Source organism: Apaloderma vittatum, unplaced genomic scaffold (assembly GCF_000703405.1).
Source record: "Apaloderma vittatum isolate BGI_N311 unplaced genomic scaffold, ASM70340v1 scaffold13645, whole genome shotgun sequence".
In the NCBI taxonomy this organism is placed as follows: Eukaryota; Metazoa; Chordata; class Aves; order Trogoniformes; family Trogonidae; genus Apaloderma; species Apaloderma vittatum.
This window is the reverse complement of record NW_009716577.1, coordinates 1-53,526: the sequence shown is the minus strand read 5'-3', so window position 1 is coordinate 53,526 and position 53,526 is coordinate 1. Positions and strand designations below refer to the sequence as shown.

Sequence of the window (53,526 nt, the reverse complement as noted above, 5' to 3'; positions counted from 1 at the left end):
GCCGGCCAGGGTCAAACCACGACAGTGACACAGTTCCACCTTTGCAAAAGACAGTCTGAACATTCCATTTCCATATGAGATCAAAGGTGGGAACCACAATCTTTGTTACATAGTGGAATTCCCCTTCCCTAGTCACTCCAGCTCCTGGCATCAGTACAGCTACTACCAAGCACTCACAGTGCCTGCAGTGCGTATGTCAGATCTAGGCTCCACAAAATATTCTGAAATAAAATCTTTCTCTGAGGAAATCTGGCAAAGCTCCAGTAAAGTCAACAGAACTTTAATTTCCACCATCTTAGAATAACAGCTGGAATACTTGGGTATCGAGCCAAAATGTCAGAGACATATTTTGAAACACACATGGAAAAGGAATAGGTTGACATTTAAAAAGAAAATATACTTTTAAAGTTCACTATCAAGGATAAATGTTCTCCCCCTTCTCCCTCAAAATACCAGGACAAGCAAGGACTGTCAAGGGGTAGATGCCTGTGTTTTGTGTAACGCTAAATGCATGCTTGTTACCAAATGAACTGCACTGGCTGTGAACATTCACATTTGTACTTGATTCATGTTGGGGCATTTGAATGACAAGCATCGGTTTAGATCTAGAGAGTCCTCAGCACTTAAATCTGTTTGCAGTTAATAACTCCTTACCAAACGCACCGTGAAAAATCACTTGGATGTGAAACCACAGAAAAGCACTTTAGAACTCGCTATACAATATTCCTGTGTAAGTTACTGAAGTGTTTTGCTAAAAATCAGTGTGCTCCCTGGTTTGCTATTGACCACATTCCAGAATATATGAAAACACACAGTTAATCTAGCTATTTGAGGGAGCAGAGGAATATAGCATACTATGTTCATTAGCGGCTTTTTGCTGCTGCTTGTGTGTCACCAGCATGCCTGACAAAAATCATACCTGCACCACGGAATCAGTGATCAAGCAGAGAAAAAGGATTTAGTCTGGCTTCATTCCTCTTGCATTAGAGAACTTCAGTGAGAGACTGTCCTGGGAAATTCACCACTGCCTGACAACTTCCACTCTCTCTAGCGCCTTACAGACACTATACATTCAAAGACACCAACAGCCATGGTGCTGCATGCCAGTGCTGTGCCCAGCTCAGCTATCCCATATTCTATGGCAGTCGGTGCCAATGCGTACATACAGTGGCAACCATATATAATTGTACTTAATATTCTCAGCCTCTAACTGCTTTCGGCTCAGGCAGTTTCCTCAGTCTGATGTAGCTTATCCTAGACGGATAACCCTCACCGAACCTTTCTTCCAGATACTTGTCCAGTTTCCCCTTGAACCTATACAAACTAGCTCTTTATTGTGGAAAGAGATGAAGAGTCAACCCACATCTACACTTCCCGCACCTTGCATGGTTCTGTAAAGTTGAGTTAAATGCTTAGACAGGATGACTCCAGGACTACTTCCACAGTGGAAAGATCACAACAGGCTTAAACTATAGCAATAGGGACAGAGAAGTACAGGAAGAATAGATGGGCCTTGGAAAGCACTGCCTATGTACATAGGCATGAATTCTACCACTTCATTCCTCTGAGAATAAATAGTGGCCAGAAAGGCTGCAACAGCAGCTTACCATACATTCCCTTCATTCTGAATAGGAGCAAGCCATCATCAGACACCATCACTCTTTTTTTTTTTTGTAAAGCAGTTGCATTATCAGTGATATTCTGCCTCTGAGAGGCCCTGGGTTTCTGGTACTTGAGATCCAGCGGGTATAATTCAGTTGCCACTGACAGATTCAGGCTATTGCCAACAAGGAGCTCAGTGCCAGGGGGAGCACAGGCTGCTCTCTCAATCCAAAGCAAATTGTACTTTTACCTCAATGTGAGATAGTTTGGAGAAGGGTTCAGTTTGCAATTCAGAGCCATGACCATCTCTCTCTAAGATAAGCAACATATTGCAAATCACAGCTGGTCTTTTCAAGAGGGAAATAATTAGGGAGAGTTGGGTACTACTGTCATCAGAGAACCAAGTGTCCAACACACTCTTGGGCAAAGCTCATTCCCACGGCAGGAACTAAGAGCTGGATACTGTCCATCAGAGGTTATGTGGCCTCTGCAAAGGGACGGTGAGACACTGGGTTCAGAACTGTACTTTCCTAAAAGCAAACACTGCCCAAGTTAGGCAACCAGCAGTGAGGAAGGCTGTGACCGCTTTGAGTTGTGTGCTTATCATTCTCCATCTCATGAAGAGCTTACCAGAATGAACGTGCTGAAGGAAGGTTAACTGAGGTCACACAAGAAATTTTAGCTCTATGTTCTATCTTCAGATTGCTTGACGTTGCAACCTTAATGTTCTTTTCAATTCTGAAGAGCGTAAGTGTATGCAAGTAAATAAGTAAGTGTACAGGCAAACTACAGGCTTTGTCTACTCTCTTAGGGGAGATTCTGGAGTACCTCAGCACAGCTAGATGATAAGTTAGAATCTTTGATGAAGGCCTTGTTTAAAAGAAACAGAGGACAAGGAAAAGCCAGCAGTTTGTATCTGAGATTTCAAGAGTCACATATGGCAGATATTTCAGAATTTTTGCTGTAAAGTCACTTAGAATTAACTACCGTGCCATAAGCTACTGTGACACAAACAGATTTATAAAGGTTAGCTTCTGCATATATATACGTGACATTCTTTTACAGGAGAAGCAGGCCACAGAACAAGGGCTATAGACTTCTCTGTTAAAGTAGCACTGATTTCTATAATTCTCCAGGCCTAAGCAAAACAAAGTTCCTTGTTTCATCCCATCTTCATCACATAAATAGTGGAAACTACTTTCTTTTTATCCGGAAAGTGTTTGATATGTGAAGAAAGTTAGGAAGCACTGTGGAAGATTAGTAAAGCAGGATGGGTCGCTCAGAGTATCTTAGTTCTACGTTATAAGAATACGGAAGGTCAAACTTCCAGTGAGGTAATTCTGAAGCACATTTTCATATCCAAGAGCAGGCAGTTGGGAGGGGACACAGCCGGGACAGCTGACTACAACTGACCCAAGGGATATTTCCTACTGTGTGTCATGCTCAGTAGTAAAAGCCTAACGGGGTAGGGTTGTGAGTTTTACTAGGGCTGCCATTGCTTGGGGACAGGTTGGGCACGGGTTTGATGGTGGTGAATCACTAGGGTTTTTTGTACCACTTGTTTTTCTCAGTTTTGTTTTTCTTTGTCTCCTTCTTTTCCTTACCAAACTGCCTTTATCTCAGCCCATGAGTTTTTCACTTTTACTCCCTCACATCCCTCGGCGGGAGGGAGTGAGCAACTGTGAGGGACTGAGCTGCTCATTTAATTTAATTGAACTCAATTAAAAACACAGGCCTACTCCAATAGTTTTAAATATACTCATAAGCAATACAGTTTATCCTAATAAATGTATTTTGTACTTAAGAGCAATGCTGTATTACTTTTAGGAGTGTTAGCTGCAGCTGGTAGCTTAGGATGACTTTTAAGTCAGTGTATCTGAAATTTAGTAGATGCCTTTAATGTTCCACATTTATTCAGGAAGGCAGAGAAGTACAATAATTTCTCCCAATTTCTACCTTCCACTCAGCTTTGCAGTTTGAAGTAACTGCTTAAATGGTGCATAGAAAGAATGAAAACTGAAATAAAGACAAGACGTTCTGGAACCTCTAAAAGAAGCTACTGACAGTAAAAGCTGGTTTATCATGCCAACAACATAAGTTTCTAGCTGTTCTCAAGTCTAGATTAAATTTTCTTAAACTTCAGCAGTCACTATTATTTGCATTTTTACTTAAATAATTCAAAAATGTCATGGATTAGTTTTAAAAAACTAATATTGATTCAATTTGAAGTATTGATTACAAGATTTTTTCTACTATGGTTTTTACAGCAGTATTAAAAATATTTTTTAAGTATATACCAAAAATTGGTTTCATTCCAGTACTGGTCAACAAATCTCTCTCTTACCTTTCAGTTAGGAGGTAAATAAGAACTGGGTGCCCTGAGAAGCAACATGTCCTCTCCATCCTGCATCAGCACTGAGGCAGAGGGAGAGCATCGGCAAGGCACACAAGTGGCAAAACCCAGTTAAAGACAAACAAAGTGTCCCTCTTTTCTAGCATTTGGGAAAGCTGTGATGTAGATCGGTAAACAATATCAAACCTATAGAAATAAGAGGAGACGGGCAGTCTCACAGGTGCAGCATCATGTAGGAAAGCTTGTGGACCTGCTGGAGAAGGAATGGGATGATGCTGTCTGGCACAGCAAACTTAACAGTGGGTCTGTTAGGAAGAAGTAGCCAGAATTTATCAGCTTTTTATTTTTTTGCCTAAGTTTCTTTCTGAGAAAATATCACTGCTGATTCGGGCCAATTCCTCAAGCAGGTAGACACAGGCTTGTAGACACAAGCTTATAAGCGCAATGATGTAAAAGATATATTCTCTATATTGATAAAAGAGAGATTGAAAACTGGAGGAAAGATACCATTTAATGAGTCTTTTCCATTTTACTAAATGTAATTGCACGGAAGATTTCAAGTGGCTAACACACAGCAGGACTTCAGGAAAACAAATGGGCCACGTTCCTTCAACAGAGAGGCACCACTAACACAGGCATATACCCACGATGCTGTGCCTTTCTGTAATGTGATTTTCTGCCATGTAGAGTTCTGTCCTGTCTGCACTCGAGCAGAGCAGAGTGCATTACTGTTTACTTCTTGGCAAGCTGTAGCAGCTCTTGCTTTGCACAGTTTCCTGAATGACTGCATTAATTTGATTGACTCCAGATCAATAGTGTCTCTAAATAAGATTAAATTACATGTTCCTTCTGTCTGTGTGTTATAGGAGATTACTCTTAGCAGAATCTCAAAGGAAGCAATTAGCTGACCACTGATGTAATGAATCCTAATTGTTTTGTTTGTACAAACAATAAAGTCAGAATCATTTGTTTAGTGAGGAAGTATAATTACTCTGCATACTCAAGAAAATAAATCAAACAGTGCTACCTAGACGTGTAAATAATGAGCCTTTGACTTCCTATTTATGCTAAGAATGCTAATGGAATATTTTCAGGTAGCTGGGAGCCAATCTTTGAAAGTAACATTTATCATAGTTATTATTGAGCATTTGCTTGATTACGTCCTTGGGTGTGCTAGGTGCCCTGCAGAAATATCCATCTACATTGCCCTGTCACTGGCACCTGCTAAAAATTCACCACAGCCAGTGCAATTTCCTGCAACTGTTTTTTGTTAATCAACAAGAATTTGCTCACATCGCAATCATTAGCCTATACTGTTCCTAAGGGCACCAGTGCCTAGGGCCACGTCGTGAGCGAAGGATGAATGATCAGTAAAAATGTACATTAATATACACGAAGCAGTTTGGCCATGCACGCTCGAAATGGAAAAAACCACCCACCATAAAGCAATGGAATGAGACTGCCTGCAGCTGGGTCTTCCCCTTTTCCAGGTTGATCTGCTGCTGCTGCAAAATATTCACAGCTCAAACAGGAAAGACAAGCAGTCACCAGGGACCTCATGTTGCAGAAAGTAGAGATCAGTGCAAAAATAGCTAAAAATCTGCCACCCCTGCTGATTTTGTGTGACCCAAAAGCAAGAGGGAGCTGAAAAATTAGAGATAAATTGATCCCATTGCACGAAGACTCGCTGGATGTTTCAAGTACAGTGATGCAGCCCCTAACCTTGTGTACCTTCTGCAGATATTAACTCCTGAGATCAGCCATTCTCTCAGGGCAGATGGTTTCCTTCACCACAGTTTTGAAAGGATACTCAAAACACCAAAATGTTTTGCCTAACCTTTCATTTCTAGACACAATTTGGGTGTTAAACCTGAATTTAAAATAAAATGCAAAGCCACTAATTCTGAAGTTGGTTTGCTTTTCGTCTTCTCTCAGCCTGAACAGTGATGCACCCAAAGGGGATCAACGTTACTTTTTGATTCTTTTAACTGGTGCTCTACAATCTTAGGGCAACACAGGCTGACATCCTGATAAAAGCCTTAGCCTGAAAAAAAAAAAAGACACCTCTGCTTACAGCACTTGGATTCTCGTTGAGACTGTTTAAATACAGAACGAATGCTCTGGAGACAGCAAAATCACGCTGAAGTTAGCAAGGTGTGAGTTACCACAACATTTGTACTGGCTGAAGGGAAACTGCAAATCACTTGTTGGTGCAATGGGAGCCATTTCCTTCATGCTTATGAGGTATTTCAATTCTTCGTTCCTTCCCACCCTGAGCTGTTTCTTTTGGTTTCTGTTCAGTAGCTATTAAAAACTCATGGAATACTTTTTTGTGTGCTCTTGCTGTAGGCCTAATTGACAAATGCTTGCTCCTTGCCATTATGTTATTCCAGCACCCTTGAAAAATTAACTGAAGACTTTAGTCTCCTTCAGGGAAGTTAAGGAGGAATAAATACCACCTACCCTGAGGCAGTTGGGACAGATGAATTACAATATGATATCTAATTGTGCAGTGGAGATGTGCTTATGCCTGCAGCTTTTGTTTATGTTTTTTCCTACAAACAACTTGACCAAAAAGCAGAGAATTCCTTGGTCAGCCTTCTGAGATATCCCTGTAGGCCTCTTCTAGGGAAAAGCAGCACTACTAAATGTTTGTCTGCCTCTACACCAAGTATTAAAATGTCATATCGTTTTTCCAGCTTGAAAAATTCTGGTGACCTTACTGGCTGACCAACAGTATCAAATATTAAATGCTGAGCCAGACAGGCAAGAACAGAAACTCTTTGGGGGTTTTAAGGAAGTCTGAACCACAGCCAAAACTGTTCAGGGGATGGGTGAAAACTACGGTAAATTGGTCAGCATTTCACTGGGGAAGAATATTGGAGATGCTACTCCACATATGACTACGAGAGGAATATCTCCTTGGAATGAAGAAAGTCTTGATTTCTGGCCATACTAGAAGCACACTGCACTGCACCCTTTAAATATCAGTCTATTCTAAAGAGACATTTCGACAGCAGAAATCAAGGGTTTGATTTAGCTTAAGACGATTATGTGATTATGTTCGTGCAACATGTTATTCATCCAATCTACTTTCTGTTGGGCAAACAAAGCCTTATTCAATTTCTTCTGAAAACAAACATGAAGTGACGTGATAGTATAAAGTACAAGGTAACCCTGTCTATAAACAAAGCAAACTGTGACAGAGAGAAAAGACTCGGTTCAGGTCAACAGAAAAACTTGCTGACTTTATGAAAATAGGATCAGAAATGCTGCTTGGGTTTAATAAGAACCTGGAGGCATTTTGTTTTCTTTAAGCTTCTCCTTATCGTCTCCTGTACTGCTTCTGTTTCTTATGTCATCACTTCCAAAATAAAATCCTTCACAGGAGGAATTGTGCTGCTTACAACAAAGATTAGTCTAATAACATTAGATAAATCTCTTGACTTTATTCTTCTGCATTAGAAATAAGGCGGGCTGAATGATCCAAAGCAATTTTTTTCAGAAGTGTCTAAAGAATTAGTAATCCCATTTTCAAAATTATTTTAAGCACTTGGCCCCTAAATCCTTTAGAGAGAGATTTGGGCTCTTCCTCAGTCTCTTTTGAAAAATGAATTAAGTTCATATAGCATGCAGATGCACAAACACTGAGTTCCCCTACTCTCCCAGGAAATGGATATTTAGCTTCCAGACATACAGTAAGCATAGCTCAAGTGTAAAAACTACGTGATATTTTCCCTTTCAAAATCTGGAGAAAATAAACTTCTTTAGGACAGGCTCTTAATAAACTATTTGCAAAATCTTTAGAAAAGTTTAACTTAAACCAATTATTTGCCAAATGTCTGATCAAACTTTGTTTAGCTTAGGGATGGGAAACTGTCATACCTTTCTCAATCTGTCTGGTTCTTCCAAAGATCCAGGACTCTGTTTAAAATAATAAATAAATACATAAACAAACAAACAAATAAATAAACTTAAGAGCCCAGTGGAGAGCGGAGCCTATAAAGTATTCACCTCATAGGGTGAATACTTATCCTTTCAAACTGACAGTCACTTCATGAGATTTTTAACACATAAAAGGAAGAAAGCTGAAGTATTTTCAGCTTGACCATTTGAATTAGATGAGCAGTTCTCCCAGCAATAGCTTTGACTTTACTGACACCTACTGACTATAAGTACGCTTACACAAAGTTAAAGCATAACTCATTACAATCAGTAGCAAACAATTCTTAAAAATTCTCTTTATTCACAGAGGTCATGCTTACCTCCTATGCACTTTAAAGGATTTGTATTCTATGTAAACTTTGAATTCGAAGACAAGTTTTCCCAAAGCAGAAAGTTTTCAGGTGCCTCAGATTTTAGGTGTTTGAGTTCCCGTACCTTTCAAAGCACTTGCACACAGGAAGTACCACAAGCATACCCTGTAACATCTAATCCTCCGATTAAGGTATCTTGAAGTTGAACACATAATGTAAGCAGTTAAGCTAGAAAAAAATCTTTATTATGTATGTTTACACTAAAAACACGAGAATATCTTTAGCATACCCTGGAATATTTTATACCCGGGCATGAATTCTGCCAACTTTAGCATGTCATATATAAAAACACAATATTCTTCATTCATTTGGTTCTCACATTAAAATATTTCCTCTTATTTCATTCCTTAGCTTGTAAAGACAATTTCAAAAAGGCCTAGGTCCTTCTGTGCACAGTTACTTCCTGAATCAGTTCAGTCAGCAGCTATTCTGATCACCCCGTCTCACAGCAGGAGACCTGACTAATGAATAGTAAATACATTCTTCCTGCAGGAATGTTAAAAAATAATTCAGTGGAGAATGCTGTGTGGGGAAAGGGCAGAAAAGTAGAAATCCATGTGCCCCGAACTAGGTGTATATCCAAAATATTCACACACATAAAAATCTCACAGTCCCCAACTATGTGCATCTTCGATAACAGTTAATTGCCATGCTGTTTCAATATTTTAAACAAATATTCTAGGCATTGCTCACAATGGAAAAAAGATCACAAAAGCACGAAACTTACTTTAATACAAGAATGCTTGTGCTTATATATATAAATAAATAGCTATGTTTGTTCTGTCTTTGATGAAATTTACTAAGTGAGGTTTTAATTAAGCAAACCCACACGTGTACTGCTGAATTACGACTTACAATGTGAAGCAACCTAAAAGAGCAATAGCAGAAGTCAGCAACTGTGAGCTGAAGGTCTGTCACTTACCAGTGAACTCATGGACTCTTTCAGCTTAGATTTGTAGAGCATCCATCGGTAACGCAGGTCCTCCAGATCTTCAGAGCTTCCAATGACAGGATGAAGATGAAGAAGGTCCTCAAAGAGACGCTGACCATCAGGCACACGAGACTGCAGCTCCTGCAGGCAAAGACCAAGTCAGTAGCAATTCAGAATTCAAGAAAGCCTCACTTTTTAAAACTGGCATTTGAAAGAACAGTGCTAGTAAATCAGACTGAGCGCTCTGGAACAGTGCATTTATTTTTGTTCTTGCTCTTTTGGCCTGAAATGATAGTAAAGGGTCCACTCATGCGCAGGACTCTTGGAGCCTGGGATATTTCTGTTTGTTTAGTTTCTTACAGCACCCATTGTCATTGCATCTGGCTATATTCCACAGAAAGAGTGAGGCTAAATACCAGACACTGATTTTAATCACCTTCTTCTAATGAACACTTTTGCCATACCAAACTGGAAATGCCCAGTCCAACAGCTAGATGCCAGGCTCCTTCCATCCCTTCTACCACTCTAGCTCTGGCAGATGTTTCTTAGTAGGAAGGGTGAAATAATTGTCCTCAAGCCCTGAACTTCATCTACTCTAGTCTCCTAAAGCAAAGAGTGTAGTCTTTGAAGGTTTTATTTGGTTAGTTTTGTGGGGGGTTTTATTGTGTTTTTCTGTTGGTTGGGAGTGTGTGTGGCTTTTGTTTGTTTTGAATTCTGAAAAAACTTTTACTTGTTGCAATCATTGTCTTGAACTTCATCCCCTGATAACTAACCTCCAGTTTGCTCTGGCGTTCCTTAATTTCCTTTGCAGAAGACGAAGTTACTGTAGGAATTTCAGTCAGTTTGGCATTTTCTCCTTGTAACCACTCTTCAAAGTTTTGTAGAAGCTTCAAGTGGCTGCTCATATTTTGCCCTTCTCCTATGCTCTCCTAGGTTACAGAATAATAGGAACAAAAAACCCCTTACTGATACGTTAGATGCTTCCTCTGAAGGCTTGACTGCAAGATCTTAACCTCTATTATGTAACCCATAATATCAGAAGAAACCAATAAAATTGTTCTTAAGAAGCTGATACAGATACAGAATGCTCCTCTCACCTGCTTATGCTTGGGATCTACGTCTAAAGTATGGAAAGCAGGTCCAAACATCCATCTGCTGTCCACAAATGCTATTTTCTTCTTACCAGCCACTGGTCTATTTAACTGCCACTTCTTGAGGAGACTTGAAAACACAAAACCAGAGATGTCGGAGCAGTGAAACATCTAAGACGAGACATCCACATTTTGATCTGGGCTATGGGGTACACACTCTGCTAAAACAGCACTATTATTATGATACTATTATTATTAATAGCACTGTTATTCTTAAAGTTATTTCCAACATATTTTTAACAAAATAAGATCAAGACAGGAGTGTCTCAAAGGAGGACCAGTCCTCTAGGTGTAATGTTTCCAAGTGTTTTTTTTCTTTTATTCGAGGGAGTGAGAGACCAAAAAATATACTACCTTGACAATATACCTTCCAGTCTGGTGTCAGCAGGCAGTAAAATCAAGCTTTCCTCAATTTATTCATTCCGCTTTTATGTCTATTCTGGCACTATGTATGAATATACTCACATATGTAGCACAGTATTACAATTTAATACAGGCTAGCAAATATGAGCAGCAGTTTGACACTGCACAATGCTGGCAAAATAAATTAAGTCCACATTTGACAACTAAGAGAGGATTTTAGCTGTGTTTATGCTCTTGCAAGTTTGCAAAAGGCACAAATTCCAGTGCAGATATAGCCTCCCTGAAGGAATCTCTAGATCAGACAGTGAGGAGAACAGAAAGGTGAGGCAGAACAGAAGAAGTCATCCAGTCTATGTCCTGTTTCCTCTGATATGGATTGTCAGTACAAGGCTGAGACAGGTCCTAAGAAGACACCGTCTGACTCCCAACTGTGAGGTAAAAGCAGCTTCATAGACTGCTCTGGTCCCTGGAGTCTCTAAGATGGTTTTCTTGAAAGTAATGATTTCCAGTTTACAAATGATTAAATAAAATCTCATCTTGTTCCTAGCACTGGAATACAGCTGTTCACTTTCACAACACAGAGCATAAGAGCATCAAGTGTGTCTGGTCATAGAGCAGGAAAGAGCATTCTCTTGCAGGGACACGAGGAAGACATGAACACTTACCCAGTTGCCATCTCCTTCAGTGATCTCCATGACTCCTTCAGCTGATCCAGCTCTGCCTGGACATGGGCAGTCTCCTCTGGGGAAGAATTCTCCATGACCAGCTGGCCATGAGCTTCCACAAGGTGTAACTGGATCTCCTTATCTGGAAACTCAGCTATCCATCTCTGAAATGTACAGCCCTTACAGTTACTTCTAGGTATCCTGGGTAAAGCAGAGGCTATGTCAGACTGAAGGCCATGTTCAGTCCAGGACTATGCTGGTTCTGTTGGCACTAGCTAGAACATACCTAGCGGGAAAAAAAATACGCTGTGGATTCTTGCAAAGAGTCAACATAGGTCAAAGAGCCGATGGCAAAACTTAAAGGGCACAAGCTGCCAATGTACCCATTCTGTAGCCTTCTCCCAAGATATCTTGATTTCCCAAAGGCAGGCAAAAACTGCCAGCTGAAGTAACCTGCCAGAGTGAGTCTAGCATGCAAAATACTGCTACAGAGGGAAAAGCAAGCAGCTGTGGAACTGGTCAGTTCAACACAGTATAAGGTTAGCTAACAGGGTAATAAGAGTCAATGCATCAATGAGTACACACAGACAAAGGAAGATGTTGTTCACAGAGATGACCCTGGCAGGAAGAGCTCTTTTCAAAATCACTTATTTGATAATACTTTATTCACCTAAACAGTTCTTAGCCATTTCTCACTGTTCTTGTCTTTTACCTAGCTCCACATCCCACAGCACAGGGCAAAGCAGGGAGGCAGCAGCAACCAACAGTTACTACAGAAGGAAAAACCACCATTACTCTTTCCAATCAGGAAACCCTTGCTAGAAACACCTCACCCTTAATGTCTGAATGCTGCAGAGTGAACAATTAACATCTTACAGTAAGACGCTTTTCTCACCTCGAGGTCTGCCACCTTGCCCTCGGTGTTCTGCTCTCCATCAGCGTCCTGGAAGGAATCAATCTTCTCCCTGGTTACTGTGATCCACTGCTGTAGGTCAGAGAGTTTGTCATTATATGCCCAATGCTTCTGAACATGCTCTTCACTCTCCTGTATCATCATCTACAAATGATAAAAATATGTCACAGGAACTTAAAGACAGACAAAAAGCAGTTTCATTACTGGATTTAACACTGTGACTACTGGCACAGAACTTCATGGGCAAAAGGGAAAAAACCTCAGCAGCCAATGTGACGCAAAACCCATCCTTTAGCATCAATGGCACAGAAAAGATCGACAAGCTCCTGCAAGTCTGAACTCAACCACATGGGGGGGCACTAAGCACTAGAATCAGAATCGCTCCCTTTTCAACTGAAGCAATAATGAATGTGAGGGGTTTTTTTATACCCGCATCAGTATTAAATACATCTTACACTATCCGAGGCAGAAATGACTGCACAAACATTTTTTGCAAAAGTATAGTTCAGTGATAAATGGGATTACTGAGATTGAAAACAGAATTGCACAGTGCATACACTTTATCACATGTATTTTTTATGGTGATCTGTATAACCAAGGTAATTTTATAAGCTCTTCTTCTAAGACTGCTTTGGAAGGTATTTTTATAGCTATGTTTACAAGCTATAAAATGCCTCCGGTCAAAACAAGTAATTATGCATTTGCAACACTTTTCTCTCATTAACTTCTATGTCACAAAGCTATAAAAAAAACCAAACAGCTTCATACACAAACACTATCCACGAATCTATGAACAAGTTCAAGCACCTCCATGATATTATAACTATGAAATCTTTTGGTCAGAAATTTCAGGCCCTGTCCAGAAATAATTTATATAGATACAAGATCTGTATGGATGGTATCCTATCCAAAAGGGAAATCCCATTACAGATAATCAGAGAATCCTGGAAGAGTTATCGAAGTCATAAGAATTCAGTGCATTCTTCCCCTGAAATGAAAATATCTGTCACTTAAAGCATACACCAAAAGTTTTTTTTTAATATTTTTAAATATTGGCAACTGACAACTCATCAGGCAATTACAAATTCTTGTCACCTCCAATGATCTCTTCAGGGCCTGGGAGTCAGATGAAAGTTGGCTCATTTCATGCCTGTGTGTGGTATTTGACTGAATAAGCTTCTCTACCTCCTCCATTTGAATCGCAAGCTCTGCCAAGTCATCTTGGATCATCTGCAGAAGGAAAAGACAGATTGCATATGGGTAATGTGCTAGATGTAGCATGGACCTCCACAAACCAGCAGTTTTATTTCATAACATGAAGTGGGAAAAAAAAGGAACAGTCATTGCCACTAAGAAAATGCATGCATCTTTTGATGTCTAGAAGTAAATGTTTCTGAAAGAAATGGCATTCTTACATGTTACTGGTTGATAACAAAGACAACAAGCTGCTGAGAAGCTGCCAGAGGAGACAGAATAATTAGCTAAGTACTGCAAAGAACTATGAAGATTACCCCGCTGTGGTCACCAAGTGTGAAGCGGCAGCATACAGCTCAGTCACTGTAACCTACCATGGCAAAAAAAGCAAGAGCCACATCCACTCTCTCTTCCCCTCCTGCGCTTCTCTCCCCTCTTCGAGCTATGCAGTCTCACTGCGTGCTTTGAGCAGATTCTATTACATGTTAGCCCCTTTGCTGAACCAGTTCAAAACACTAACCAAGCAGAAAATCATCTTTTTCTGTTGACTGTTTTTTCTTATCTTGGCCAGGTAAATTAGCCCATAGACTAAATCCAGTACATATCAAAGCTGTGACAAAGTAAAGAGCAGGAAACAGGAGGATGCAGAAGGAGGTGGGACAACGGGAACTCCCTGCTTTTGGAAGGAGTTAGATTGCCTCAGCTTATCTTGTGCAGTTTCAGGCCTCGTGAAAAGTTTCAGGATACATTCTCTTTAGTAATAAAAATAGTTCAAGAAGATGTGGCATCAATAGCTTTCCACTGCTTGTTCCTTCCTCAAGCCCAGTTTGCCAGTTCTTCAGCTACACTGCTTCATCTTCATCTACTCCACACGATAAACTGGACCAAATGAAATTATCTAACACACAATCAATTGAGGGGACAAGGTACTGAATTCCTAATGCTAATCAACCACGAACAAACAGGATCACAATTAACTGAGGACATCATGGTCAGACATTACCATAACATACCTGGAATCTCTGGAGCTGTGTCTTTTTACCCAACAGGTCAGGCTGTGGTTCCTTCTCTAGATCTAATTTGGCTTTGATGGCAGATAATTTCTTCTGCAAGGATGTGAAACCAGCATCAAAGTCCTTATGTTGTGATATCAAATTCTAGATGGAGAAAGAAGCAAAAGATTAGGGGGCTGGTTATCTCAGTCAGTTAGAGGGTGGTGCTGCTAACACCAAGGTCGCGGGTTCGATCCCCATTTGGTACCCATGTGTTGCCTGATCTAGTTGAGAGGCGTCCCTGCCCATGACAGGGAGGTTGGATTGAAAGATCTCTAAGGTCCCTTCCAGCTTGGGCCATTCTATGATTCTATGATCCAGATTCAACATATATCCCTTGGCATCATCTTTTGTCAATGTCCTTTTCATACGCAGAACTAACAGGAAGCTACACTATGCAACAGACCACAGATTTATTTGAATATCTGATCAGCCTAGTAAAAGGGATTGGGCACAGCTGGTTAGTACTAAATCTACATCTATAAAACTGTCTTAGTACGAGACCAATCACTGTGTTTGTCACAGACGAGGACTGTATATGGGTTTTGAAGCTCACCTGGAGTTTGCTCTTGCTTTGCAGCAGACTTTTGTGTAGAATTTCTCTGTCCTTTGAAGCTTCGGCTACTTCTTGCAGGAAAGACTTTGATTTTTCCTCACCGAGGACATTGTTTAGCAAATCTTTCTTCAGCTGTAGTGTCATCAACTTCTCTTTGAACTGGGAGCTTTCAGCTAGAGCAGCCTAAAAGAGAAAAATTATTCCAGTAAAATCATACTACAAAAGTAAAAATCATATAACCATATTAATCTCACACAAGTCACACAACCAAAGCAGTATGACAAAGTCAGGTAAAAACAGCATGCTGGGCTGACAAGGGGTAACAGAAGGTACCTGGACAGTGCCCAGTTAAAGGAAAAGTCTTCCTGATAATGTTAGAAGCACCAGGGCTGCATCCATTTTGTGAACAGAAATAGAGGAAAGCTGTACTATGGAAAGAGTTGTCTGTGCAGAGGAGAGGCCTAAACAACCAACAGAAAGCACAGCTTGAATGCTCATCCCGAGGATAAACCCCATCCCTGTTCACAGACACATTTATTCTGGAGATCACAGGGATGACAAAGTAACAAACACACCCTGGTGGGCACATGCAGAAATCATGCATTATAATCCCACAGCTTTATCACTACACACTTCTTAACAGAGTCCACAGGAGAGAGATCTCCCATCCAGGGAGACCTGGGCTAATGCTAAACGATATTACCATCATTAAAGATATCTAGCACTTTAATTCAGCCTCTTTAGTTGACAACTCCAGTCAACCAAATGGAGGGCAGAAGGGAAGACATTCTGCTAGAGCTAAGTATTGACCTCCACACTGAGGGGTTTCCTGACATACTGGAAATGCCCTTCCAGCTGTTGCTCTCCAGCAGCTGCATGCAGGCAGCTGCTGGCACTGCTTCAGCAAACACAAACCAAGTATCATTTTCTGAGCTTAGGAACAGGTTTGCTACCTCAATGTGAGACAGCGCTGGCTCTGGAGTCTCCAGGAGCATCTGGACCGATAGCTTCCAGTGTCGAAAATCTTGCAGGGGATTTTGGAAAAATCTTCTCAGTTGCGTTTCTGTGTCATTGCTCATTTTAGATGTCTTGCCTCTAACACTGCAAGGATAAAGTGACAGCTGAGAGAAGGATTATGAAAAAATCCGAGCCCAAACATCCTATTCATCAAGGCATGAATTAACACAACACTCATGTGTAAACTGTATCCAACACAAAAGCCTCAGTCTTTTTTACTGTCTGAGCCTGGTGTTGCGTACTGACAGCTGCTCTGTCAGTCAGCGATAGCCAACAAAACTTTATTTAGATGCCTTTAAGACACATTTGTCTCTTGTGCAACTGTCTACCAGGAATTACTTTGCCTTTCTAGCAGCCAACAGCCTCCCCTTGTATATGATCTTTCTTGGCTGCTATCACCAGCACAATTTAACAAATCATATTATCAGAACAGTCTTACCCACTGATGGGAGGAACAAGCCAAGAGCGTCTAAAATTTAACTGCTGTTGTCTGTATTGTTTTACATATTACCAAGGCTTTGTTCCTTTAAAAATTAGATTAGGAAATCTTTGATCATCTTATGTTACTTGCAAAAGAGGAAAATACAATTTTTTTCCAGATATAAATTTTTAGAATTCTGTAGAACCACTTGTATTTACATTTATATGTCATTCTGATAAAAGCTTTGCATTTGTAAATATGTATACGCACATCTATATATGTATTTGCATATATATATTGAAGTAAAAATAAAATCAGCACATATTATTAAATATTCAGACTTCTCCTATAAAGGCTTATCCAAAATACAGCTGAGTAACAAGGCCTAGCAGTGACACCCCATGCAGCTCCCTCCTGTTTTTCTCAGCTTTCCTGACCTCCTAGTTTTCAGAATCCTATCTGATACGGCAGAATGCAGCCCAAACTGTATGTTCATATTGGAACAGCACCCTGCAAATTCACACGACAGGCAGGCAAGAGCAATGCCAGTGAAGATTAATACTTTCTATGAAAACTGAAACGATCTTACCTGTGTCACTGGGCCGTTACGGAGCTAAACAAAGGCAAGTGCGCAGAGGCCCAAAGCGCCGCAAATAGAAAGTTCTGACATTACATGTCCTTTGCCATTTGCTCTGCTGCCCGTGCCGGGCTCAGCACGAAGCTGTCAGACTTAGCAAAGAAGCTCTGGAGAGAAGCTGGCAAAAGAGCAGCTGCCATTTTCTACTCAGAGGCAAGTCCCCTGCCTCCTCTGCTTCTTTTTCGACATCGTTTACTTGTTAGTTTTTAACCTGAAATCCTTTCCCATAATGACCTATAACCCTTCCAGCATGACAGCATACCGTGCACTGGACAGAGGAAAATAAGCTTGGATACAGTAAAGAAACTGACCTTTCTTTTTCCTTAAAAAAAAAAAGACCTTTTCTTCTAGTTTGCAAAATTTGCTGCAGCTTCTGTACTTCCTGATTCCAGGCAGCCTGGAAACGGAAACACTGAAGTCTGGGGAGAGGCTTAACTTTCATAGTTTCCAACCCAAGGCAAGTTGAAAACAGGAATCATGCATATATGCTGCCAGGAGAAGGGGAATAAACTCTGCCAAGTAATTGCTAAGGCTGATGAGTCACCACAACAAACTCAACAAGGGAGGGCCATAATTCTTCCAAACCGTTTACTACTACAGCTCCTGCCCTGATTTTCTAGTTGCTGTCATGAAAGGCAAGAAAAATACATAAATTATTATTATAAAATTCTAAGAAGATCAAATTAGCCGCCAACAATCTAATTTTCTTCAAACCAAACACAACATTAATGATGCAAGATCATTGCTTGAAAATGGCCAGAAGCCTACAGCTCCCAGCAAACAGCTAAAATTACAGGTTTACTGAATGCAGAGGCGGATGTAATTAGCAAAAGCTTTTCTTTTCTACCTGTCACCTACAACTGGATGGCCTATCACTTTTTTCTTAGGCTCCTGTCAGTCCCTTCAGTGTCTGGGAGAAGATTCCCTTCCCCCTCCCCCCCAGCATAATGAGATTTCCCATTACCTTTGATACTGCTGTATTGCAGAGACAACACTCTCAGCATGTGGCTGCACATCCTGGGAAAACCGTAGCAGTTCCTTAAGTTGAGTCTTCAGCCTCTCAACCTTGGACTCTTCTGCAGCCAGAGCTCCTCTTGTTGCCTTAATCAGAAAAATAATGAACAGATCCCTCCTTATGTAGTGTCTGGCACATGAAATGAAGACATAAGGCTGTCTCTCATGGTATTCATGAGAGCCCTTTCTGCTGCCTTTTTTCCTGGCTGTAAGGAATATGGACTTTGCTGAAGCAGGAAACATTCTCGCAAACAGTTTTGCTTCTGCAGGCTCGCTCTCCTCCTCTCCTCACGCTGCCTAGCCTCTGCATCTGGTCTTCAGGGTTCGCTGTTTGTTCTGAACAGTGAATCACAAACAGGCCTGGTTTCAGTTCACTGATTGCAGTATATAACATGAGATGCATTTTTGGAACAGTCTGAACTGCGCCTGCTTGCATAAACAGATCTTTCTCAAAGACTTACATACACAGAATGTTAATTCTAGGGTGACGCAGGGAAACAAAAAAATATGCAAATGTAGCTGGATTAAACCAGTCTGTGTTTTGAGGATCCTTTTTGCATATACTTTTCCCCGCTGGTCTTGCTGAGTTCCAGACATACAGATAGCAAGGAAAGGCATTTTTAGAAGAGATAACAAATGCAAAACCAGCCCTCGAGGAAATAAGTGGTAAAGATTCATATCTACTTTATGTGTGACAAACATTTTGCACCCAGTTTTGCAACAGATTGATTTTAGTGTAAATACTGTATTGCTACAAACTTGAAACTTCTTAGGAATGAAGATGACTGCCAGTAAAGGAATATAGGTATACACTTTACACAGATTAAATGATATAATACAGAAATGGTCTTTCCAAATATCCCACAAATGCATATTTTGTGTGTGTGTGTGTGTGTGTGTATGTGTGTATGTATTTGTATACACAGTGAGGCATTATCTTCCTGCTTCTTTTAAAGTAAACTGTGCTGTTTGTACTGTATTGTATTTGTTGCATATGATCCCTTTGGACTCAGGACTTGAACTCCAACATATCCTCCAACCCCGCTCCCTCTGCACAGAGTGATACAAAGGTTAGAACAGTTGATTCCGTTGTTGCTATTCACATTTTCCTCAGTTTGTTTCATACACACTCATACTCCTTCCTTATCACCTTTCACCAACAGGGCAGGCACCTGTTGGATATGACTATGAATGCTCAGTCTATGACTTCGACTGTTCAGTCTATGACTACACTTGATCCTGTTGGTTTTACACATACAAAGGGTCACAACTTACATTGCATTTTCTCCACAGAGTTACAAACTCATCTTCAGTCTTTTCCCCTTCCCCAGGGTCCAGGTCATTTTCTAGTCTCTGTAGATCTTTTCTCAACTCCTGGACATCTGCTTCTAATTGTCTGGCTTGGGACTCATAGGCCCTTTCTGACTGTTGGATCTTGAGCAATCTCTCCTCCTCCTCACTACTCAGCAGTTTCAACTTCTCCAAAGCTTTTCTTAGCTCTTCAAGTTCGTCCTTCATTCTCTCGGCTCCAAGAGGGGAGGTATTCTGAATCACCTCTGTACACTGATTTTCTAGGTGCTTCCATTTCTTTCCACCACTCCTAATGTTTTTGGCAATTCCCTGCAGAAAGAAGTTAAATAAAGATTAGCTGCAGGAATGGGAAAAAGCTGAAAATGGTAGGAAAAAAAAAGACCACCTCTTCTGATTGTACGTATTTTGTTATTCACTTCTTATTTCAAAGTATGTCTTTCTTCAAGTGACCAGAAGCCAGGGTTGGTCATTTGACTGCCTTCTGGGTAATACTAACTGCCGTGATTCTGAAAATATTGGCTTGATTTTCAGAAATGCTTGTCACCTGAGGTTCCTAACAAAGAAAACAGGAGCTGCAGGCACTAAGAAATACTAATAGTCAGATTTCTGAGAGAATTAAATCTAAACAGTTTAAGCAGTGGCATCAAAATATTGGATACTATTCTCAAAACTGATGTTTCTCTCATCAGCTCTAAACTCTCAAAATCTGTGAGTCTTCAGGCTTTATTTGGATCATGTTTACCAAATATCATTCATTTCACTGAGTTTATGAGACAAGATTCTCAAAGAATCACATAACCATAGGAGCTCAGGATTTAAGAAAAACAAAACAGACCAGCCTGTGACTCATGCTAGAGTTGGGAGAACCATATGTACTAAGCTTTAGGACCTGATACAACTCTTCTCCTCTGACCCATATTAGAAGCACCACCTCATTTTGTTTGCGTAATTCTTTTCTCAAGTACACCCTTGTGTGGTTTGAGAAACATATACAGGCATGAAGAACACACAATCCTAGCTCCTTGTTAGAATTATATCATTTAAGGACCTTCAGCGCCTTTAACTTTTCCTCTGTTGAAGACTTTGTTGCTTCTCCAATGCAGCAGCTTAATCTTTCTGTCACACCGTCCAGCCACGATTGAAACTCGTTGACGTTAGTGCTGTACTGCTCATGTTCCTTGGTTATCTTTTCAAGCAGTTTCACTCTGCTCTGTAACAAGAAACATCAGAAGTCATGAGGACAATGCTTATCTGGCTCTTTTTTCTTTACACTCTAACCCAGAATTTATAAACAAGAGTCCCTTTCCATGAGGTCCGATGACACTTGGCCTCCATAGGAATTCACAGATCACCTCAAGAAGCAGAACACAGAAGTACATAAAGGCTTGTCCCTATCTGGGTCATGCTGCAGGCTCTCAATGGCTAGTCTCTGAGGAGAAAAACTGGAAGGTCCTCTCAGGCTAATTTCTAGCCTCTCTTTTCCAAAACTTCCTATTCTCTCATTAGAAAAATAGAAGAAGCACAAGTCTGTTTCTGGTTTTTACTTTGGGAGACAGTTACACTCCCCATGCTGGTTAAAGATGAAGATGACCACACAACAGATTGGCTTTGCCTCCCTAAAAATAAGATAAGAGAGACTGTGCTAGGATCATGCAAATTGTTTTAAAGTGTTCATTATTGAAGCAGGCTGTACAGAAAGTGACCGTCACCTTCAGTTATGTAGCCCAGGAACTTTTATACTTATTCAGTTAGCCGATCACAAATCATCCTGTGGTGGTATCGCAGACCCTGGAAGTAGGCTTCATTTTCTGAGTTAGTGTGTGTGTACCCTATACTCAACAGTCCCTGAACCTGCAGGGGCCGGCACATCATGACTTGCTCCCCGCTGATCCAGTCTGGCACCTCTCACCACAAGGCAGAGTCATATTTACTCAAACGATCTGTGTTTGTCAACTCAAGTTTAGGCCTTGCTGAAAGAAAGGCCAGGCCAGCAGAAGGGTGGCATAAGCATCAGTCACCACGAGATCTCCTGCGTGCTGTGGGGTGCTGGTCCCTCTGGGACTCTTCACTTTTGGAACAGGTTATACCCATGGTGCAGCACAAAGCCGCCACTCTCCAGGTGGCACCACACCAGCCTGTTTTCTGCACTGCCACTGCACTCTCTGCAGACTTGTGCAAATCAAGAGTGGCTCCCCTGAAGTTAGCTGACTTGCTTTGGGACAAAAGAGAGAGAGCTAAAGAACAACAGCTTCCCCCATGGAGGACAAAATGCTGCCCACTTATTAGGGCAGGAACTTTAGCAGCACCACCTGTGCAAACATGGGTTTGGATGAGTCAAAAAAGCAGAATCATGACTGCAGTCTTCTGTGGCCAAGATGTATCCAGCAGAACACCTCACTGGTTTGTTAAATCCCCTTGCCTTGATTCTCAAATGTGCAGAGACGCATACAGGTTAAATGATTCTCACCTTTACCTCAAATTAGGGACTTGAAGAATGCAGTCTTATAGTGATGTAAACAGGCCAAACATCGAAGCGAAACAAGTCAGACCAGGCTTATTAAATCCAGGGAAACAGGCTAATTTGTTGCACTGACAGAAGGTCCAAAGGGAGCAAGTAAGAGTAACAAAGTGGAGCTATTATTAAACTGAAAAGTCTCAAGCAAATATATAGAGGGTTAAAAAGGAAGTCAAAATGACCCACCCCTGGCCAGGCTATTCAGCCAAAACAAAGGAGTGCACAGTTTGGATACTCTCCTGGTCTGTCAGGCTGAGGAAGAGATGCCTTGGATGCGGGCAGACTGTGCTAGCTGTCAACCAAAAGGCTTACGAAGAGTTGGCTGAGCCCTCTAAGAGGTTAGGCAGGGGAACTTTCTAACTCCAGAAAACATGGTATCACTTGTCTCTCAGGTTAGTTGTTTGGGGAGAAGGACAGGGTTTAAACTCGATCTCCACATGCACTTGGTTAAGGTGAGGAGACATTAAGCAAGGATGTGGCCCTAGGAAGAGTAAGAGCACTGGCATGAAAAGAATGAGTTTGCCATGGGCTTCAGAGGAAGAGATGTGTCTGGGCAGGACACGCCCAGCCCTGGGTATTCAGGGAGGGTGGACAGAGGGATAGGAAATGCCCTCCTCCAGGCTTTCCTTACAGTCAGCAAAGGCAAATGAGCCTCCTCTGGAAAGCAATCCAGAGCACACAAAGGAAGTTCCTGTTTAAATCCCTCTGTGGCATCTCAAGTAGAGCACAGAAAGCTCCTGTACCCCTTCCTGGTGCTTTTAGTCTCAGCTTTTGGTTTCAGTTAACAGAGACAACATGGATTGAAATTCATTTGATGTGCTTAGACCTATTTGATGTATTTGACTAAATATCAACACACTCTATATTGTAACTTTTCTTACCATCTTCAGCCATCATTTATGCTATAAAACCACAACCTCTGCATATTGTTATTTTACTAGGCAAAGGAAAGCACATAGGAAATGGCTGCCACATCTAAAAATACTCGTTAGTGCAATTAAAAGAAAATGATGTGCTTTTAAAATTTGGGAATGATAAGAACACATGTTAGCATTAAAACAGAAAAAAAAAATCCACCATTTGCTCATACCAGAGAAGGAATGTCACAGGCAAACCGTTTAAGAAACACTGTGCAAGAGCTTCTGATAGAGCTGGACAACTGCACAGGATCTAAAAATGCTCTTCAAACATAAGTGTAATCTACAAACACCAGCAAGCCTTCTCTGGGAGGCAGCTTAGGCATTCAGCTGGCATCTGTAAGCCATATTTAGCCTGGCGGCCAGAGCACTCCTCTTACAACTCCTGCATCTCTTTCATTCATTACTTCCCCCTGGTGGAAGAGGTGGCAGGATTTCTGTAACTAGCATTACACTTTTCAACACAATTCCCAAGGTGCCTGTAACCCTGGCATTAGCTAATGAACTCTGTGTTGACTTAAGCTGCAAAATCCAAGGCTTCCTAATGCCCTTCTTTGTTCTGTGCCTCCTGAAAGAGGGATTTCTTAGCTGGATTCTCTCACTTCATCCTTCTACGGAATGTGGTATTTGTAGCCAATGCCAAAGAAAAGCTTTTTCTAGCATCTCAGTTGGTTGAAGACATAAAGACATGTTTTGTCTAAGTACTACGAGCCACTTCCTGATCTCATTTACACCAGCATGTGTCCAAGTCAGTTAGAGGTATTACACTATGTAAAATCAGACTCAGAGAGGTCACATTCTGGCTTTGAGTATTCAAATGACTTGTTTGAAAGAACTGTCTTATTAAAATAGCTAATGACTATCTCCGGCTTCAAAAACAAAGACAAATCTCAGTTAAAAGGGACTGAATGAGAATTTTACATGTCAATCTAGATAGACAACACCTGAATTCGCAGGAACCTTCTCATTTGTAAATTCAATTGCCTTGCAATGAAGAGATCTGACTTTAAAAATAATTGATCAATGCTGAGGCTCAAGTCTGTTGGGTGGCTTTACAGTCTCCCTGTGGTAGCTGCGGTTACAAAATTTACAAATACACTCTGTTTTTAAACAGATGTATCTGTAAAGCAGGCAGAGCAATGGCATGAGGATCCCAATGTTGTTGTTCTTCCAGTGTGATCCAAGTTAACTTTGTACGACAGCACCCAGGGAGGGAGAGCATACATTACTGTCACGCTCCAGTTCTGGAGTGTGGTGTAGGTGTTGAAACAAACAGAAGGCAACATTATGACAGAGTCAGACAGCAGAACAAATGTAATAAAAATTACTTCCATTTGCACCAGGTAATTCCAGGCTGTGGAACTCCTGGAAGCCACTGTAAGATAATGATTAGATTTTAATCTCTATATGCTTGGGATAGATGTGTCTATATATATTTCAAATATCCCTTTGAGTATTTCTACTGATACAGGCTAGTAAGAAATTGAATTCTTCTGCTTACCTGCAGATGTCTGCCCCTCAGCTATGACACATGGTCCAATCCTGTCTTTACATGAGTTTTGGAACTGAAAAATATGAGCCTTATCTGAAATCTTTACTCATGAATAGGGTCAAAGGAAATCACTGGCAGAGGAAAGATGAACTAGCATGTCTTACACCAGCCCATCTAACAACTGTTCAAGCTGGAAGATTAGCATCACGCAAGAATTAGTATCTGTGTGTAATAAAAATCTTTCAGACACTAAAACTGGCTAGTTTTGCTCAGTGTTGGGCCACAGCTGATTCCCATCTCTGTGTTTCCTACCTCTGCAGACAGAGAGCCGGTCTGGATCTGGACTAATGTTACTTCCTTCAACAAGGGCGGGCCCATGTAATACCCTCTGGCTCTGGGAACGGGTGCTCTGCATCTAGTTATACAAGCATCACTAACATGCTGAAAAATGAGGAACAATTCAAACTTTATACAGAGATGACCTAAATCGTTATTCATTAGGTCACAGCAAACAGCTTGCAATTACTTCACAATAACATTCTATAAAGCACAGTGTAAGAGCATCCTAATTAACAGCTTATCTCAGGACGCACCAACATTGCAAACAGTCCACTGGCTGAAAGGAATCCTCAGTTTCTTTTGAAGTCCTACTAGGTAAGCCCCATCACTCAGGAAGCAGATAGCAAACAATACCGTATATTGGCAAAATCTGAACACCTCCCACTCCTTATAGGTGTACCTGAGCTTCTTGCTTGATTCCTTCATATTCCACCCTCATTTTCTTCTGAACATCCTCATCAACGCTGGGGTCACCTATCCTGATGAACAAGGAAGCAGCTTCCTCTAGCAGCCTTTCCAGCAGGACTGACTGATTTAAGACATCGTTAAGCAGAACCTGAGCATGGCTCAGCTGCCACTGCTTCTCCTTTAAGCCAAGCTGCAACTCGATGTCAGGCTCCAAGGTCACCCTCATGTTGTGAATCCATGCATAAAACTCATCTTGGGCTTTCAGGTACTCACTCCAGTGCAGCCAGACCCACTCAATACGGCTGTTGGGGAGAGCAAGAGAGATGAGTTAGATGAAATTACAATGGGAGCAGCGGAGACTGGCAAGCTCAAGAGGCCTTCAAAGCAAAGGACAAGGTTCTTGGCAATTTTAAGCTGCTCTGACTTCAGAGGGTACAGATTCACTTCCCATGTGCTTCCTGCTCTGGGGGGAAATACTCTGTATAAGGTGTCTGTGCCTGGCCAAATTCATCATTCCAGACCATGAAGTGGGCTGGGCTGTAAAGACAGAGAGCACTGAGGTCCCACTGACCCCTTCTCCCAACTCAGTCCCCGACATACTCATGGGACTGGGATTAGCAGTGATTGCTATTTGCAACCCAGGCAGCAGAGAGAGGCAGCAAGCACTTCAGGAAAGCACTGGATGAAACAAATGCCTCAACACACCAAAAAGCAGTTTTGTGCAAAGAGTACGTTTGTCTTACCTGTGACAGTGAGTAATGTATATGGCTGTCTCTTCCCACAAGGCCTTAATGTCTTTCAGTTTAGACAGTACCTCATGCTTCTTATCCTCACTGATGCTGCGAAGAGCAGCATCAGCCTTCACAAGAACCATGTCCATTTTCAAGCTGCCTTCTGGTTCCAGTGCACGTATTTTCTATGAGGAAAACAAACACGACTGGAAGTATGAAAAGAAAGCAAGTATAATTGATGAAATGTAAATTTTGATTTTACCCAGGAATCATGAAGTCCCTGCTGCGAAGCTTCTCCGGAATGGAAAATATGAACTTTTCTTCAGACTTGTTTATTCCTAAGCATTCTAAAGGACTGAATTTAAATGAAAATCATGTAGCAGTTGAAAAATGTTTTAGGTTAGCTACAAAAACCAGAAGTCTTCTATCAAGTATCTGTGGCTGTGTTTCCTTTGAAGTTGCCACATGCCAGCTGTTCTCCCCCACCTGCCAGAAAGCGTACAGGCAATCTCCACAGCATACACTGCAATGTCTCAGTTTTAATCTCTACTATAAGAAATCATGAAACATATTAAAAAGGCTTCCTACTGCAATTAAAACTTGGCTCAGAAAGCAAGTCAAGAGAAATCAATTAGGGGAATTTTCTACCTGTTACCAAATTTCGCTGTGACATTAAATTGCTAAGTTATGAACTGGTGAAAATGTGTGTTTTACACAAACTGGAATGCCAGGAACCGAAAGTTAAGCCATCTAATTTTAAAGTAGACTCTCTTCTATCCAGGGATGGAAAATAAGCACAAGTTCTGTACAATATAAGAGATTAAGTATGTTCCAGTTTGGATGTCAGCTTTCAACAGCACTTTAGCCAAACTTCTGATACTATTAGCTTTTCTTCCTGTTCATCCAAACTGCTGGCAAATTGCTGGCTTTCACATGTGAAGGAATCGACTTTTATAATGAAAACATCGAGAGGTTCAAAACCAGCAGCTACTTGTGGAAAGATGAGGACTATGGAATTTGTTCAAAAAAATCGTGTCAGTTATTGCAAAGGTGAAACCAAATTACAGGCGTTTGGATTTCCTTACATTCTTGGCAAAGACTATTCTTTTGGCATGTATACAGCACATCTGCGTGTGACGTACAAACGGGTGTTTGGACAAACTATCTACTATGAAAACTGAGATTAAAAGAACCCAGGAAAGCAGGGCAAAGGGTAGAGCAGAGAAAGAAAATAAAAGCCATAGCTATCACTCAACAGGAAAAATTTAACAGTAAAGTTGCATTCTAAGCCTGAATGTTTTTCCAGTGAGTAAAAGCAAACACAGCTGGAAAGGAAGCAGTGGCTCTACAGGTATTTTTCCTTTTTCAAATCTGCTTTTTAAATGATTGCTATCTTTGGCTGTCATTTTCATTAACAAATTAACGGAAAATAAACCACAGGAAGGAAGCATTAAAAAAAAAAAAAAGGCAAGCCAGATGCAAAAAAGGAAATGAAAACGATCACTGCATTTGAAATCAGCCAACAGGTGAAGCAGCAAGCACATCACAAGAACACGTGAGCTGGACGGGGAAGCCAGGCCCAGAAAGGAGGCAGGACAAGGGAGCAGGAGGTGGATAAGGTACACACAGAAGAGAGAACAGACAGTTTTTATTCTTTACAATGATGAATTTTCAAAGTCTGAATTGAAAAACTCTTCTAACATTTTTTTTTGCATGTTACAGACCTCCTCCAAAGCCCACAGAAGTCAACAGGCTTCAAGTTCAGGCCATATTAAACAACTACAAACCGTTAAATCTTAGATCTTGTTATCTTTGCCATGAATGCATCCCCTTTGCAAAACTACTCCTTTCCCTGCTCAAGTTCTTGTGTTTCTTGTATGGTTTTGAGACTGTACAGCTCCTAGTTTCCCAGAGAAAAGGAAAGGGTGAAAATAATTTAATGGCAGGAATAAATCTGTAGACCAAGAGGAACTACTTCAGACTTTCACGAGTGACATGCAAGTTTAGCCATCATCTATCACTCCATAAACAGTCTCTATATTATGCCACAGACAAAATCTAGCCTCCAGTGAGCCACAGTTAAGGAAAAAGGCTGAAGACATTGTTGCACTACCTCATCTGCCACGTAAGCCTGAAATGTTTTTTTGGAGTTGTTCAGCTTCAGGAGAGGTGGTCCAAATATGAGCAGACACACCAATAATGATGTGAAAAACTGGGCCACTTAATTTAAATAACAGACTAGTTGAAACTACAAGGTAATACAAGTATAAAAATAGTTTAAATGTTAATCATAGAAATACCACCACTCCCTCTAACGATGAATGGTAGAGATGGGACAAACAAGAGTGTTTCATTCTCTGAGGATAACATCTAACGAAAACCAAGTTAATGAATATGAAATCATTACAATCTGCAACAGGATCTCTGTGAGAAGAGTTATACAAGAGATAAAGTGGACTAGAAAAAAACAAACAAAAAGCATTTACCTTTTCATTAGACAGATTATAAAGGGGAGCTGTAAACCCTCTTAGCATCAGGGTTTATGGAAAAGGACAAGGGATTACTCTAGAATAGCCCATTACTAGGACACTGCAGTCTTTCTCTGTCAGTGCCATAGTCCTGGAGGAGATGGAACATTAACGTGATCTGATTCTCTCATACTATATGCTGGATTTCGGCAAATCGCTATCTGGTAATTGCAAGCAGCAACTCAATTGTTTCAGGTTTAAGCATGCTTACAGGAGAGCGTAAACATTTTAACCTTCCAAACCTGCTGCTAGTTTTCCAAATCAATCTGAAAAGCCTGAGAGCCTGTGATATCAAATTGCCATCCTCTTTTTCTATACTGTCAGTAAACATTTTGCAGATGAAAAAATTAGAAACAATACTGACGTAATCCCATTCACACAGGATCAATATTCCAGCAAGCAGGAGCAGCTGACAGTTTCCTAATGGAAAGCTCCAGAGCTCACAGCAATAACTGCTGTAACAACAGCAGCAGTGACAGCCACCTCTGAACTGCTACATCAATCTTTCCTTACCTCGGTCTCTCTTAGCCTGGCTTCTAGGGCTGATCGAGGTCCCTTGGTGTTGTCATTGATCCTCAGCCTCTCTTGGATGGCCTTCATCCAAGCTTCTGCATTCTCCACACTACTGTCAAATTCATCCTGTAGCTGCTGAGTCATTGCATTCGAAGAAGCTGAAAAGATAAGAAATAGGAAGTTAAGCAGGTTTTGGTTAAGACCTAAACACGACTGCATTCACGGCAATCTATAGGAGCAAGGGAGAAAAGCTAATGATGTTGTGGCTTTCCTTTTTAATGATAATACCAAAAAATGTAGCAGTATCGCGATTCAGTTGAGCACAGAAAACACATTCACACTGCAGCTTTCCCAAATGAAAATATACCAGGAAACAAAAAGAAGGTGGGGAACTGTGGGAGGCTCCATTACAGTAAGCAGATTTAATTCAAAGCTTTCAAATGAGATTAATCTCGTGTTTGTGGTGTATTCCAGATTAGCTACAGCAATCACAAACACTTTCTGTTTCTTCCCAGAGCCCAGTGAGTACAAAACTCTCCCGCTGCACTTCCAGGCTCATGTACCGAGCGCCTGACACCAGACTTGCAGAGCGCTTCAGCACATGCTTAACTTAAAGCTAAATAAACCCTTTAAACTGGTGAGATCAGAATCAGATACTTAGGTGCCCAGATAACTTGTTCTGCTGAGACCATGGAGAGGGTATATTAATGCACATGTGGTCAGTCCGGGATACACAGACAACGGGAACTGGCCAGCAACTGCCAGTACAAATCGCTCACCATCACACAGGAATAACACTCATGGATCTCTTTTGCCACCTCTTTTATTCCATACCAGGCTCCAAGATTTTAAATTTCCCTTCCTTCTCTCTTGTTGCCCCTTCCCAGTCAGCAGGAGGGGATGATGGTTGGTTGCTCTGTTGATGTGTTTTCTCTGTTTAGAGCATAAGCTCCCTGCTGCCCAGACAGCCTCTTTCGTGCCCGTACAATAGAGGAGAGCCGTCCTACGCTCACCATACTAAACTTGATTAATAAGGATGCATCATAACAAAGCCTCCTGTGGGTCAGATCCGCTGAAGTGAACCAAAAGCTAGCCATTTACATTAAATGGTTTTGGATCACATCCTGCAACTACTGCCAGCCAAGCAGTGAGTGTCTCTTGTAAATTAAAATATTCTCCTTTGTTATTCATTGCTGAAATACTTTTGCAGCACAAAGTTTGAGGCTTAATTACTGAACCCAAGTTTGTTGTGCAGAATTCAGTTCCACAGCAGCCCCCTCAGTTTCCATGAAACGATTCATTGTGGAAGAGGCAGTGCATGGCTCTTGGCGAGGCTGGACCAGTGGTGTTTTGTAACCACTTTAACTCTTGGCAGCTTAGTCTTTACAAAGGAAAGCCATCCTTCTTCTGCCTACTAGCAGAAAGCTTCCCACCATCCTGCTGATTGTTTCTGCAATATCAGATGTCCTCCCCTGTAGCTCCCAGTGCATTTTCTTCCACATTAGACCAGAGGAAACAAGACATTAGTGCTCACAACACTGGTGTCTGGCAACAGAAACAGTCTGAATTGTTGCTTCCCAGTCCTCAGCAGACTTTATGCTCAACAGGTCCCAGAACAGAGTGAAGAACTGCACATACAGAGCAGCCACTGTACTACCCACAGGGATGATCTGAGTGGAGGACAGGTCAGGCCTCCATGCGCAGACAAGCGCAGCTGCACTTGTGTGGAAGAGGGAATTCCTCCCTAAGTAAGAGATTTCAGACCGGGCAGAATCCAAAGCTGTAACTCTTAAAGTTAGAGGGCAGTTTTATAAAGCGTGACCTCACCTTGAAAGGATTAAAGAATAGAACTGGATGTACTGGATTTAGTGAGGGTGGTGTGGCATAGGACACCTACTGCCTCTAGCAAATATAAAAAAATATGACATAATATATAATTAAAGCTAAAATCATTGACTTAAATCACAAGAGTCCTAAGAATGAAGCCAGCTAAAGGAGTAATGCTATTCTCAGTGAATTGCTAGATAGCTGTGTCCTTCTCCAGCTACGACTGATCTGGAACTGATGTTTCTGACCTATAATAATCTAACCCTCAGAAAAGCACGCATATCTCTTGGTATTGACTGATTAACTCATTTTCACATCAACATTTCTCATTATACCTGGCAGCTGTAGAGGGACCGTCCCCTAAAACTTGTTACATACATTTCTAGGCAACTAGTTTCTGAATGCACGAGTATAAGCTGTGGCAATTCCAGTTACTGATAAGGAGTGGTATTCATTTCCTAGGAGAGGTTTCTATTCCTGGCAACATCCATATCACATTTAAAATTGGCCTCAGGACTCTAGTCATGGAGTAGCCAATAAAGAACATTATGTTATCCTAGTCTTACTTCTCACAAAAAGTAGAGGGCAATAAAATATGGTTAAGAAGCAGTGGGAAACCTACTGTCACCTAAAATGAGGAAAACCTCACTCACATTGTGCCCTTACGCTGCTCCCCTCTGAGCATAAAGGATTTTCTGTCCAAAAAACACAGATGTAGAAACTCCTGTCCCCGACACAGGCATTCCACATAAGCAGCCAACACAGGAAGCCATGAAAAATGTTATTTCAATATTAAGATCATCAGTTTGTAAAGGAAGAGAAACACTTTGCTACTCCAACTGCCTACATCGTTGACCAATGTTGACCAAGTAATTCCTACATCTAGCACCACAATTGTGATTAAATTTAGCACAGGCTCTGACCCAGTGCCCTGGTAGGTTTCATGGCATTTATGACCTGCAATACCTGACATGAATTTGGGTTGCCTCTTGAATCATAGAATCATTAAGGTTGGAAAAGATCTCTAAAGATCATCAAGTCCGTCTGTGAACTCAATACTCAGTGGGTGCTAAGCCATGTCCTGAAATGCCACATCTACATATTTTTTTAACTCTTCCAGGGACGACGATTCCACAACTTCCCTAGGCAGCCTGTTCCAACATTTCACCACTCTTTCAGTAAAGAATATTTTCCTAATATTCAATCTAAACCTCCCCTGGTGCCACTTGAGCCCATTTCCTCTTGTCCTATCTCTAGTAACTTGGGAAAAGAGACCAACACCCACCTCACTACAACCTCCTTTAAAGTAGCTGTGGAGAGCAATGAGGTCTCCCTTCAGCCTCCTCTTCTCCAGAGCAAACAATCCCAGTTCCCTCAGCCACTCTTCGTAAGACATGTGAGACCAGCTGTGTCTTGTTCTCCCTCCTTCCTGCACGCCAGGCAGCAGATCCTGGCTGAAGTGATCAGCTACAGTGTCCTGCAGTCTTCTGTTCTAGAACTTGCTGGCCCTTCCCAAGCATTAAAGACATAAGTTGATATCTGCAAGAAAAAAGTGTGTTTTCTGACTTACTGTTTTCTCCGGAGGAAGAAGAACTGCTGAATAACTGAAATTTGGCAGTATCTGCAATGTCTTTACAAACACTCTTAAAGCTGGGGTAATGCTTTCTGGAGAAGTGTTCACAAATCAACAATATTTACCCCAGCAGATTTCTGCTGCATCATTTGGACTAAATGATTGAGCAATATTTCTGGACATGAAATACAGGGCCCTAACCAATACAAGAAATATAAAGCAGACATAGCAGTTCCTGGAACAGACTTGAGCTGTTCAGCTGTGCAAAGCCAGCATTCACAGACCAACCTGCAGCAGCAGTAGACCATTAGGGACACCTGTACTGTGGTCCATGTCCCGGGGCACAGGCTCAGTCACTAGCACCCACACTGTGCCAGGAAAAGCCTCCTGTTAATCACAGGAAAAGTCTCCCGTTAATCACAGGTGCAATCTTCTGAGCAATTTGTACAAAATTACTTTTATCATAGTCATTTTCAAATGCATGTAGCTGTTCAAAACAACTTTTCATTTTAATGCCACTTGATTCAGTGTATTAATTCATACCGTGGAAGGCGTATTTATACTGCAGAAAGCATTTAGCATTTCTATATATGTTACTAAATGAGGGTAGTGACTACTCATAAGAAATTCTGGCATAGCTAATGAGATGCTGAGCAAAACCAAGTTTTATTTCTTCAAATGCAGTAACACAGTTACTTAGTAGGGGTAAGGAAGAAGCATATTTCAGGGTGCTGAACATAACTGACCCAAGACAGCTCCTGCAGCATATCCAGGGGTTATAAAAAGCACATTTCAGAAGCAGGAAAAGGTAAGACACAGAGTAGCTTCAGTGCCTCTCCACCCTCACAGTGAAGAATTTCCTCCTTACAAGTAATCTGAACCTACCCTCTTTCAGTTTAAAGCCGTGACCCCTTGTCCTATCACTACATGCCATTGTAGAGGTTCCTCCTCATCTTTCCTGTAAGCCCCTTTAAGTGGCGGAAGGCTTCTCTTTTCCAGGCTGAACAGCCCCAACCCGCTCAGCCTGTCCCCATAGGGGAGGTTCTCCAGTCCTCTGATAATCTCTGTGGCCTTCCTCTGGGCCTGCTCCAACAGGTCCATGTTCTTCTTACGCTGGGGGTTCCAGAGTTGAACACAGTACTCTAGATGGGGTCTCATGACATCAGAGTAGAGGGGGAGAATTGCCTCCCTTGACCTCCCAGCCATGCTTCTGTTGACACTGCCTAGGATGCAACTGGCTTTCTGGGCTGCGAGCATACATTGCCAGGTCATGCTGAGCTTCTCATTAACCACCACCCGCAAGTCCCTCTCTGCAGGGCTGTTCTCAATACACTCATTAGCCAGTTTGTATTTGTGTCCTGACCCATATGCAGGACCTTGCAACTTGGTTTTGTTGTACTTCATGAGGTTGGCACAGGCTCACCTCTCAAGCTTGTCATGGTCCCTCTGGATGACATCCCTTCCCTCTAGCATGTTGATCACACCACACAGCTGGGTGTCCTCGGCTGCTGAGGGTGCACTCAATCCCACCATCCACGTTGCTGGATGTTAAACAGTGCTGGTTCCAAACCAACCCCAGAGGAACACCACACATCACTGGTCTCCACCTGGAGATCAACACACTGACTGCAATTCTTTGATTCATTCCCTTATTCACTGAGTGGTCCTTCCATCAAATCCATATCTCTCCAATCCAGAGGCAAGGATGGAGGGGACAGTGTCAAATGTTCTGCACGCGTCCAGGTAGATGACGTTAGTTGCTCTTCCCTTATCCACCAACATTGTAACCTCATTGTAGAAGGCCACCGAATTTGTCCAGCGTGATTTGCCCTTAGTGAAGCCATGTCAGCTGTCACAAAACACATCCTTATTTTCCTCATGCCTTAGCATACTTTCCAGGAGTATCTGCTCCCTTATCTTGCTGAGCACAGAGGTGAGACTTAGCGGCCTGTAGTTCCTTGAGTCTTCTTTTTTTCCCTTTTTAAAACTTCAGTTTATGTTTCCCCTTTTCCAGTCAGTGGGAACATCACCCAACTATCACAGCTTCTCAAATACGATGGATAGTGGCTCAGCCACTTAATTTGCCAGTTGCCTCAGGAGCTCTGAATGCACTTAATCAGAAGCATACATAAGGAACCTTGTGTACCTTCAGGTTCCTTAGATGGTCTCAAACCTGATCTCCTCCTACAGTGGGAAGTCCTTTATTCTCCCAGTCCCTGTCTTTGCCTTCTGCGACTTGGGTGGTGGAGCACCTGCCGGTGAAGACTGAGGCAAAAAAGTCATTGAGTATCTCAGTTTTCTCCAACTCCTGGATAACCACGTCTCTCATTCCCTTCTGAAGAGGGCCCACATTTTCCCTAGTCTTCCTTTTGTCACCAATGTACCTATAAAAGCTTTTCTCATTGTCCTTGATGCCCCTGGCCAGATTTAATTCTATCAGAGCTTTTGGTTTTCCTAACTTGATCCTTGGCTGCTTGGACAATTCCTCTGTAATCCTCTCAGGCTACCAGGTCCCCCATGAAGACCAGGGCTGTGAATGTGAGGCTGCTCCTATCTGTCTACAGAGGGCCTTGTCCATTCAGTCTTCTCGGCTGGGTGGCCTGTAGCAGACCCCCCACTAGAATGTGACCTGTCCCTGCCCTCCCTTTAATCCTGACCTTTAATCCTGAGCTCTCAGTCAGCTCCTCATCCATTCTAAGCAACAGCAAGCTGGGTTTTGCTTACAAAATCAGCTCAGCTCCTGAGCTGTGCACCGTTTGTGTTGGACTGTGCTGAAGAAAAGAGAGACAGAGGCAGCCTTGTATCAGCTGTGCTTCTGGAGCCATCTCGCAGGAGAACTGGATAAATTAATTAGCTGACTGCTCCGCATTATAGCTCCTGGAACCACATCATGGAAGGAGTTCCACTGAGGGACATGGAGATGCCTGGGCTTCCATGGCAGGTCCTGACACAGTGAAAGGCACAGGCCATCCTTCCCGTGACCCATCGGGCACTGGCAGGGCCAAATTTCTCTGAGCATTTCTTCCTTAAGGCAATCTTTCTAGCGCATCTAATAACTCTCACTAGGGTGACTGTGAGATTTATTTATTTAATATTTGTAATCCACTGCTGAGAGCTTTTAAAGTTATTTTGCAAGTGCTTTGATTTTTTGTTAGGATTATTCTATTATTTTACAGAGTTTCCTAATGTACTATTTTATCTCTGCCAAGTCACGCTCCTTTTTCTTTTACTTAAAAAACCCACTTCTCAAAATATTTCTCACAACCACTCCCATTTTACATATTCTTTTAAATGCTGCGTTTATAGAACACAGGCTTTTAAATTGTTTCAATATGTTTTGGATTCCTACACACAAATACTACTTGACTAGTTTTCAGAACCCAGTTCTTACAAAAATAAAAGTACAAAAATGCTCCAGGAAATTTAAATCACTCATCATTAGTGAGACTGTTTTCCAGTTATTGAAATACCTCAAACTTTTCATAAACTTTTCCATTTGGTTCTGCAATTGAATGTGAAAAAAAAATAATTCTAAAAAGTCCACTGGACTCTGTCAAATTTTATACAAATGGACGAATGTGGAAACAATTTTGGTTCTCGGAATTGCATCTGGAATAATTTAGTAACTTTTCAGCTTCCCTGGATAATGTAAAGAGAGCTCTGAGAAGAAGCAGAGCTGGGAGCTCTGATCCATCTGCTTCAGGCTGGAGCAGAGGGTCAGTCTTGGGCATAGATCACAGAGAGGTGGAGCACTCTCTGTTGTCTTTTCAAAGCTGAATATTCTTGGTCCGCTGCGGGAGGAGTTATTTCGAATCACGTTACCAGTAGCTGATGCTTTCCCAGCCGAGGGACTGAAAGGCTCCAGGGTAGCCACACCCATGTAGAGCTGAGTTAAACTGCCTCAGTAGGTGCAGAAGCCCTCAAGGTCTCAAACAAAAGGTGTAGTTATTGCCCCCACAATCTTCAAGAAGCTCAAAACATTAATCCTATCACTCTGGCCATCTTCCAACACAGACTCTTCCAGTGTTATCTGCAGTGAATATTTATTACAGTCAGCGATTGTTTACCCTAATTAATGAGCTAGACAATAAATAGTTTTTTGGAATAAACACATCCATATCGTAGTTACGAGCACCCCCTTCAACTAAGGAACGGTAACATCGTGAGCACATACAGCATTCATGCATACCATAACCACTTCCTTTCCTTACAAAATAATCCATAGGAAGCCTATGGCTAATGCAAGATATTCTGCCACTACATGATCACACCCGACAATCTTCTGTCTATTTGCTATAAAAAACTGAAAAGAAGAGACATGTTCTGCACAGGCTAACTCTCAAAAAGTCTGATTTTTTAAAACCTTTTGTTTAAAGGTTAATTTCAGACTTTGTTGAGAACCAATGCAAATGGGATATGTTTTTGCTCTCCGAAACTGCTTTAAAAATATATAATTCCCAGGTCTAGATCAGTCGGTTGGAGTGTGGTGCTCCTAACACCAAGGTCACCGGTTCGATTCCCATTCAGTCCCCATGTGTTGCCTGATCTAGTTGAGAGGCGTCCCTGCCCATGATAGGGAGGTTGGATTAAACGATCTCTAAGGTCCCTTCCAGCCTAGACCATTCTATGATTCTAAAAGCCATTTCCGCCCCCCCCAAAAAAGAAATTGAAATTTTAAAATAGTCCTATGTCTTAGTGGAATCATCATGTGCAAGTAAGGCTGAGCTGGATTCTGGGGCTATCTTCCCTTTTAGTATCAGGAATGACAGTCAGCAGATCTGGCCACAGTGTTGTTTTTTTTTTGTATTTCAATCTCCAAATCATTTGGAAGTAAAAAGCACAGATGAGGACTCAATTACAAATCTCTCCCCATTCTATACACTCCACATGCACATTTGTGCATTTCCAGTTCACTTCAGGAGACAGGCTGGTCTCTCATGATTCAATTGCACATGTAAAATGCAAGGCCAGGTTGGATGGTGCTTTGAGCAACCTGGTCTAGAATTCCTTCTTACCACCAAGGAGACAGAATATCTGTATTAGATACCCATCTGGTTTAGATTTTGATCTTCATACTCACATTATTGAGATATTAAACAGCCTTTAGAGAATTTATGCACTTACCCCCCTGGGAAGTAAGCCTATCTCTATTCCCTTTATAGGTAATACCAGGTTCAAAGGCACTTTGTTTCTTGCCTCTGGGCAATAAGAAAGTACTTGAAAGGACAAGAACAAAACTGATAACTCAGTTAAGAAACACTGCAGCTAGTGATTTTCAACCTTTTCTAATACGTACCCCTTCAGGAGCCTCTACAGAGATGCAGATCCCTGTTTAGTGACTTCAAACTTAATGACATCTGGCTCCCTTTTCCTAGATACCATTCCCAGACTTGCTAGTGTCTGGGTAATGAAAGGTTAAACATCTCTGATCTAGAGTTTCAGCAGAGATTCTTCAGATCAGGGATCTGCTTTGAAAAATCACCTTTTAAAGGTGCCAGCAGGTTAGATTGCTAATCTACATCTTGTAAACTTGTCCCCAGCTTCTGAAGCAGTTTAGGTTTCAGCTTTGCTCAGCTCCCCTAAGAGTTTTACTATCAGTCAGCCAATGAAAAAACACTGCAGGCCAACAGCATTAGTCTCATGGTCTCTGGAGACTAGAATTTATGTATTTAATTATCTCCCACTTGTCCTCCACAGACTGCACAATCCTTCAGTACTGGGTGCCAGTCACAGCATTAACACACTGACTAATAAACCTCTGTGGTATCTGCCTCTTGGCTAAAGATCAGTGAACAATTCAAGATGAGTAATAGATCTAATAAATCATCCCTCTTTTGCTGGTCCTGTATTGTGTATGGACAATCTCATTTTCTCAAAGGTGTGGTTGCTCCTATTTGCCAAATATATTTTGCAAATTAGTTTTGCTCTCTGGACTATCCCCAAGTAATTCTTCCAAGTGATTCTTAATACCCCAGCTGTGCTGCTTCATTTTGGTTTGGCATCTCAACCCTAATAAATAATTGTCCATCTTCCCAGGCTCCATTTGTGTGCAGTTTGTCACATGGTAACTCCCAAGGGCCATTTTCATAATCAGGACCTCAATGCATTAAGCCATGCACGAAGAGTATGCTTTCACAGCGCCCTGCAGTGAGCACAAGTGCCCTACAGTTAAAAGAATAATATCTCTGTCCAAAATTGATCATGGACAACATGTCAGAAGAGGCTGAGCAATGCAAGCAAGGCGTCAATGTGTACTTGGGGACAGGGAGTGGTGGAGAGAAGAGCGAGCTGTCAGAGACTGCAGCTGTATTTTCAGTGATCTGTGCAAGTTGTGCTGGTTCCACCACCCATGTCCTCTGTCCAATCCTTGATGCCAGAGATACTCAGAAAGTGACCCTGCCAGACCACACGGGGTCTGCTAACATGCTGGGACTCACATGAAGTGTGTCTCACACCAGGGCAGAGAATTCCCCGCACTGAACCGCAGGCTGTTGGTGAGACACCTCTATCTAGGAGTCCTGTGATTCCCTGGAAGTCAGTGAGAGAGGGTATTCCAAGCAAGGATCCATGCTGGAGATGGGGCAACTTGCCTTCTGAAGGAATCCCGTGTCCTGAAGAGGCCTGCAATCGTAATGTGGGTGCTCAGGGCTATGGGATGTCAATCTGTCTACATGTCTGCATCCCTTCCTCTTCCTGTTTCCACATTTGTATCTGGGGCGGGTTGCACATACAATTTTTTCCCCTTAAAAAAAGTGTTAAAATCTTATTTGACCATCAGTCAAACGAGCAATTACGTGCAACCTGGGAGCACTGAACACATAGCTTTTAAACTAACAAACCTTTTAAGTGAAGTATTTACCAGAAATATTTCTAAGAAATAAAGTCACTTGCAAGTACTTAAGAGGTATACTTTAAGGGCACAGTATCTTTTGTTCCCTTTAGAAGAACAGCTGAAGGAGTAGTTCCCCAAAATGTAAGATTTCTTAGATACATCTTAAAAAATATCACTAGGATGATGTTAATGAAATATTTATATGGTGAAAGTGAGACTCATTGGAATTTAAAAAAAAAAAGTAGATAGCAAGGAGGACAAAACTAATTTGAAATACTGAAATTGATTAAAATAAGACCTATTTTCATGGGATCAAAGAACATGATTATGGAAAAATTAGCACATTTTAATTTGTATGGAACAGAAAGATCTGTTTATATACAGAAAGAGAAAGAAGACCGCTGAAAGAGCTAAACACTTGAAATGTTGTCAAAAAGATACAGCAGAGTAAATAAAGTTAGACCTAAACATTCTGGATATAATTTAAAGTAATATTTGCATTAAGCTGGTATTACCAGGCTTTATATTGCAGAACGGTGCTGGTTTGTGTTCAGAAACACCTATGGGTGAACAAAGCCTGCCTGCATCCCAAACAAAACACACGATTGCTACTGCCAGCAACCTCACCCCTAAGCTCAGAAATGGAGTAGACCATCACAGAATGGTGGGTATAAATTGAGTGGTTGAGAAAACTTCTGGAACTGAATAAAACAGGCTGCTTTCTCATGACTCATTTTTGCCTGAACTATTGCAGTTTCCACATCTTCGTCACCCTCCCGCTGTGCATGCTGGCCAGGCACTGTGGGTTAAAGAGCAAGGTCGCATCTCGGCTTTCAGTTGCAAAACCCCCTCCTAGCAGCCGCTGGAGCACAAGTACGCTTTCGGTTCCGTGAAGAGACTGTGCTTTTGGTTCTGTAAAAAGACCAGCGTGGCCAAAGCTCCAGTGCTCTGATAGCCCAGGATTTCACAACACAGATGAAGAACACCTCCAAGACGAAGCAGCACTGCTTTTTTAGTAGTCTTTTTAGCCTGACCGAAGATTGAAGTCCTCTAATTTACAAACCTAAAGGGGATTTGAACCTCCTCCTACTGAGATTAATCAAAAATAAACTGAAGAGTAAAGTGGCAGCAAGACCCAGCAGTAAGCCATGTTTCTCAGCAGTCCACCTCCAGTGAGGAGGACCAGAGAGTTATTTAAAGTTGTGATCACACATAATTACCATGCTGAGCAGCCAGAGTAAAGCTGATGCTTATTCTTTTCACTCTTACATCATCCTGTTTTAATTACCTTTTAGAAAGAGAATACTATAAGAAACCAAAGCTCTTTTTTTCCTGTGAACATCTGAAAAGATTAGGCAGTTCAGCTCTAGTTAGACCCCAATGGGACCTCAGGGCTTAATTCTTCTCAGTAGCTTTGAAAATCCCATATCTCTGGGGCTGCCAGCTGCCAGACAGCTAACACAGAGATACACTTAGAGCAACAGGAGTTTATATCAGCAGAAGATTTCCACACACATGCTTGCATATTTGATAAACATCTCCTGACAGATGTGTCCTAGCACTAACGATTCTCAAATACTTGAAAGAAGGAAAAAAATGTAAAGATATAGGTTCCTATAACCCAAGTAACATATAATTCTTCTACAAGGACTAATATACCTCATTTAGTTTGATCTAAAAGACATAACCTTTCCTCAGCAGTCTCCAAAGCCATTTTTTAAAGATACCACAAACATTTGTTCTATTTTAAAGGTGTTTCATGCCACTGGAATTTGCCCCTGCTATTTCCGCTTTGAATTCATATACCAGGGCTCAGCAGGGACCTTGCTAAACATGGATTCAGAAAACAGGAGAAGCAGGTTATCACCTTCCCAGAGGAAAACGCACCCAACTCCGTGTCAGGAGACCATTGCTAAACCACAGCACAACAGAGCCTCCGATGACCACACTTAGGCTCAATGAGCATAATGCAAGTGACAATGCTCATGCAAACTATACCCCCTACTTAGAAAAAATAATATTCAATTTCCTTAATCTCTTTTGAACTTGCTGTATACACCCAGGTCATGCTTCAATGGTCATATATGGGACCCTAAACCCACACTATTTAACAAACTTCAAGGAAGCGATCTCTGCAGTCTCAACTTATTGAACATTTTGGGGCTGTGAAAGCTGGCATCATGTCTTGAGTGCCAGTGACACTCCCAACTCCAAACAAACACTCTCTCTATTAACTCCACAGGCTGCCCCTTATCTCCAGCCATGAGCACCATGGCAGGGATATTTTCTCTTCTTTTTTCCTGCCATACGTGAAGGAGTTCCCCATCCTGACTCGCTGCTCACAAAGCAGTTTATCAGACTCTGTTTCACTGCACTGGGCCCTTGCCCTTGGATCCTCCCACTTTCTCCCCCAGAACACCGTGGCACCGGGACCAAGTTGGGGGTGAGGCACAGGCTTCCTCTAAAGACAAGCACGTAAATGGGCTGGGCTTTGTGCCCATCATCAGCTGGGGACTGCTGGACCCTCGGTCACTGCCTTCCCCCAGCAGACCACTAACTTCTATCTCCTTCTCATCATAATTCAAATTCTTGAAATGTCAAGGACCTCAGTACCCTCTGATGCTTTTCTGTCTCTGGCAAATTTAATGGAAAGCGCAAAATGAGTTCAAAAGTTACTAGGAGCCAAAAGATAGCAGACACGCTGAGTGGTCATGGCCATCTCCTTTACAAAATAAAAGTACCAAACCTTTCAAAAACCTTACCGAAATCCTGAGAACTCTGGGAAGAAAAAGGCAATATAAAGCCTGGAGCAATTTCATCAAAGTTCCCCGATGGGTTCCCAGCACAGCAAGTGCAATCCAGCCTGGCCTCCGCTGGGCGTGAGGGCCGTGGCTGGGCTCAGCGGGCGCCACAACCGGGTCTGGCGCGAAGAGAAACTGTCGGCTTCCTCCTTACTCGTGTCAGAGGCAGCACAGGATTTCCTCTCTGGCTCCTACCGCGTGGCAGAAGTGAAAGATGAGATGACAATCTAGAGACGTATCGGCCGATTAAAAACAACAACAACAACAAAAATGCCAGCATGGCATGCTGCCATTGTTTGCAAGGTAGGTAAGATTTAAATAGCAATAATCCCCAGAAACTATCTAGTTCAGGTCATCGACTAACAAGCTGGTTAATTCCTGTAAGGATTAACGCTTGAAATTATTATGCCTGACAGATGTTTGCCCAACAGGAATTAGTCCAGAATACACAGCATGAAAACCAGCAAGAAGTAAAAGTGCAGACAGGTACATTACAGCTGAGATTTTTAGAAATCATTAGCTCAACCTCTTACATAATTTTAAGTTTCCTTTCTACCCTTTATCTTTCTACACTTTATCTTAGGTTTCTTTTTTAGTCTTGGCTCTCTAGCAGGAGATTCCCTTCACAGACTGACACAGTAATCTAGATTCTGCTCCAGGTTACAAGCACACACTGTGAAAAAAAGGTTAGCCAATATTTTCGGGCAGTATTACTGCTGCACAGTTTGTCTGAGTGGAACACACTTTGTAGGCGTTAGCTGGTTCTCATGATGGAGCACATGATGAATTCTCCATTCCTGATTCCCCAAAACTATTGGAAAATATAAAGCAGTGTTCTCCCTCAATTAATGATGATTCTGCTCAGTATGCCTTCTGTTAGGCGTTCAGTGAAACCCACTGCTTTGGTCTACCCACCCACTGTCATTTGCATCATCCCAATGGTGTAAATCTAGTTAAAATACTCCAGGATCAAACTAGATCCCACTTTTACTCAAGCTACTATAAATCCAAAGCAAGTCCAAATGGCCAACAATCTCTCTAGTTTTACAGCTGCTGTGTGTCATAATTTGTACCACACTGTACCATACATTTCTAGGATTACAATAAAAGTAAGCAGGAAAGGTGGAGAGATCAGTGAAAACAAAACATGGGGGAAAAATTTGGTTCAAATTCTACTTCCAAATTAGAAACAGGCAGCACAAATGAACAGCACGGGGAAAAACTGAAGAGAAGAACAAAGATGGGGTGAAAATCTAGGTGCAAGAACAGCAATGCAATAGAAACTATTGATCAAGTTAATCCTGTGAAGCTGCTAATACAAAGGATTAACTGAAGACCAGTAGCCTTAGCCAGGCTGCGACTCCCACATGCAATGGTGACCCCAGCGCAGCCAACCAAACGCAGAATTTTGCCACCAATGTTGAAAAGAACTAAGGGACAAAAGAGGAGGAACATCTTTGCAGTTAGCAATGCTGTCAGTACCTCTAGAGATGGAACTGATATACCAGCTGTTTTCCAACTGTCTTGTTAGTTTTTTGCTAACATGAATAATCCTTAGAAATGATAAGAACATCTCAAAACACATCAGCCTGTAGACTAAAATATATGATGCCTAGGGGAATATAAACTGGAGAGCAGTTAATTTATCTGAAAGGCAAACCAGAGTTGTTTTAGGATTGTGTGGCTGTTTTAATGGTGGAATTTAAAATGCCTTTACAATTAACCCCTTCATATGCATTTCCCCTGTTCTGTCTCTCCCATTGTAAATCCCACAGTCACTACGTTTGCCATAGTCCTATTAAAAAAAAAGGGCTAAAACTAGTAGTACTGAGGAAGCAGAGCGTATATGGCTAACACCAGCTATACACAGTAACTTCTAAACCACAGTAAGTCGTAGTCTCTTTGCACAACTAGCCTAGAGAGCAAAGGAGCCCGTTTTTCCATATGTTAAAAGGAAACTGCAATTTCAGCAAAATATTCCCACAACATCAGACTGGCCATCCTCTTCTTTCCCATAGAAAGAACATTATTTCCAGTTTCAGCGAGGGATAGAACAGTGTTTTTCCCAGTCTTCAGGCCAACTATCATTTCTGTTGTGGTAGTGAAAAGGATTTGAATCACCCCTTTTTTAGCCTGACATCTCTGTGTTTAAATATGGATTCAACTAAATCTGTAAGAAAAAAAATGCATGATCTTAAGTTTACCCGACAGTCTGTAGGCACTGCAAAGGAAAGATATTTCTGCAAAGCCAGTGCAGCCCATGGAGTCAGATGACTACGCTGCCTCACTGACTAACCTACTGTGCTTAAGTGACACTCTGGACAGACTCACTGTCCACTAATCATCTGCATCTTTGAACAGCCAGTGATGTACCAGACCACTGGCTGATATGAGACAGAGGTTGTCACCCCAGTAGGGTAACACGGGTTATAAAGTGTTGTCTGAGCTCTGACAAAGAGCTGTGAAACCCCTCAGGTAGGAAACAGAGCAGCAGTATAAAAATTTTTCTTTCAAGAAGACTGTTAAGACTGTGCTACATATTCTTACCGCTCTGCAGAGGCTGGGGTCCTAGCTGTGAACCAGCACTCTAACATGTTGCAGGTAGCACATGTAAAGCAGTGGTGGCATCCCCGATTCTCCAGCGTTACTGCTGAGGCAGGAGAGAAGCAGCAGACTGGATACAGGCAGAGAGGACCCACACAGGGTAAGGAGGCAGTGTCAGTCAGCATGAAAAGCCACAGGCAGAGCAGCAGCTGCCTAACCACAGTCAAATTTCCATAGACATTGCTGCAAAAGAGTTTGAAGGAGGAATCTGAGAAATGGTCGCGATATGAATTTGGGAAGGGTTACATGTGAGGACAAGACTGGGAGAAAAAGCATGAAAGTGCTCGGACAAAAGTCTACCAATGTTAGCAGAGGTTGGCACAATCGGCTGACCAGAGGTGGAAGCTACTCTCTCAGTAACAAATGAAATGCAGCTTGGGGAGATGTGGAAATGAAAATTTCCATCTTCTGGGAAAGATCGTATTTCTAACTATATTTTAATTCTGAATTACAGTAACACTGGTATAAAGGGCTGTCCATACAATTGCTACTTCCCAAAGAATCTGGGCTGGAATTGCTGTGAAAGAACTTTTCAGAACACCCCCACAAGGCATTCAGGTTGGCCTAAGTAGTACTGGTGTTGGAGGTACTGGCCAGGGTGGCAGAGACAGGCTTTAAGTTCTTGGTCTCTCTTTCTGGTACAGTCTGTGTAAATAATGAATCATTATGCAGAGCCTAATCATTACGCACAGCCTAATGATTCAGGTGTCCCACCTGCAAGCTAAGCACCTGAAAGATCAGGCTCAGGTAGTCATTATCTTCTGTCTAATTTGAAAGAAAAAAAATATTTTTACTTTAACAGTTACCATTAAATAAATGAATGATATAAAACAAGCCCCACACAGATCCAAACCCTGAAAAACGTCAGATCTGATTTGAGCAAGACTAAAAGAACAAAGATGTGGGTTAGCTGCTTGTATAGATGCTTAACTGAAAAAAAAAATAAATCTATTTGCAAGCTCAAAGCTAAGGTGTTACCTGCTAGTAGCAATGACTTAAAAGCACTTCACAAATACCAGAGTGATAGAGGACACAGGAAATATGCACTATAGAAGACAATTACAAGTGGAACAGTGAAGCAACCTAGTAGGATCCAGGTAAATTCCTCAGCACTGACTAACCACAACTACTCAACACCGGTAGGGCTTTTTTTTTTTTTTTAAAAAAAAAGTGATGTTTAAAGAAGCATTGGGATTAAATGTGTTCTTGTAATTGCTTAGAAAAATGTTTTTATAAACACCTTCAGCTTTTTCATCAGACAGCAAATGCGACTTCGCTCTGCAGACCAGAACGACAGTATCGGCCCTCCTGCATCATTACGTGCTCTCACAACAGAATCATAAAATCACAGAATGTCAGAGTTGGAAGGGACCTCGAAAGATCGTCTAGTCCAACCCCCCTGCCAGAGCAGGATCCCCTACGCAGTAGCTGGACAAGCAAACAGCCGAGAGGAGAAATAAAGTAATGCTGAAGGCATGAATATCTTTAGGGTTGCTGGTAGTCCTGTCTCAAGCACCCGCTAAGTAACTGCATCAGGTGGTTACGACGTCCAAGTATCATGACAAGGGGTGTCTCTAAGGAAGTGTATGAAGAAGGGATATTTTGTAAACAGACAGATGTCCTTACACATCTTCTGCATCTCTTCTGCTGCACTGGAGAAGGTACATGGTGTCACTGGAAGAACAGGGATGTCAGCAGTGAGACTTAGGCTGGTAGACAGTAGACAATTAATTAATTCTACACTTATCCATGAGTTTCTTGCAGGGCAGGAAACAATTATTTTGGGCATCTCCATAAAGGAGCCATTGTTCTGACATAGACTTTTCATTTTGGACCAAGAGCTCCGTGCCAACAGCATTGCCTTCCAGCTGGAGTATTTCAGAGGAGCAGGGGTTGAATTTGAGAAAATCTGGGTAAAGAAATTAATTCTACACTGGAAGTGTCCTAAAAAAATTAAGTAGTAACTCGGGAACAAGAATACCAGGAAGGGGGGAAAAGTTCTACAAGGCAGGAATTTGAAGGTTATATACTAAAAAAAAACCCAAATCAAAACAATCCCAGAGAAGCTTGATTTTTTTTCCTTTTCTTTCAGACTGAAGACATTTTTTTCTAGATTGATATCTCACATCAGTAGTATGCACTCACTGACAGAACAACTAATGGAGTCAGTAGGTCTATAATCTGAGAATACAAGGGAAAATCTCAGGCTCCAGTGAAGCCGAGGGCATTATTGTCACAGAGCCAAGATTTCTACCGTGACTCCTGTGGACTTAAAAGACAACGTAACAAGAAAATTTTTCCTTGGGTGCTCTCTTTATCTGGAGATCTAAATTAACTCAAGTGCTTCTCTGGTGTTTACTATGCTAGCATTATTAGCCATGTACTTTACACACAGCCTGTGCTTAACCTACTGCAACTATAAACAAATTCTGCTGACTTACATAAGAAACATCACCTACATGTGTCACCGCTGTCATCTGCCATTCATATACCCACTACCACATTCCCACAGAGACTCAAGAGCACTCATGCAAAGAGACTTTTGCATTAAGAAAAATCAGTCATCTAAATTAAAGGAAATGCACAGCCTGGGGAAGAATTGACAGCTCCGAAGATTGGTTTCTTTTATTTGCTGGCAGAATCTTTAAGGTAGGGGCGAATTTCCTCATATGACCCCGCCTTTCCATCTAACTGACTCTAAAATCCAGAGGGTATGTCTGTGCCTGTACGCTTTTCCACCTTCAGTTTCCCTGAACTTCTCTAGGCTGTAACAACAATGTGGTACAAAGACTGGATAAAGACCAGCTGTTACATGTCTTAAACTACTCCTGTCAGAGGCAACACGTTTTTCTGCTACGATTGCCTCATTATAATGGCAGGAAAACAAAAGACAAGTATGCAATGCTTCAATCTTATATCACTTCTACATATGGTGGAGAGAAAACACAGTCAAAAGTATCCCCTACGCTTTTTTACAGCTTAATTTTTTATTGCTGTTGTGTCAGTCCAGCTGGGTGAGTAGGCAAGTCATTGTGTGAGATAATCTTGTAAAAGCTACAATCTTGATTTTTAAATAAACCCAAGTATTCAGATCCACTATGAGTGGTCTACTCTGTCTACTCTGTCTCACCTGTAGCACCCTCCCACCTAGTACCTACAACACAGTACCTTCTGAGATGAGATCCTAGGGCCCTTGTTTCACAGATGGAGATACTGATGCTCTTGGCAGCATCTATCTTTCAAACACAGCCTCCAACAGACGGTGCCAGACTCAACAACACATGAAGCACCTGACGTCACTGGCCCCATTTTAAACTTCTGATTGTAGATGGTCTTTCAGCTTCATAGAACAAACCTATGGCAGAGAACACAGCTCTTCTCAATCAGTCCAGTGTGTGAAGAGAAGGATGACCATGTGCTCAACAATGCGTGCTCAACTTGTATGTTTTTTGGGAGTCATAGATTAAGGCCTTGATGACTATGCTGTTTACTCAGCAGAAGTGTGCAAAGTTTCAGGAGAATTCACAAGAACTTTGGTTGTATACACCAGCCTGGATCAAAACAACACTTATGAGTACACTTGTTCTTGAAAATCAAGTGTTTTCAAGGAGCCTTGGAGAACATCTCTCACTCCATTAAAGAGAAGAACTTCCTGAATAGTCTGTTACTTAATCCCACACGGCACAACACTGGAAGGGGTAATAAAGTGCTGTTACTCTCCAGTGGGTGGAACGTGTCTGGGAGAGGAAGCCTGCAAATTGCGCTACCGGTCAGTCTTCTGTCACAGTTCCTGACTGGCAATGAATTCCTGCATCACCTGGGCAAACACCACAGTATTGCATGCCCTACTTTGTACAGTTATCCCGCAGATACAGCAATATCCACCTGCCTCAAAGGAAGCCAGAGGTTTTTGTGGGTCTGACTGCTCTTCTACTAAAACCCGTAGGGTTTTTTTAATTATCCTACTCTATTTAGCATTGGTGCAGCCTCATCTTGAGTACTTTGTGCAGTTCTGGGCCCCACAGTTTAAGAATGATGTTAAGGTACTCAAATACGTCCAGGGGAAGACAACAAAGCTGGTGGCAGGTCTGGAAGGAATGTCCTGTGAGGAAGAGCAGAGAAATTTGGGTTTGTCTAGTTTGGAGAAAAGGAGGCTGAGTGGCAACCTCATTGCTCTCTACAGCTTCCTGAGGAGGGAAAGTGAAGAGGGAGGTGCTGAGCTGTTCTCCTTGCTGTCCACGGGTAGGACACATGAGAATGGTTCAAAGCTGCTTTAGGTGAAGTCTAGACCAGACATTAGGAAGCATTTCTTTATGAAGAAGGTGGTCAAGCACTGGAATACGCTTCCTAGAGGAGATGAGTAATGCCTCAAAGCCTATGAGTGTTTAAGAAGTATTTAGATAATGATTTTAATAACATGCTTTAAGTTTTGGTCAGCCCTGAAGCAGTGAGGCAGTTGGACTAGATGATCACAGAATCAGAGAATCATTCAGGTTGGAAAAGACCCTTGGGATCATTGAGTCCAACCATTAACTCTACAAAGCTCACCCCTAAACCATATCCCCCAAGACTACATCTAAACAATCTTTAAACACATCCAGCAATGGTGACTCAACCACCTCCCTGGGCAGCCTATTCCAATGTCTGACTACTCTTTCTGGGAAAGAAAAATTCCTAATCATTGTAGGTTCCCTTCCACTGCACTATTCTGTTCTATTCCTTTGTTGTTATTATCATCATCACCATAATCAAGGGGAGCAGTAGCCTTATGTAGAGTGTGACAGGCACTATATGTACTAAACATAACACTAAGTCCCCCAGCACAAGCTATCCCACACGGGCCTCTCGTTCATCTTGTGCTCCCAAGTATTACTGTCACATTTATGAAAAAGCTTTCTGCACAGCATAAATGTAACAACAGTTATTCCACCTTTTAATACCACTGAACAAACAAGCAAGCCATAGCTTGACACCTGAATTCCAAGCAAGTTACAATCTCATCTGTTCAGTGAGATCCCACGGCTGAGACTGACATTTAATCCTCAGCCTATTACAGAAATTCCTTGATATGAAGGACTTCATATTAAGTCCATTTTTAAAATCAATGCATTTTCCCTTGGAATACAATTAAGCTGTATGCACAGACAGAGAAATCAAGGATTGCTCATTAACCTGACACGTGGTGTCAAGGAGAATGCCCTTCCTTGTCAGATTTGCCATGTTTATCTCAATACTGAGGTGAGGCCACTTCAGATATCTGAAGCTAAATACCCCAGGGCTCACAACTCCATGAGTCATTTTCTTGTAATACAGCTCCTATCCTCCTGTTAGCAGCCGGGGATATCAGAATAAGCAACAGTTCATGCTACTTTGAGGCTACAAAGCAGTGAATTCAAAAGCAATGTCTAACAGACAGCAGGTTTACTGCTTGTCCTGCCTTCACCCAGTTGCAAGTTCAGGATGTTGCAGAGTCATCAATTCTCCTGGAAGGTGAGGACCAACTTGAAGCTGCAGCTCTGGAGAAGAGTGTGCATGAAGAGATCCTTATGTGAGGATCTCCACTTTCATTTAAAGAGACTCTAGAACTCTGACTGTTATGCTCTAAACAGTCAAACACCAGAGAACAAACAAGAAAAGTAAATTTTCAGACAAAAAGAACAAAATTCTATTTAAGTTGATGCTGACAATACTGCAGCCAGTAAGGAAATTCTACCTTCCGAAACGCATATGCAGGTGTCAGCCACAGGCAATGGAATGGCATTTCAGACCAAAACTTTAGCAAAGTTGAAGGATATGTAGTCAGGGGCCTGTAGCTACTCAATATCAGGCTTTGAAGTTTAAAGACTGAGTTGTAAATACTTCTTAGTTTTTCCTCATGTCATTTCAGAGTACTTTTATATAATCAGTATTAACCAAAGGCACAAATCCTATCATTCAGTTTGCAAAGTAGACTCACATGATCAAAAAAGACCCTGAACACCTGTTTTGCATTTTTTAATTTCACAGAATTGCAGTCAAATGAAGCCAGGGAAAGCTGAGACATTACTGACCATTAGTAAGCACTACCTTAAGAGATATTTTCCTTGAATAATAAAAGTATTCAATTGCCTGCAGTTGAAAAACAGTAGGGAGTTTTTAGCCAGACTCAAATTGTTATTTAGGAACCTGGTATTTATTCCTGTTGTTCTCAGGCACCTGAACACCTCTGTCTTCATACTGTGGGAAGTAAAAATCTCCCTTGCCAGTTACATCCTCTGTTAGCGTCCCTGGAGCTCAAGAATTTTTGCTGTTACCACGTGTATTTTTCCTTTCACATGCCTGTGCTGCCAGGATTCACACTTAGCCCACAATCCTTACGTGGTCATGCACAATGCAGTTGTAAAGGGACACTTTCTAAGGACATCATCACATCTCTATATATGGTAGACCAAGTTTGCCAGGACAGGTCATAGATGTGCCATGAAACGCCATCTACAATTTGCAAGGACTAACAATTTAAAAAGAAAAAGAAAGCAAAACCAAAAATCTAGTATATTGTCATTGCTACAAATGATCTGGGATTTGCCCTCCCAGCTGCATCAAGGAATATGCTACTCCGAGTCAGGATGAGTGATCACCACTTTTGCTGGGTTTCAAGGGAATTATGTTTATAGGATGACATTCAATAAGTCTGAAAACTGTTGGCTAATTTTGTCAAAATAAAATAGATCTAAACACACTAGCTGAGATCACAGGCCTTATGTACTTGATGTACTTGCAGAAATGTGTCCCCGGCAGAACAAAGACATGAGCTCTACAGCAAAGCAAAAACAAAGCGCTTTGTGATGAGCGCAGCTCACAAAATCCCAACTCGTACAGAACTGTCTTCCTTGGTTGATAAAATGTTTACTCTGAACTCTACTAAGCTTTTCTGTTTCCACGTTCAAAATGCGATGTATCAAATCAATTATTTATCTTCTCTGAAGTTTTGAGGGACATGCCAGTTCAGGGGCAATCACTCAGAAAATCCTTCTCCTTTTCTCTTTACAACTTCTTTTACACCAAGTATCTTATTGCCAGATGGAGGCAGTCACATATGAATGCATCACTAACTCAGTAAGCTAAGAAAAGGAGAAAATTGGCAAGTGTCTCACTCTATACTCGCTTTTCCCTGTTGGTCTGTTTCTAAAAAATTCTCAAGAACCTAATTACCTTGAAGCTGCTCATGTCACACTTGGTTGAAACTGGGAAATAGCGATAAAATATTATTTAAGGGACAAATAGCAAGCTGCATGCACATACATGTCCAACAGAAGCTATGCTGAAAGATAAGCTGTGATGCAGGTGCTAGGTTTGGAGCATCCCCTCTGCTCTTCAAAGCCATAAGGATGCAGGTACAGCCACATCCTGAGGCTGAGCATCCACAACTGTACACAGAGGTCTTCAGGCTGATTTGGGAGCCGCAGATAACTGGAGGGGCACAGAAGAAACGGCTTACACAAGAGGAGGAGCTAGACTCTCTTTCCAGTGAGGTCAGTGCATAAAAGGCCACACAGAGGACATACACACCAGGAACAGACTTGGAAGCACAGTAAAAGTCTTGACGAGGGTAGGAGAGAAAGGAGAAGCAGTGAAATACATGGCTGAAAGAAAGAACTGGAACTATCAGAAGAAAGAATACAAGAAGGGCAGCAAAGACCACATCACTGCACCCTAAATGGTGGCTAATTCTGCCTTCATGGGGAATTTGAGAGGACTCCGGATCTGATGATTCACGAAGACCATGAAAACAGCACTGGCTGTAGGAGAAAGCTGTTTTTATAGAGAGCCCATCAGCTTTCAGACTCCACTTCCTGACAGCTAGTTTGTAGGGAACAATACCCCGTGACTCACCAAAAGATGTTTGTTTCTCCTTGAAATAAAAGTCACCACGAGACTGACTGCAGCAAGTTACATTTCCTTGAGACCCAACTGGCTCACACACTTGGCAACCACAGAGGCTGTGCCAAGCCAATGCGCATTTCAGCAACCCACAGATTTGAGACACTTTTAGAAAAAGAAGGAAAACACTTGAAGGCAACCAATCAGCTTTTGGAGTTTTGTTGCATTTTTTAAATTTTTTCCCCAGCAAACAACTACCACATACAAAGTTTTCACATGGCACGCAACATGGCAAGGGCTTAAAAATAACATCCAAAAGTAGCAGCAAGGAGCTGGTAAGAGTAGTGTTAGACTGAGGCTTAGATTTGAGGCAAGGGAGAAGGCAGACATCCTGCTCTGAGGAACTTGCAAAAGGAAGAAGCGTCTTGCAACCAAAATTTTCACAATTAATCATCAGATCCACCCATAATTCCTGCAGATTTCAGTCCGTTAACCTACCTGAGTAGAACTATTTCTAGGAATAAAATTTTCCTGGACAAAGACCGAAATCCACACAGGTCAAATCAAGAGGGATTTGGGAATAAAAGAGATGGCAGAAACAAGCGCACAAGAAACCAAAGCCTTACTACAAGCTGGGGTGAGGGTGTCGACACAGGCTGGTCCTGCAGAATCTAAACCTGAGCGTAGCGGCTCTTATCAGTAGAAAAATTGGGAACATTTCTAACAGTTTGGGAAGAAAAAGCGAGACAAGGTCAGACCTGCGTAAGGGGAATCAAAGCCAGCAGATTTGGAGGAGAGAGAGGTGGGGAAGGAGACCAGAAACAAGGAGCCGGCGAACTGCAGCAGGGACCGAGAGACGAAGGCGTCTGACAGTAACGCTGAGCAACCCAGCCTCGGCCAGAGCCTGACACCCGGGAAGGAGAAGCTGCAGAATGCAGCTGAACGCTTCCACCGGGCTGGTATTCATTCACGACTTTTTTTTTTTTTTAAAAAAAATAAAATAGAAATTAAACGAAAGGCTGTCCCGTTGTGCTCACGTTACTCCAGGCGGCACGCCGCAAGGACCGCAGCTGCTTGGCTGCCCCTATCA

The 53,526-nt window shown here is 41.8% G+C and overlaps 1 protein-coding gene across 1 annotated transcript; it reads right to left on the bottom strand.

Annotated features, from left to right (window-relative positions):
* Positions 1-1,495: 1,495 nt before the first annotated feature.
* SYNE3 (spectrin repeat containing, nuclear envelope family member 3) lies at positions 1,496-29,090 on the bottom strand (the record flags this gene model as incomplete). The annotated part of the gene is given in 17 exon segments (XM_009869589.1): positions 1,496-1,562; positions 7,841-7,879; positions 9,194-9,343; positions 9,976-10,131; positions 10,300-10,423; positions 11,382-11,545; positions 12,277-12,438; positions 13,390-13,524; positions 14,502-14,645; positions 15,097-15,279; positions 16,050-16,197; positions 18,136-18,272; positions 19,461-19,805; positions 20,545-20,706; positions 25,160-25,469; positions 25,911-26,083; positions 28,940-29,090. Coding segments are annotated over 17 exon segments (2,743 nt in total), but the record flags the coding sequence as incomplete, so codon positions are not given.
* Between the last annotated feature and the right edge of the window lie 24,436 nt (positions 29,091-53,526).